Source organism: Marmota flaviventris, chromosome X (genome assembly GCF_047511675.1).
Source record: "Marmota flaviventris isolate mMarFla1 chromosome X, mMarFla1.hap1, whole genome shotgun sequence".
Taxonomy (NCBI): Eukaryota; Metazoa; Chordata; class Mammalia; order Rodentia; family Sciuridae; genus Marmota; species Marmota flaviventris.
In genome coordinates, this window is record NC_092518.1 from 76,897,993 (window position 1) to 76,970,081 (window position 72,089).

A 72,089-nucleotide genomic window follows, 5' to 3' on the forward strand; every position below is an offset into this window, starting at 1 on the left:
TCTAACAAAATCATAGGAGTAACATACATATTCTGTATTCTCTTGGTTAGAATTAAGTTACAAATATTCCCTACACTCAAGGTGAGGGGGAATACCAGACAGTAAAAATCATGGGGAAAGCAGCCTATAATCTATTGACCATAATGTTTATAGTAAATTTATTCATAATAGCAAATATATATATATATATATACTGGTAAGAGCTAGGCTTTTCATAAGTAGGAAAATTAATGAACAAACTGTAAAGTTCATTTACAAAGGAACAGTACTCAGAAATAATAAGGAAGTGCAGATACATGCAATGGCATTGGATAAATCTTCAAAACATGTTTATTATTGAAATGAGCCTTTAAAAGATTGCATATTATATTATTCCATTTATGTGAAATTCTACAACAGGAAAAATTAATTTATGGTGAGAAAAACCAGAACAAGTCCTGGGGATGTAGTTCAATGGTAGTGATTGCCTAGTGTTCTCAAGGCCCTGGATTCAAACCTCAGTACTGCATTAAAAGGAAAATCTGGGCATTTTGATACATGCCTGTAATCCCAGCTACTTGGGAGGCTCAGGCAGAATGATTATAAGTTTGAGGCCAGCCTCAGACCTTATGTAAAAATAATAAATAAATAATTAAAAAATGAAAAACAGAACAATGGTTATTCCCTAGGTGATGGAAATGGGCTTGGTTGGAAAAGGACATGAGCAAACTTTCTGTGATGAAGCAATGTTTTGGATCAGTTCCCAAAGCAAGTTTCTGACTGGTAACTCAACCTAAATCCCTAGTGTTGGTTAAGGTTCAGGCTGTATCCAGGACATTACTGAATGTACACTACTTTCTATGAATTTTTTTCTGAGTTTATCATTTAGTTACTTTTCAAAAATGTTTCTGAGATAAAAAAATTGAGATGTTTTATTAAAAAACGATTTTAGATAATAAATATAAAAGAGGCAATAGACTTAGAAAAATCACCAGTTCACAATTCCCAGTATAATAATAGATTCAGGTGATGATTATCAACAGATACTAAACTCATCAGGTCAAAAAAGATATTAGGAAACATGGAAACCACATACTCTCAAATTATCACCCCACAAATGACATATTGATTATAAAAAAGATGAAAGATATTTATAGTGGAGAAATCTGGCATAAAGATAAACAAGAGATATATGTAGCCTCACTTAGAATGAAATTAACTGGAATATGTGTTATAATACCAACATAAATTACACAACATTGTCTGTGGATTTTTTTGCCAAATATATTTGACTTGAATAATGAGGAGAAAATCTGAAATATGTTATCTAAACTTTTTAAAAAGATAATTTTGATAAAAGGCAAAGAGAGAGATTTTCGATCAAACAAAGCAGAAGAGATATAACTATCAAATACAATAAGTGAGTTTTTAATAGATCCTGGGTTTAAAAATAAATCTCTAAAGAACTTTGGGAGAATAGTTGTGGAAATTTGAACATAAACTATTTGATGATATTTCTTTAACAGTGATAAAATTATTGAATGTGATACTGGTATTGTGATAATTTAAGATATTTTTCTTGTTTTCAGGATATACCTACTGAGGTATTTAGAGGTAAAGTTTCATGCTATCTGAAACTTCATTTCAGATGGTTCTACAAAATAATAGATAATTGTGATCTATGAATGACAGAAAAAGAAGGCAAATTTGTCAAGATGATAATAATTGGTGAATCTAAGTTAAGTGCATGTTTGCTCCTCTTTCAGCTTTACTTTAGGCGTCAAGTTGGTCAAAGTGAAAAAAGAAATCGTGAAATTATAATTCCACTTCTAGCAATGATGGAGTACTTAGTGCTAGACTAGCCCTCTCGATATAAATAACAAAAACTTGACCAATATATATGGAAAAATGATTTTCAGATAGTGGACAATAGGTAGTATAGGATACAATTACTGACAGAAGAGAAGCACAGGAGTTGAGTCCAATTATCATCCTGGCTTTCTGCCAAGGGTCTCTTTTCCTATTTCATCACATGCAGGTAGAGCACAGAGGACAGAACTCTTGTTGAGCTGAAGAGATAGAATTCAGAGTTAGGTACTGTGTAAGTAACTGGAATTTATGAAGCAAATGAATAGACAATAGTGAAATATATAGAGAAGAAGCTCCAGAAATCTGAAGAAAGGTCCCAATAGGTCTTTAGCTGAATACTAAGCTGCATATGTGCAAGGCAAAAAAAAAAAAAAAACTATTGGGGTTCCATGAATTGAATGGAAAGTCAAGTTTGCAAAGTACTAGCAGTCATTCAAATTCTGACCAATCAGATAGAAGAGAGATTGCTGAACATCACTGTCATTTAAGAGACTTGAGAAAGAACACACCTAAGTCACATGGCTATTTCAGCTCTTGGACAACTACTACTCTACACATGCCCTAATGAAATTAAAAACAAGCCTTAAAAAATCAAGCTGATGCACATGTAAATGGATTACCTACCAGAATAAAATTTAGTATGCTTTAAAAGAATATAATAGGCTGGTCATGGTGGTGCATGCATGTAATCCAAGCATCCCAGGAGGCTGAGGCCAGAGGACTGCAAGTCTGAGCCTAGCCTCCACAATTTAAGCAGACCCTGCCTCAAAATAAGAAATAAAAAGGACTGGGAATATAGCTCAGTGATAAAGTGCCCCTAGATACAATCCCCAGTACCAAGATAATTTTAAAAAATAGAAAAAAATTTAGAAATTCAAAAGTATAGCATTCAGAATATACAACATATATTTTTAAAAATACTAGATGTGAAGAAGTATGGTAATGTGACCCAAAATCAGAACATAAATCAATAAAAATGACCTACAAATGAGACAGATGTGGGTATTAGCAGAAAATCAGTTCAAAAGAGCTATTATAAATTAGTTCAAGAATTATAGAAAAACATAGACATTATGTTTCAGATGGAGAAATTTCAGGAGACAAAAGGAAATTATAAAAAGAACCAAATGGAAATTCAGAAATGAAAAGGACTTCAAAACAAAAATAAGAAATCAATACATGTGCTTAATAGATTCAGCACTAAGAAAGATCAATAAACTAGAAAGTAGGGTGACAAAACTATATAAAGGAAAGCTTAGAAAGAAATAAAGCCTGAAAAATTGAACACTGTCTTAGTAAACTGAATGACTCAAACACACAGAAATGCTTTCCCAAAATGAGAGGACAGAGGCTGGGACATAAAAAGAATGCTTGAAGAAATAACAAGCAAATTTTTTTTTCAAATTTTCCACAGACCCAAGAGTTGAAATAAACATGAATGAGAATGAGCACAAAGAAAACCAGACTTAGGGACATGGCAATAAAATTACTTGAAATCATATATACAGGAAAAAAAGGCACATCACCTTACAGGAGAAAAAAAATGAGAATGAAGGTTCCTTATCAGAAATAATATAAGCCAGAAGACAAGGGACTGACATAATTTGGTTGATTGATTAATTGATTATAGCACTAGGGATTGAACAAAGAGGAACTCGTTCACTGAACTACATCCCCAGCCCTTTTTAATTTTGATTTCGACACAGGGTCTGGAAAAGTTGCTGAGGCTGACTTTGAACTTTCAATACTCCCACCTCCACCTCAGTAGGTGAGTGGAATACTCACTGAGATTACACGCATGTACCACTACATTCAGCTTGGACTGATATCATTAAATATAAAAATAAATATTGATCTAGAAGTAGATATTCAGTGAAAATATACCTCAAAAATGAATTCACATTTTCAAATAAAGTTGAAGTATAAGAATCTATAAGAAATGAAAGATACTAGCCAGAACTTAAAGCTACAGAAAGTAATAAATAGCCTGAAAACAGAGATAGGATTATGATAAAGAATGGAAACCCTAATCATATCAAAGTTAAAATGGGTATGACAAATATCAGAAAAGAGTAGTCTTCAGGACATAAATATCACTAGCAGAAAAAAGAAAGACTTTATATAGATAAAATAATATTAAGAATACATAAAACTTGTAATACATAATGTGTAATTAGTTTCATATTCCTTAATAACAAAGCTTCAAACTGACAGAATTATAGGAAGAAACAGGCAAATCTATAAATCTATTGTTGGAAATCTTAACATTCCTTTCTCAATAACTGCTAGAACAACTGAACAAAATGTTAGGTAGAATATATATGATTTGAATAACACTACCAATCAAGATTAACAAAAAGAGATCCCTCAGAGCTAGGTAGTCCCTTTCACTGCTGTTAGAAGACAACAAGAAGGCATTATTCACAAAGAAACAGTTTGTCACCAGACACTGGATCAGCCAGCACTTTGACCTTGGACTTCTCAGTTTTCAGAACTGTGAGAAATGAATATTTGCTGTTCAAAAGCCTCCCAGTTTAAGGTAACTTGTTATGGCAGCTAGGAAGGACTAATACCATATCCAACAGTTCACCAAACACACTATTTTCAAGTGCATAAGTAACATTCCCTGCCCTAGATCATATTTTGGTCTTTAAGGCAATGTTCAATAAACATAAAATTATTGAAATTATACTGAATTCTTTCCTTGACCATAGTGGAATTCAAATAGAAAATAATAGAAATACATAACAAAGATAAATGAAAAATCCCCCAAATATTTAGAAATTAAGCAGGATTTTGAAATAATTCATTAGATAAAAGAAACATTAAGAAAAATTAGAACACATTTTCAAATGCATGACAATGAAAACACATGATATCAAAACCTATCAAGTACCACTAAAATGGGGTCAAGAAATAAACTGATAACTTTAAATATTTTAAATTTAGAAAACAATAAGTTTCTAAAATCAATTATCTATGCTTACTTCTAGATAATCTAAAACAGAAGAAATTAAAACTCAAACAAGTAGAAGAAAGAATCTGTCAAGACAGAGCTGAAAGGAATAAAACAGAAAGGGGACAGATAATAGAGTAAATCAAAGCCAAAGTTTTTTTTACAAAATGCTCCATAAAAACTGATAAAATCTAGGTAGATTGAAAAGGGGAAAATATGGGAAAACCCACTATGAATTGTTAATAACAAGCAAGGAAGAGGAACAATTTTACAAATCATACAGAGATTACAAGGGTATGAGAGTGTATTATGAGCAACTTGACTACAATAAATTTGATGAAATGGGCAAATTGTTTGAATGACACAAATCTCCAAATTTGACACGAGAATTTTTAATTATACTAGCTCTATATCTAATAAATGAGTTCAATTGACAACTTAAAATATTTTAACTTGATTTTAGTGCTAAATTCTATTAAACATTTAAGCAAGAAATTATAATTGTTGAATTTTTTAAGAAAACACAGGATACTTCCCAACTTGTTTTATGAGACCAACATTGTCCTGCTACCAAGTAGGCAAAGGCACTAGAAGAAAACCACAGACTAATTTTCCTTACAAATATATATACGAAGTATCCATAACAAAATATCTTTAAATTAAATACAGCAAGATAGGAAAAGGATGACCAAGTAGGGTTATTATAATAACTCAAGATTGAACTAACAGGAGAAAACTCATCAACACAATTCAAAACTTTAATAGAATATAAAAGAAAAAATTCATAAGATTGTCTCAAAAGATGCAGAAGTGTTTCATAAAATTCAAGATGCATTCATAGTAAAACGTAGAAAACTTGGAATAGAAATAAAAGTTTCTCAGAGAAATGCAAATCAAAACTACTCTAAAATATCATCTCACTCCAGTCAGAATGGCAGCTATTATGAAGACAAATAAGTGTTGGTGAGGATGTGGAGGAAAAGGTACACTCATACACTGCTGGTGGGACTGCAAATTGGTGCAGCTAATATGGAAAGCAGTATGGAGCTTCCTTGGAAATATGGAAATGGAACCACCATTTGACCCCGCTATCACTCTCCTCAGACTATACCCAAATAACTTAAAAACAGCACACTACAGGGAAACAGCCACATCAATGTTTATAGCAGCAAAATTCACAATAGCTAAACCGTGGAGCCAACCTAGATGCCCTTTAGTGGATGAATGGATAAAAAAAGTGGCATATATACACAATGGAATTTTATTCAGCAATAAAAAAGAATAAAATCATGATATTTGCAAGTAAATGGATGGTGTTAGAGAAGATAATGCTAAGTGAAGTTAGCCAATTCAAAAAAAAAAAAAAGAAAGAAATGCCAAACATTTTCTCTGATATAATGAGGCTGACTAATAGTGGGTAAGGAGGAGGAGCATGGGAGGAATAGATGAATTCTAGATAGGGCAGAGGGGTGGGAGGGAAAGGGAGGGGGCAGGGGGTTAGCACAGATGGTAGAATATAATGGACATTATTATCCCAAGTACATGTATGAGGACATGAATTGGGTGTCAAAGTACTTTATATACAACCAGAGATATGAAAAATTGTTGTATATATGTGTAATAAGAATTGTAATGCAAAAAAGGTTCATGTATAAAGACATGAATTCGCATGACACATACTTTATATACAAAGATATGAAAAATTGTACTCTATAAGTGTAATAAGAATTGTAATGCATTCTGCAGTTGTGTATTTTAAAAATTAAAATAAATTAAATAAAAAAGAAATAAAAGTTTCTCAGTATTGCAAAAGGCATATACAAAAATATATAGCTAATATCAGACAATGTCAAAGATTGAACACTTCTTTAAAATTTGGAACAAGGCCTGGAAGTCTGCTTTCAAAATTTCTCATCAACATTTTACTGGAGGTCCTAGTCTGTGAAATAAGTCAAAGAAAAAATAAAACTATAAATACTGAAAAGGAAAAAAACTATATTGCTTTTACTTGTAGATAACATCATTTGGACTGTAGAATATTCCAAGAAATCTACAGAAAGACGTCTCACAGTAACTAATAGGTGAATTTAGCAAGGTCACATAATACCAAACATCCTGAAAGCAATTATATTTATATACTAGCAACAATTAAAAATTAAATTAAAAATAATAACATTCATAATAGGATAAATACAATAAAATAGTTCAAAATGAACTCATTTAAATATGTGCAAGATCTCTACATTAAAAACTACAAAACATTGCTGAGAGACACTAGAGGGGACCTAAATAACTGGAAGATATAAGATGTTTATGGATCAGTGTTAAGATGTCAGTTCTCCCAAAATTGATCTGTAATTTCAGTGTAATCTCAATTAAAATCTCAGCAGGCTTTTTTAAAAACCAAAATAGCAAAATTGGTTCTACAATATAAGTGGAAAAGCAAATGGCCTAAAACAGCCACCATAATCTTGAAAAAAAAGGTAAAGCAAAATTGAAGGATTTACACTGTCTGATAGAAAGGCTTAATATAAATCTACAGCTATCAAGATAGTGTGGTAGTAGGTTAAATACAGACAAATAGATCAATAGAAGAGAATAGTGACCAGATTAGATCCATACTTGTACTGTCTATTGATATTTTACAAATGTATGAAAACAATTCTATGAATAAAGGAAAGTCTTTTCAACAAATGGTGCTGGAATAACTGGACATCCACATAAAAGAAATGGCACATGGATCCCACTTCATACTGTGCACAAATACTAATTCTAGATAGATCATTGAGATAAACCTTAAAGATAAATTACAGAACATCAAGATATAAACATAGAAAAAAATGTCTTCACAATGGTGTAGCAGACAAAGGTTTCTTTGGCAGTATCCAGAAAATTCTAATAAAAGAAAAAGGTGGGTAAATTGACTGTCAAGGAAATTAGTCTTTCATCAAAAGATGCCAATAAAATATGAAGAGCCAAACCATAGTGTGAGATAACAGAGTTGTAAAACATAACTTTAACAAAGAATTAAAATATAGCATATATAAAGGACTCTTTCAACTTTTTAATACAAAGATAAACAACTCAATGCAGTATGTGAACAACATTCTTGGAAAGAACTTGACAAAGGAAAATAGCCAAATAGTCAATAAGCATATGAAAAAGAGTTCAACATCATTAGTTGTCAACCAATACAAATTAAAACCATGATGGGATACAACTATGTACTCACCAAAATGGTTATAATTTAAGACAGCAAAAAATGTTGACCACCATGTGGATCAATTGACACTGTTGAATACTTCTGTGGCATATATACAATGTTAAATCACTAGGAAAATAGTTTAGCAATGTATAAACTGCTGTCTTATAAAAATTGAACATATACTTATTACATTTTCTACTATGGTCTCAATGAGTTCCCCAAAATTCATACATTAAAACTCAATTGCCAATATGACAGTATTAAGAGGTGGCGCCTTTGAGAGGTGACTAAATTATGAGGATAAAATCTTTGCAAATGGCATTTGTAACCTATAAAAAGGGTTAGAGGGAGATTAAGAAGATGGTGGAATAAAGAAGTTATAAAGAACATCCCCAGCTGCTGCATGGAATGAAACCAAGAAAACTGACAGGCAGCTTCACAGCAAGGTGGGTGAACAACAACAACAAAAAATCAGGAGGCTTTACTGGAATTTAAAACTGGACATTCAAAGCACATTGGTGACTCTAGAGTTTGGATATAATAAGGAAGAAATCCCCAGCGGGATTCCAGCCAGGCTAGAAACTCCAGCCAGAGAGGTCCCTCCATGAGCATAGTGGAAAGATAAGGAAATTAAAGGAATCTACACTTTTGGGAAGCCCGGGGCATGTCTAGGTACAGAGCATCTAAAGACCAAGGACATGGTCTGACAAACCTGAAATATCTGTTGCACAATATCCACCTGGGGAATAGAAGTGGCCATCTCTCCACACAGTGTGCAGAGGGAGGACAAAGGAAGGAACTATTCTGTAGTTGCCAAGCAGGGTCACAAAAACGGAAGGCAATTCCTGCCAAACCCAAGATTGGCCTGAAATACAGACCCAGTAAACACACACCGACTGACATAGAGTGTACTTAAGTAAACAGAAGAAAATCAAACGTGGAGAGAGGTTTACACTGGGAACAACTGGTTGTGGAAAACTACCTCGACCCCTACCCCTCCAATTCAACTTCTTAGAGGACTGGCTGGGAGAGATGCACCTGGCTGGAAACTCAGAAGGGCAGGGTGCAAGAGATGGCATAGAGACTGAACCCAAGACCAGGAAACATGGGGTCTGCAGGTGATGTAGGGAACTAAGAATTGAATCTCCCACCACAAGAGTAGAACCCAGGGGAGACCCATAGAGTACAACCTTCCAGCATGGACCAAATTGGATCAAGTACTGGGTCCTGGAGGTGTGCTGATTTTAAATCTCCAGACCAATTAGTATTAAGTGAAAATCCTGGAGCCCACCTAAGCCTAAATCCTGCCTCCAGGAGCTCCAGCTACAGGATTACCTCTCTCACTACAACAATCCACAGGGTGGAGCATCACATTCTAGAAGACCCACCTAAAAGTGATGAGAAGATGAGAATATTTTGAACTCCAAAGGAAGGAATTCTTTAACTTTTCATCGAAATTTTATTTTTTTAAATTCTTTTTCACTGTTTAATTGTGACCTTAATGGTATATGAGCATTTATACAGTCTCCTATTTTTTCTCATCTCTAGTATATTTGAAGCCAGTTATTTTACATGATTTATCTTTTTGTGAACTAGGATATTTGATTAGTATATTTTAGTTTTGTTTTGTATTCTTTTATTTTTCTTTTTAATTTGTTTTTAATTTTTGCTTTATATATATTTTTCTCCTACCTATTTGTTTCCCTTGATTCTCTTTTTTTCTAACAGCCAATCTCTATTATCTGCCCATTGACTCTTCCTTTGATCTTTTTCTTCTGTCTTCTCTCCTCCTCTCTCATAATCATCACATCCTATATCACTTCTGTTCTCTCCCTGTCAACCATTTGAAAATGTAAAGTCTTTTGCAAACTTGCTGTTTTTATAATAGGTAATAACTGATCATATCATTTTTGTTGATCATGATAATTAACTTTGTAAAGACATCATAATAGAAACTATTTGGTTTAATGCTGCAAATTGTGTGCATTGGTTATAATGATTTTCTCCCCCGAAGCAATGAGGTACTGGAAACCTTTAGGGACACTGTAAGTCCACAGGGTAGACATTCTAATACCTCAGATCCATACTGTTAGATGGGTAGACACATAAAAAAAAAAAAAACAAGAAAAATCAAGGAAACAAATTATCCCAAGCAAACCAAGGTATTCCAAACACAAAATCCATCAACACCCAGTGGAAGAAATTTTAGAGAAGAAGTTTAGAATGTACATAATTAAACTGATCTGCAAAGCATAGGATGATGAAATAAAGTAAATTCAGGTAGCAAAAGATCCCTTCAATAAATAAATAAAGATTCTGAAAAAAACAAAACAGAAATCCTTGAAATGAAGGAAATAATAAATAAAATTAAAAGTATAATAGAAAGCAATTACCAACAGAATAGACCATTAATGGAAGACAGAACCTCATTCAATGAAGACAAAATATGTAACCTTGAAAACAGAGTGGACCACAGAGAGAAGATGCTAAGAAACCATGAAGAGAACTTCCAAGATTTATGGGATAATATGAAGACACCAAATTTAAGATTCATCAGGATAGATGAAGGTGTGCAGATACAAACCAAAGAATGCATAATCTTTTTAATGAAATAATATGAAAAAATCCCAAACCTAAAGAATTAAATGGGGTTGGTCTCCTGGTAGGGAGGGTGAGTCACAGACACCCGAGTCTTTCTCCCTTTGTTGTGGAGCCAGAGGGGAGGAGCGGGGCCGCCACCCGCGCCCGGAGCAGGCCCAGCGGCTCGCTGGCGTGGTGGTCATGTGACCCCAATTGGAGTGGGGGCGGAGCGGAGCCGCCACCCGCGCCCGCAGGTGGGCAGTCCTGCGACCGACCGGCAGAACAGGCCCAGTGGTCTGCGGGCATGGTAGGAGGGGCAGGGCAGAGTCGCCGCCGGTGCCTGCAAGATATGCAGACCTGCAACAGACCGGCGGATCAGGCCCTGCGGCCTGCCAGCATGGTACACACATCACCCCAACTGGAGTAGGGGCAGAGCAGAGCCTTCGCCCGTGCCCGGATCAGGCTCAGCGGCCTGCCGGTGTGGTGGTCACGTGACCCCAATTGGAGTGGGGGCGGAGCGGAGCCGCCACCTGTGCCCCCAGGGTGGGCAGACCTGCGACCAACCTGCAGACCAGGCCCAGCGGTCCGCAGCATGGTAAGAGGGGCAGGGCAGAGCCGCCGCCCACGCCTGCAAGGTAGGCAAACCTGCGACAGACCGGCGGATCAGGCCCAGTGTCCTGCTGGCGTGGTACACACGTCACCCCAATAGGAGTAGGGGCAGAGCAGAGCCGCCGCCCGCGCCCGAAAGGTGGGCAGACCTGCAACCGACCAGCAGAACAGGCCCAGTGGCCTCATACTTCATCTCAAAATCCTAGAAAAAGAAGAGCAAAACAACAGCAAAAGAAGTAGAAGGCAAGAAATAATTAAAATCAGAGCTGAAATTAATGAAATTGAAACAAAAGAAACAATTGAAAAAATTGACAAAACTAAAAGTTGGTTCTTTGAAAAAATAAATAAAATCGACAGACCCTTAGCCATGCTAATGAAGAGAAGAAGAGAGAGAACTCAAATTACTAGCATACGGGATGAAAAATGCAATATCACAACAGACACTTCAGAAATACAGAAGATAATCAGAAATTATTTTGAATCCTTATACTCCAATAAATTAGAAGATAGTGAAGGCATCGATAAATTTCTTAAGTCATATGATCTGCCCAGATTGAGTCAGGAGGATATTGACAACCTAAGCAGACCAATATCGATTGAGGAAATAGAAGAAACCATCAAAAGACTAACAACTAAGAAAAGCCCAGGACCGGATGGGTATACAGCAGAGTTTTACAAAACCTTTAAAGAGGAACTAATACCAATACTTTTCAAGCTACTTCAGGAAATAGAAAAAGAGGGAGAACTTCCAAATTCATTCTACGAGGCCAACATCACCCTGATACCTAAACCAGACAAAGACACTTCAAAGAAAGAAAACTACAGACCAATATCTCTAATGAACCTAGATGCAAAAATCCTCAATAAAATTCTGGCGAATCGGATACAAAAACATATCAAAAAAATTGTGCACCATGATCAAGTAGGATTCATCCCTGGGATGCAAGGCTGGTTCAATATACGGAAATCAATAAATGTTATTCACCACATCAATAGACTTAAAAATAAGAACCATATGATCATCTCGATAGATGCGGAAAAAGCATTCGACAAAGTACAGCATCCCTTTATGTTCAAAACTCTAGAAAAACTAGGGATAACAGGAACATACCTCAATATTGTAAAAGCAATCTATGCTAAGCCTCAGGCTAGCATCATTCTGAATGGCGAAAAATTGAAGGCATTCCCTCTAAAATCTGGAACAAGACAGGGATGCCCTCTCTCACCACTTCTGTTCAACATAGTTCTCGAAACGCTGGCCAGAGCAATTAGACAGATGAAAGAAATTAAAGGCATAAAAATAGGAAAAGAAGAACTTAAATTATCACTATTTGCAGGTGACATGATTCTATACCTAGCAGACCCAAAAGGGTCTACAAAGAAACTATTAGAGCTAATAAATGAATTCAGCAAAGTGGCAGGCTATAAAATCAACACGCATAAATCAAAGGCATCCCTGTATATCAGCGACAAATCCTCTGAAATGGAAATGAGGACAACCACTCCATTCACAATATCCTCAAAAAAAATAAAATACTTGGGAATCAACCTAACAAAAGAGGTGAAAGACTTATACAATGAAAACTACAGAACCCTAAAGAGAGAAATAGAAGAAGATCTTAGAAGATGGAAAAATATACCCTGTTCATGGATAGGCAGAACTAACATCATCAAAATGGCGATATTACCAAAAGTTCTCTATAGGTTTAATGCAATGCCAATCAAAATCCCAACAGCATTTCTTGTAGAAATAGAGAAAGCAATCATGAAATTCATATGGAAAAATAAAAGACCCAGAATAGGAAAAACAATGCTAAGCAGGAAGTGTGGATCAGGCGGTATAGCGATACCAGACTTCAAACTATACTACAGAGCAATAGTAACAAAAACGGCATGGTACTGGTACCAAAACAGGCGGGTGGACCAATGGTACAGAATAGAGGACACAGAAACCAATCCACAAAACTACAACTATCTTATATTTGATAAAGGGGCTAAAAGCATGCAATGGAGGAAGGATAGCATCTTCAACAAATGGTTCTGGGAAAACTGGAAATCCATATGCAACAGAATAAAGTGTCTTAATGAGAAATACTTTTTATAGAACCTGCTTCAAAATTTTGAAAAAGAAGTCATAGAGAAAGCCTCAAGTGGTGAAGTCTCTGTTTTCTTTACAGGGCCTACCAGATTTGTGATTTCCTTGTTTTCTTCAAGAGCTTATTTGAACTGCATTGTTTTGACTTTTCACTTTCAATTAACATCGTCTACAAAGTATGAACTTACAGAGCCTAGTTTGGCTGTTCATACTTAACAAGAAAGTTTCTGTATGTCTATTTGGAAATAATTTAAATGAAAATGCTGTGGGTATCAAGTTACAGCTGAAAGAAATGTGCCAAAGCTATGCTTAAGTGTGCTATTAAGGTAGAGCACCTGAATCTAATTTGGCTAACACAATCCGTCTATCTCTGTGTTTTGATTCTGGGGCACATAAAAATAGGGTGCTCTAAAATGCATAACCCTACCTAAAATACCATTAGAAAGATAATTCCATGTGAAAAGATGGATTTGTTCCAGCATGGTGATTCTTCCTAGCTTATCCTACATTATATGCTATACATCAAGACAATAAGACATTACATTTTCTGCAAGCAGATTATTATTAGTAAAGATGAGCTTTCCTTGATTCTGGGAACTGTGACACAGAGACTGTTTCTTCACAAAGCTGTACTTTATAAATAAGAAAAATATTTGATAGGGTAATTCACAAGTTAGAGGATCACAAAATCCATCAAGTCCACTGGTTTTATTTTACAAATGTGAAATAAATATCTGGCCCTTGTCATTTACACATACCAGGATTAAATGTGCATAATCACATGGCTTTGAATTCTGACATGAAATTCTGAATCTTTTAACCATTGCTAAAGTCAAACTGAAATATAGGTTATAGTGTTGAAACATTTCATGATAAGTAAAGATCTTAATAATTCAAGTTAGACTTTATGTGATCAATACCTCCAAACAGTTTCAATGAAGAATAGGTATTAATTCTCTATTTAAACATTTTTCTATACCTAACATTTTTTTCATCTTTTGTATGCCAGTATGAAAATGGTGCAAAGTGGCATTTAATTTCCTTAAAAATCTCCACACTTAAGGAATCTGAGATTCTAGAGAATTCTTAATTATATCTTGACCCCGTTTAAGAAAACATTGTTCTCCCTGGAGCTGTAGAGGGATTGTGGCATTATCAGAATCCAGAATCCAAAATCCAAAACTAAGAAAAAGTTAGAGAATAGTCTGTCAGCAAAGTTGTATATGATCATTGTATGTGGATTATTTTTTTCCTCAGATGAATATATTGATATGTACTACCTTCTATGATAGGAAAGCTTCAGAACTACAAGATTAATATAATAAGAAAAATAACCCATTTCTAGGCAAAAATACAATTAGTAGATGCCAGTTTGCAAACTGTGAAAAGATAACATGTACACAATTTTATTCATATTCTGCAACTTTACAACCTTATACTCAGCACTTCCCAATACCCCAGAGATACCTCACAACATTGTACTATCAAGATATAAGAATAAAAATAATGTTTTGGTTCAAAGACATAATACTTCACATAAAGCATTCCTTTAAAATGACAAACTAAGGGAATAATTTCATCAGCTAATATGGTAATCAGTATGCCACACAATTCTCAATTTTCTTTTTCTTTCTTTCTTTTTCCTGTGGCATTTAATAAAATAATATTTAAATATTTTAAAAACAATAATGAAACTTTCAACATATAAAATTATGTTTGAAGGCTGGGGTTGCAGGTCTGTGGTAGAGTGCTTTCCTCACACATATGAGGCACTGGGTTCAATCCTCAGCACCACATTAACATAAATAAATAAATGAAGGTATTGTGTTGATTTACAATTAAAAATAAAAATAAAAATTTTGTCTGAGTCCCACCTTTTTTCTATAACTCAGTTTAAAACTATAGAAAACTAAATAACAAAGAATGGCTAAGACTTGGCACTGGAAGAATTAGAAGCAAATGCTGAAGAAAACTTGATTTGTGTCAAGGTACTGATCCATGTTGTCTCACAGAGAGGCCATAGGCTGAAAAGCACTTGGAAAAAAAAATTCATCCTAATCTTGCAGTCCTCACCCCTGCATGGCCAAAGTTGCTTTAGAAACAACAAGGGGAGATAGTGCAATATGAATCCCTGTCAGAGAGCTGTGGCAATAATATTCTGGATCAAGCCAGAACATTCAATATTCCTCCTATCAAAATGGCACAGGGGCTGTATGGTGCCAAATAAAACTGAAAATCTAGAGTTGTGATTGTAAAAGCACTAAAGATTAGTAAACAATTCACCTTGCTCTTTGTATTTCCTAGAGTAAAGTTGGGTGGGTCTTAGACTAGCAAGAACCCATATCCAGGAAACATGAGGGAAAAAAATGAAAGGAAAGGGCAGAATCAAAAATTAAGCCAGAGAGATTTTACCAGAAGCTTGGTGTGAGGACAAGTAGAAAAATGTGATATGTTTCTAGTCTTTCCATCAGCAACAGCAGTAATCCCAATAGTCCCCCAAGTTTGTGATAAAGCTTCAAAGTAGGATACTAAATCCTTTCATGAGTTTTTGTAAAGTTCTTTCAGTGACAACAAAACAAAGGCCATTTTTTTTACACAGTTTGGGTAAGGAAATTCAACAACCCTATATGTATTAAGGATTTTTAAATTTTGCACAGTGCTACAGCTTTTTGGTATGTTTGGAGAATTTATTCAATGAACACATACTACAAAAAGAGGCTGTTAAAGTTTTCCTTGTGTTCCTACCTTGATATATCAGTGCCAGATTAGAATTCATGAAATGATTCTGGTTTCTTTCCTATCAGATTACCAAATGATATGGTAAATATTTGATAAGATCATCTCTTCTGCAAACTATATTAGGATTACTTTCTGCTAGATTGGATTATGTTGGTGCTCCTAATCATTTTATGAATCAGTAAAGAATCCTGATATGCTAGGCGCAGAGCAACAAGTACACTTGATTTTCATGTTACACAGACTGACCATTTACCTCATCTCTGGTTTTTTAAATTGCATTTATTTTATTTATTTATTTATATGTGGTGCTGAGGATTGAACCCAGAGCTTCACACGTGCTAGGCGAGTGCTGCACCACTAAGCCACAACCCCATCCCCCTCACCTCCTTTTGTTGCAATCTATCCTACAGTGGGGGAAATGATGAAATTGTAAAATGAAACTGTGCCTGAGATTTGTCCTTCAATTTTTACACAGTCAATTTTTTGTTCAAAAGTGATGCTCAGAATTTGTGCTCAAGGGATGTCAAATTGTCAGAATTATCTTTCTGCAAGTTTCCTCCACACAGGAGCCTGCTTTGTCTAAAAACCTCTCTTCAGTGTCAACATAACACTTTGGATGTATGCAGTAGCTGTTGTTGCTTTCCCCACTTCTGACCTTGCAAGAATACCAAGTGTGCTGAGTATAATTTTCACACTATGGTGTATAATATTTTTGAAAGATTATTCTGTATATGTTCCTTTGCACTTTACCTAATTTGAATGGAATTATTAACTTGTGTTTCTTTCTTTGTATTTTCTCACACTTTTTCTTAATATATGAATTATTTATTTTGAGTAGATGGTATATTCTGTTAAATTAGCTGAGAACAATCAGGGGATTTGCTCCTGCAAAGTCTCAAAATAAGAGATTAATTTATTCATTCAAGATTTATTGGATACTTGTGCTATACACTCTAGTAGACACCAGACAAAAAATAAATAAAAATAAGGTCCAAGACATGCCTGATGAAACTCTTATGCTAGTATAACTACAATAGTGACAGGTTCTCATTTAACTGGCTATGAGGATCTAATTGTATTTGGGGACAAATCTTATGGGAAAGGTAATATCTCCCAAAAAAGGTAAAACAAGAAGGAGCAATAGAATCACATGGAAGAAGATGATCATTTCAGATAATATGTGGTCCCCCTTAGTGCATGATAAAGTAAACTAACCAGAGTTTAAAAATGCCTGTGCCCAGCCAACACTCACTCAATATCCTGATTTATTAAGCTATGATGAATAGAGGTAATATTCTACTGTGCAGCCAGTATGGAAAAGGAAAACCAATGCTTTGCACAATGGGGAACCGCTGAGGGTTTTAAGCAGGACAGTAAATGAAAATTTGAAAACTTTATGGAATCTGACAAATTTTGTATTTTATTGTGGGGGTGGATTTAAAAAAAGACTAAAATTACTTTGTTTAGATTGAAGAAGTGGAAGGTTGAAGGCTGACATACCATTAGAACAATAATATCAATATATCTTTCTTTAACTGATGCTAATCCAAAATAAGGTTTTCACTTGTACTAAGTAAAATGGTACAAAAATAAGGACAAGATAATAGATTGACCACAAAGCTGGATCTATTCTACATATAGGATCATTTTCTATTTTGATATTATATTATTCGGTTTTTGTGTTGTTTGTTTTATGAAATAATGGCAAATATTGATTTTGCTCATTATTATTTGATGGCTATAATTGGCAAAATAGCAATTTTATTTTTCGCAATCAGAAGGGGTTGCAGTTTCCACACTGTTTTCTTTCATTTGTTTCTACTTTCATGGTTGAGATATTAAATACATACTGGTATAAAATGTATAAATGCAAAAGTGTTAAATGCCTGGCTCAAGTAATTTTTACATTTGAATATATTTATAAATCCACCCCCACAATAGAATACAAAATTTGTCAGATTCCATAAGGTTTTCTGTCACCCATTAAATTCAATTTCCACCCCTCTACCATTGGAAAACACTATTGTTTTATAGCACCATAGATTTGTTTGTCTAGTTTTACATTTCATATAAATATAATCATATGTGTTTTTGTGTCTGGTTTCTTTCAGTCAAAATGTAGTTTACCTGATTCATCCATATTTTAGCAGATATTTTTGTTGTTGTTGTTCTGTAGTATTTTCATGTGTGATTTATCATAACTTTTTATCTATTCTCCTACTGATTGACATTTGCATCATTTCTAGTTTGGGTTACTATGAATAAAGCTTCTATGGCCATTATTTATAAGTCTAATGTGGAGATTTGCAGTCATTTATTTTGTTTATATACGTGGAAGTAGAATTTCTGGGTTAGAGGTTAAGCATATGTCTAGCTTATCCTAATAAAAATTTATGTATAGATTCAGCATATACTAAGAGGATGTCAAACAGTATCAACTAGATTTATTCAGAATTACTGCATAAAGTCACACTTCCACCTCTAGAACATGAAAGCCCCTGATGCTTTACATGCTTGTCAACACTTGGTATAATGTAACTGTTTTGAATTTTAGCCATTTTGGTAGGTGTACAGTGATCTCACTGTTTTTTTTTTTTTAATTTTAAGTGTATTGGGTCATTTAAATAACATTGCTATTTTTAAATGCCTGTTTTATATAATTTGACTGGTCAGTGGATTACTACAACTTCAGGGTATAATATGTAACCATGATTACATATTATTAAATCAAGCTATAATTCACATGCTATAATACTCAACATTTTAGAGTTTACCATCCATTGTTTTTTTTGAGGGGGTTACTGGGGAATGAACTCAGAGTCACTCAACCACTGAACCACATCCCCAGCCCTATTTTGTATTTTATTTAGAGACAGGGTTTCACTGATTTACTTAGTGCCTTGCTTTTGCTGAGGCTGGCTTTCAACTTGTGATCCTCCTGCCTCAGCCTCCTAAGCTTCTGGGATTACCCATTCATTGATTTTTAAAATATTTAGAAAGTTGTATAACTGTCAACACTATATAATTCCAGAATATTTTCATTACTGAAAAATGAAACTTCATGATCTCTAGTAGTCATTCCTGATTCTAACCTAACCCATACCCTGGTAACCATTTGTCTACTACTTTGATCTCTCTGGATTTTTTACTATTCTGGACATTTCTTTTTAATGGAATCTTACAATATGTAGCCTTTTGTGTCTGTCTTCTTAAAGTTAGAATAGTGTTTTCGAGGTTCATCCATTTTTTTGTTGTATCTATCAGTACTTCTTTCATTTTTATGGATGAATAATATCCCATTGTAACTTGGAGCAGTAGGGCACACCTGTAATTCCAACAACTCCGGGGGTTGAGGCAGGAGGATTGCAAGTTCAAGGCCAACCTCAGCAATTTAGCAAGACCCTGTGTCAAACTAGAAAACAAAAAGGATTGAGAATATAGCTCAGGGGTTAAGTACTTCCGGGTTCAATCCCCCATGCCTATATATATATATATATATATATATATATATATATATATATATTTTCACTATATATTCAAATATATATTGAGCATATATTAATATTTATATATGTATGTATATATCTCATTGTATGAGCTAGAAGAAAGGATTTGAAAGTTTTCACCATAAAGAAATAATAAATGTTTGAGGAGATAAATATGTTTAACCTGATTTTAACTGTATACAATAAATACATGTAGCAAAATATAACAGTGCCTCATTGATATGTATAACTTTTATATTTTTAAGTAACATTTTAAAAACAAAGTGATAGAGCTCTAATCTCTAGGGTATACAAAGAACTCAAAAAGCTAAACAACAAAAAAACAAATAACCCAATCAACAAATGGGCCAAGGACCTGAACAGACACTTCTCAGAAGAGGATATACAATCAGTCAACAAATACACGAAAAAATGCTCTCCATCTCTAGCAATCAAAGAAATGCAAATTAAAACTACTCTAAGATACCATCTCCCTCCAGTAAGAATGGCAGTCAATATGAAGTCAAACAACAAGTGCTGGCGAGGATACGGGAAAAAGGTACACTCATACATTGCTGGTGGGACTGAAAATTGGTGCAGCCAATTTGGAAAGCAGTATGGAGATTCCTTGGAAAGCTGGGAATGGAACCATCATTTGACCCAGCTATTCCTCTTCTCGGACTATACCCAAAAGACCTAAAAATTGCATACTACAGGGACATAGCCACATCAATGTTTATAGCAGCACAATTCACAATAGCTAGACTGTGAAACCAACCTAGATGTCCTTCAATGGATAAATGGATAAAAAATGTGGCATTTATACACAATGGAATATTACTCAGCACTAAAAAATAACAAGATCATGGCATTTGTAGGGAAATGGATGGCATGAGAGCAGATTATGCTAAGTGAAGTTAGCCAATCCCTAAAAAATAAATGCCAAATGTCTTCTCTGATATAAGGAGAGTAACTAAGAACAGAGTAGAGAGGAAGAGCATGAGAAGAAGATTACCACTAAATAGGGAAGAGAGGTGGGAGGGAAAGGCAGGGAGAAGGGGAGTTGCAGGGAAGATGGAAGGAGACCCTCATCATTATACGGTATACATGTATGACGATGTGAGGAAAAAGAAAAAATGAAGTGTGTCACATTAGATTGGGTAGAGGGAAGTGATGGGAGGGGAGGGGAGGGGAAGGGGGAAAGGAATGACAGCAGAATAAAATAGACATTATTATTGCTGTGTGTATATAGGTGACTGTATGACCAATGTGATTCTGCAACCTGTACACTCAGAAAAATGAAAAATTATACCCCAATTGATTCAAATGCATGAATTGCAAAGATCATTGTAATGTCATGTATAGCTAATTAAAACAAATTAAAAAATAAAAATTAAATAATAAAAAATAAAAATAATAAAATAAAAAAGTTTTAAAAATATTGCATTGTATGAATATACCACTTTTTTTATCTATCCAGCAACTGACAGACATTTGAGTGCTTTCCACTTTTTGAGCATCATTAATAATGCCATAGTGAATATTTGTGTGAGTTTTGTGTGACATGTTTTCTATTCTCCTGAGAATACCCCTAGTAGTGGTCTGGCTGGATCATATGATACATCTATGTTTAACTCTTTAAAGAATTGTTTTCAAAAAAGGCTACACACCAGCTGCATATGGGTATTGAAATTTCTCCACATATTTGTCGGTCTTCATTTGAATGTATATGATGGAGGTATTTCATTGTGGTTTTGCTTCTTATTTCCTTAATGACTGGTATCAGTCTCATCATTCGTGATTATTAAATATTTGTGTATCTCCTTGAAGATATGTTCATCCAAATCCTTTGCTCATTTTAAAATTAGACTATTTAAAGATATTCTTAATGAGACTGGGGTTGTAGCTTGGTGGTAGAACATTGTAGAGCATATGTGATATACTGGGTTCAATTCTCAACACCATATATTAAATTAATAAAATAAAGATCTATTGACAACTAAAAATATTTTTAAATATTTACAAAGATATTATTAATGTCCTCTAAGAATTTTTATTTTATTTTAGATACAAATCCTGATAAATTAATATTTATAATTTAATGATGTCAGTTTTATTTAATTTATGTTACATAGTTTTACCTTATTGTTATATCTTTCTTCCTATAATAAAAAAACAACCACTCCATAGTCATAAAGAATACTTCTGTGTTTTCTTCTAGGACATAGTTTGGCCAGATATTAAATATGTATGGTTTTAGAAACCATGCAGTCTGTCATAACAACTCAAATATGCCAGTGTAGTGTGACAGCAATAATAAACAACACATAAATGAATGGGCTGGCTGTGTTCCATTAAAATTTTATTCACAAGAAGGGGCAGAAGGCTAGGTTTGGCCTATAGGCCATAGTTAGTCAACTTCTGTTCTAAAAGTTGTATTGTTTTATCTTTCACATTTAGCTCTGTGGCCCATCTCAATTAGATTTTTTTACGCTGTTTGACATAGGTATCAAGATTCATTTTCTTCCATATGGATATGAAATTACTCTGATACCATTTATTAAAAGATGATTCTTTTTCCCAAATTAATCTTAAATATAAATCAAGTGACTTTTTATATATGGGCCTGTTTCTGAACTCCTTTTTCTGCATCATTGGACTATTTGTCAATACTTTCATAAATACCACACTGCCTTAATCATTACAGGTTTAGAGTTAGTTGTCAAAACTAGTTAGTGTAAGTCCTTCAATGTTGTTTTTCCTCCTTTAAGATTGTATTGCCTGTTCAATACTTTTTGCATTTCAATACAGATTTTATAATCAGCTTATCAATTTACACATACACACACACTGTGCAGGGATTTGATTGGTATTACATCTACTCTATGGATCAATTTCAGAAGAATTGACATTGTAACACTACAGTGCCTTCCAAACAATCCATAAATATATTGTTTTTACATTGGTTTAAATCTTTATCAATACGTCTCAGAAATGTTTCATTGTTTCAGGTATAAAAGTTTGTCATCTTTCATTAGATTTATTCCTAAATAAATGATGCTTTTTCTTACTATCATAATGGTATTTTCAATTTTTTTACAAAATTTTACTAGTTTATAGAATTGGAAATATTTTTTGCATCTTGACTTTTTCAGAGCAATTGATGAATTCACCAGTTTTTTTAATTGTGCTTGTCCCTGAAATCTTCAAGTCTTAAAACAGCTGAAGAAACTACTGAAATGATATAAGTATAGGTAATAAAAGTAAAAACTAAAAATGATGGATGTGAGATATAAGAAATAACTAAAAGAATCCATTCAAATGTATATTTTTATGAAAATGCAATGGAAGAGTAGAGTCTATCAGAATTTTGTCTTGTGTAAGGATTCCAGTTTCTCCACATACTTGCCCACATTTCGTACTGTTGGTCTTTTTTACTATAGCCATTTGAATGTATATGATGTAGGTATTTCATTGTGGTTTTTCTTCTTATTTCCTTAATGACTAGTGTCAGTCTCATTATTTGTTATTATTAAATACTTGTGTATCTTCTTGAAGGTATGTTAATCCAAATCCTTTGCTCATTTTAAAATTGAACCATTTATTTAAAGATATGCTTAATGGTGTTGTAGTTGTAGCTCAGAAGTAGAGCACTTGCCTAGCATGTCTGATACATGATACACGACTAATGTTGTCATTTACAACATAGGAAAATAAAGGGAAAAGAAAATGCTTTGGAAAAAATAATGAGAGGAGTATCTAATAAATTTATTTGAGTTGGCTATAAAATGCCCAACAGAAAGTCTTCATTAATGAATTGAAAATAGAAATCAGAACTTCCACTGTTGCAAGTTGTTAGAATACAGGTGATAGTTGAAGCCAAGCAGAAATAGACAAAAACATAAGAACAATGTGTAGAATGAAAAGAGAGCTAAAGATTTTAGTATTGGAAAATGCCAACATTAGACGAGTAGTGAAGAGACAAATGCCAACAAAGGAGAGCAAAAAAGATATGCTTGAGAGGAGAACCAAGAAAGGGTAATTACAGAAGTCAGTGAAGGGTTTTTAAGTGGTAGAGCATGTTCAGCACTGTCAAGTGCTGTAAAATAGTCAAAAGATAAAGGAATTGAAATTGAAATGATCAATATGGGAGTCATTAATTGCTTTATCCAGAGATACATCAGCAACATGGGGGGAATGGTTGCCAGATTGAAATGAGTTAAATTGGAGTTGAGGAAATCAAAGAATCAAAGACAACTGTGAAAACTCTTCTTTGTAAAATCTCCTATGAGAAGAGAAGGCTCTAGACAAAGACTGATATACGTTCAAAGGAAGGTAACTTTAAAGGGGAATGTTTGGTTACATCTCTAGTGGAAAGACACAGGGTATGAATATACTGAGGTAAGAGAGACTGATTAATTGAGTATGGTCCTATAGTATATGGAATTGGAGTGGATCTGTTATATAAACACTATCTCAATTAAGATAAAGTTCCCTGTAATTGAGATAAATAGAAGCATAAATACTTGAATATTAGGTGAAAGAAGCTGGATATAAATTGATATCTGCTGTCTTTATTTTGTACCTCACCTAGTCTCCCACATTCTAATATTTATTTAACATTTTGGATTATTTATGAATTGTCCTCTAATGGTTGAAAAATATTTTGTTACCTTATTCAAACTTTACTTTCTTTCATACACCATTCACAGTAACTTATACAACTTGCAAGCCTTTAGAAAAGATTTATTTTATGCTGACTTAATTTATTTGTGTAAAAATCAAGCCACACATTTAAATATATCAAATTATCTTTGTGGAGGGAAGAAGATACTTATGCTGTCCCTTGCTACATAGCCTACTATCCACCTCCACCTCTGCACTTTGTCCAAATGCAAAATTACAAATCGAATCAAGTTATTAGTAAAGCAGTGTATACCTGAAGATTTTTATTGCAAGCTATGGAATAATGGATATGCAGAATTTCCAGGAAAGCAGTATCAGTACTGGAGTTTAATTCAACTGAATATCAACAAAGAAATAGATTTTAATGGATTATGACAAGTATGTTAAAAGTATCAAGAGCATGTTGATGTGAAATCTGATAAATGGAGGTTTATGATTACCATTAATCAAAGAAAACTTTGAAGAAAATAAATTGAAATTTTTAGGTTAGGATGATTATTAACAGAAATGTTCTGGATAATTTTTAAGATATTTTCTCAATATGCATTTAATATTAAGTCTGCATTATGAAGTTCAGATTCATCCCCTGAGCTGGTCTCTGTGGACAAGCAAGTGAATATTTTTAAGTGTCTCCCTTTGCATTCACTATAACATGTAAAATACATAAGGCGATGTGTGGGAAGTTAATAAAAAGATGAGACTGGGTTGCTAAATTAATTCATTAGTCTAATATTCATGGAATATATTTTCCTTTCAATGCACACACATAATTCATATTAGCATTTGTGAGAGAAAGTTAGATTTTCAAGGAAAGAATGTAGAAATCAACAAGGAAAAGTTTTAGAGAACTCTTTGTGAGGGATTTGCTATTTTACTGATTATTGCAAAGGTGATGTCTGGGATAGCAAACAGAACAATCATCCAAGTGTTTCTTCATAGCTGCATATTGCACATTTTAGGAAAACTGTATAAAATAATTATTGCATTTTATCCTTGAAAAGAAATGGCAACTAGTATTTGTGAGAGGCCAGTTGTATGCCAAGCACTGTGCTAAGTCCCTGACAAGTATAGTTATTGTCCCCACAAAAATGTATGAAATCATTCAAAAATTCAGTGGCTTAAAATAACATCATTACTCTCATAGGTTTGTGGGTTAGTTAGGCATTTGTTGATGGAAGTTGAGCACAGTGGGGCAATTTTTATGATCTCAATCTGGTCTTGCTCACGGATCTGAAGGTTGGCTAAGAGTTGTCTGATCTAGGTTGGGTCCAGGCAAGGTGTTTTGTTCTGCTGCAGTGTCTTTAACCCTTCTACATGAACCATCAGGGGAGCCAAACTATATTCTTTTTACGTTGATGATAAAGGACTAAGAGAGTAATCTGAATGGTGCAGGAGGTTTATGTATTTCAGTCTCAACATGACACTGACCAAAGCAAGCCACATGGCTAAATTCAAAATCGAGGGTTGGGGAAATATACTTTTCATCTTTAATGAGAGAAACTGCAAACTCACCAGGCACAGGACTTAAATACAAGAAGGAGTAAAGAATTATTCCATTAAAGGAATCTGAAATAATTCTATCTTTAGTCAATATTTCCCTCAAAATAATATTATTGTGAAATAAGTAGGAAACTGAATCATAACAAGGTTGTTTGACTTTTCCAAGTCATAGAGAAAATATGTTGTAAGCCAATATCAAAGTTCATTTTAAAAATAATTTTATTAATAATAATTTTTTATTATTATACTTTAAAAATGGCAAACAAAATGAGATCCACCAATTAATACAGAAATTATATCAGCAGGTCAGAAAAACAACCCCATAAATGAACAATACCCAATATCATGATTTTAACTATTTTATTGATGCCCAAAACTTTCAAATCTATTTCTGGCCTAACCACTATCTAAACACTATTCCCTGCTTCAATTTAACACAATTTTCTTGTATCAGTTTTCTACTGACAAATAGAAAAACTCCTCAGTGGTCTCATCATATAATCCTCTTTTTTTACTTTAAGATCACACTTTTCATAACTTCACCTTCTTTTTGCTAAGCTTAAGTAACTGCAATCCTTTTAACCTTTCTTTGTGGAGCCTATTTTCCATTATTTCAAAATTTCTTATTATACTTTTCTTTGCCCTCCCATATCTTGGTATTCTTTTGCAGTATGACAATTCTGTGTTCATAGTACTCCAAAAATGTCTCGACTGATGTTTGATACAATGAAAGTGTATTCTATCCTTAGGAGTTAATCCTGTACTAGGTTCCATATTCAGCTTCATGGAAAGAATAGAACTTTCCTGTTCTTTTTTATTATAACTAGGTCTGTTTGAAAAGATAAAAAGGTAATATTAGTATTATGACCTCAGTCATAGTAGTAGGCTTCATGCATAGCAATGTGACATTACTAATTCATATTGTACACTCTATGAAGTCAGCTTTTGGTCACTGTGATCAAAATACCCGAGAAGAACAACTTTGAGGATGAAAAAATAATGTTGGCTCACGGTTTCAGAGGTTTAGTCCATGGTTGGCCAACTCCATTGCTCCTCACTCTAAGATGAGACAGAACCATCATGGCAGAAAGGCATTGCAGAAGACCATCACTCATCTCACAGCAGCATGGATTGGAGATAGAAAGGGGAAGAGGATACAGAGATGATGAACTCTTCCAAGGTCCTCCCCAATGACCCACCTCCTCTGGCCACATCCAGTTAGTCCATTCAAACTAGAATGGATTTGAATAGTTCAATCGTTTCACCTCTGAACATTCCCTCATTAACACAGGAGATTTTTGGAGGGGCACTTCATATCTACATCATAACAGAAGAGATATAAACAAATAGAGTCTGGGATTGTGCACATCTAGGCTTATTCTATATCCTAGGAAACAGATACAGGAGTTTCTATGAGAATATGCCACATATTGTTGTAAAAAATCAAAATCCTTAAGCGTAATGGACAAAAAACCCAAAAGAATCTAGAATCTTATTTATAAATAAGAGATAATCAGCCACAGGTAACTCTGAAATAATTAAATATGTAAACTGCTAATGCTTTATAAAATATTTAAAAGTGATTCTCTAAAAGAATCACTTTTAATCTACTGTCCTAAGGAACACTCTGGTCATTCCCAATTTCTGCTCATCTGTCTTTTCTCACAAGACCTTCTAAGACCTTCAGAAGCTACTCATATAGTAATTGCAACTATGCTAGATATAGTGATACAATATAGCAATATTATCTATAGATTTACATTAAGAAACTATAAGGTTCCAGAACACTACTGACCTTCAGACTTCCTTGGGCTATAGGGAAGTTTCAAAAGCACTCAGAAGAAGCAGGTTGCAGACATTAAGCAGATATTGACTTGTGTTGAAGACAGTCACACAATAAATTGAACTGTGAGGTAAATATTGATCCAAGATTAGACCAATATTTACCTCAAGGAACAATGAGTCTTGGGGCTGACCAAAAACACAAGTTGATATATACATTGCATCATCAAAATTAATTGTGACAAGAATTTTGATCTATTTTTATTTTTACATCTGAGCAATATTTACACAGCTCCAGAAAGTAGGTAGCACTTTCTATTTTATTGCTAGAATCCATTTACTTCATATCTATCAATACAAAGAAAGAACCAAAGATTATGCTACTAAATTTGTATTAATCACCTTTATACTGCCCTCCTACTTTCATGTTACTATACTGAATGGTAGGGATTAGAGAAGAATTAACTTTGTAGAGAAAAGATTCAGGTTAATATTTTGTTCATACTATTTACGAAATAGCTCTGAGAAACTTTTTAAGCATTCTGAGGCTCAACTATACAATAAAAAATGATATCAATGCCTCACCCATCAGATTATCTTGAGAACCAATGAGAGACATTTTAATCCAGCTATCACTCTATTTCTCTACCTATTTACATCCAGTGGTCTTGAAGTTATTGCCTAAACTCACGTTTTCAAAATCCCTATCTTCCTGCTCACCTCTCAATGTATAGCAAACTTTCTCTCATACCTACCACTAAATTAAACCTACTCTTCATTTACCATCTCATTGATAAGCTGGATGGATTCTTAGCATTCAACCTCATTTGATTTCTTGATAGCAGTTCTCACTCTCACCCATTCCATAAATTAATTATTTCTATCCCTTGTCCTCTAAGTCTCTATGTTCTCCTGAATTTCCAATTGTTTCTCTATGGTTATTCTTTCCCATTGTTCTTTGTGAACTAATTTTCTCCCATCTGGCCCTTAAATGTTGCTGCTCTTCATTATGCTGTTCTGAGCCTCTTCTTTTTTTCCTTGTGCAAGCTCTTCTTGTGAGACCTCACTCAGTTCTGAGGTTGTCCATAACCACTATTAAGCACATGACTCAAAAGCTTATAACTCATTCATTTATCCAAAAACTAAGCAGTGTATATTGTCAACCCAAATGATGTCTGATTGTCAGGCATGTGTATCTGATTTTTCACATGGAGTTCATCATTGAAGCAAATATGATCATTCTCATCTCTTTGAGCATATGTCACCTTGTCACATAGGCCTTTCCTGAAAACTTTCTGCAAATAAACATTTCTACTTTTGCACTTTACATTTCCTCATATCCTACTTTACATTTCCCATAGAATGTATCAAATGTATTGATTATTATTGTCTATTTACTTTCCATCTCTCCCATTCAGTGGTTATTTCTAGGAAATCAAGCATCATGCTTATTCCATTTAATGATATGACCCCTATGCCCCCCAAAGTGCACTAAATATGGTAATAACTCAATAACTATTTACTGAATGAACATAGAAAGTGCCTAGAGCACAGTAAGTTCTCAATAAATTGTAGCATTATTATTACGACATTCTTTCTTTTTTTGTTGTTGTTAGCTGTATCTCATGAATTTTTTTTTTTTGTAGCAAATCATTAATAGGAATTGATACAGTGTAAAATAAACCAAGAAAACTTAATCATAAAATCAAGATTACACTATAGGGAAGTGGAAGATCAAGGATAAGTTCAAAAACAGTAATGTTATTATCGCATTATTATTATCACATATAAGTAAAGTATTAAAAAAACACCAACTAAATACTAAACTAGGAAATCACAACTATGAGATGCATAATTAATTAATTATAAATAAATCTAGATGAGTAAAGCTATAATATTCACCAGGGCTCCAGTATGTGCCATATACACACTTCTGATCACATCAAGTAAATACAGGGCAATGGGGATATCAAGCTTCAAATGCTGCTAGCAGCTAGAGAGTTCTAGTAGTATCAAAACTGCTCTTTGTTTTCTCTCTATGGCATCTGTGGAGCAATTTCATCAAATGGAGGCAAATTTAATGATACTATCAGTAGCAACAGAATGAGGAAGACCTTGGTGTAGACTCATTTTCAGACTTTCTAGATGTAAGTAGTTGCTGCCTATTTCCAAGCTCCTTAGTAGCCTTTGATCTAAAAACCTTTCATATTGCCCACCCTTGAGGCTGTGCCAGACCCTGACACTGGCTCAGCAAATTAACTAGCATAAAGTGAATTTTTATTGAATTATTTTATAAAGGGTGGGGCACAAACTATATCAGTTTCAAACAAATAGTTGTGCTGGGAAACTGAGCAATATGTCGCTACAAAGGTGTTTATATTAAATAAGAAAAAACACATATTATAGGTAAAACCTTTTAGCATTCTGATAAACATTAATAGGATTCTATAAGTGAAACGTTCTCTAAGGAAAACAGCTAAGATTTACAGTAAATAGCTCAGTCAAGTAAGCTGTGTGTAACAATTGTTTCCCCAAAGCCTTAAGATTATTGGGGGCATTAATAACTGGAAAGGAAATGCTATTACTAGAAGCAATAGATCCCTTTTCATTTGGGATACAAAACAAAACTTTCAGTAGTAGATTGCATACCAAAGCTGAGAAGGGGTCACAGTAAAAATGGTCCTCGTAGTATTTAGCTGCTTTGTGTATACTAGAAGCAGCAACAAAATTAGAGTCATATGTATTCTTTGAAACTATTTAAGCCTACAGGAAGATACACACAAGATAAAATGGAGTTGTCTTTTCAGTGAAATTTAAAAATTAGAAGCAGTAGTACTGGAACAGGAAGTCAAGAGAATAAATCTAAGAGTGAGGCTTCAAATAGACATGAAAGCAAGTCAACTCTAGGTGAGGTACCATTCTAGACAAGTATATTTTCAGTACCAAAAAAAGCAAGGCCTTTAGATAAGCCAAAGCCTCTCAAATTTCATCACACAAATATTTATTTAAAGCAGCTAATTTCTTTACTTAAATAAGTAAATTTATTCTAAAAGAGAGCTATATTGTAACTGGCAGACCAATATCATTTGTTATTAGCAGAAGGTGTCCATGTAATAAATCAGTATGGATTAGGCAATATTATTAGGTTCCAGCAAGATACTTTTGTAAGCTTAGCTTGAAAATTACTTTTGTCTTCCTTTTAAAGGGACATTAGCAATTGTGAGAGTGTTATTAATGACAAACTGGCACCAAATTAAGAATTTCTCATTAATGTAATCTGAAAGACTGAACGGGCATTGAAAAGAGATCAACTTTCTCATTATGAATCATCTATTGTATGTCTGTGTCCCACCAGTAGGCACACACTTAGGAAAACATAAAGTTCAATAAATAACAATTTAGAAGCCATAGTCTAAGAGAAACTAAATGTAAGAAGAAAGAGCAAAACAAGAGTAAAAATGTAGAATGAATGGTCAGGGAAATGAATATTCCAGCAATTAAAAATAGGAGAATGTATCTTTCAACCCATTTGAAGTTATTCCAAGTGTTTTAGTTAGCTTTTTAATTGCTGTGACCAAAAAACCTGACAATAACAATTTTAGAGGAGAAAAAGTTTATTTAGGGACACATGGTTTCAGAGGTCTCAGTTCATAGATGGCTGACTCAATTCCTTGGGGCCTGAAGTAAGGCAGAACATTATGGTGGAAGTGTGTGGCAAAGGAAAACAGCTGGGAATATGGCACCAAAAAGCAGAGAAAGAGAGTCTCCCCTCACCATAGACTATATTTATACCCCAAAGGAAGGACCTTCAATGACCTATCTCTTCCAGCCATACCCTACCTGCCTATAGTTACCACTCAATTAATCCCTATTAGGGAATTAATACACTGATTATGTTAAGGGTCTCATAACCCAATCATTTCACCTCTGGACTTTCTTGCATTGTCTCACACATGAGCTTTTGGAGGACACTTCATGTATAAACCATAACACTAAGGGTTATAAAAATTATATTAACTTAACCATGATTAATAGTCCCCTCATAGTTCTATCAGTGACTCTGAAATTGCACTTTGTCTCTGAAAACTGTGCCTTTTCTTTGGGGGAATCTAAGCAGAATAACTAGACCCTATTTCAGCCTCTAAAAGCTTCAGCTCAGTAGGGGACCTATCATTTCACTCACATATCTAAGGTGTGAAAGGAAAAGTGACATGAGCAAGTTCCACATTAATGAAGCAAGGAATACACCCCTACCCTTGGTAATACTACAAGTCAAATGACCATAGGTAGGAGTATATTATCCTCTTATAAACAGAAATACCATCTACCATAAGGGCCATGTTAGCAAAGACCAGGGGCAGATATAACTGTCATTACAATTTATTGAGTCCTAATTGCATGCTAATTTCTCTTTAAGTACATTTAATGCATTTTTCTCATTAATTCCTATCAATGATCCTGTGCAGAAGTAATTCTTAACCAAGGACAGAGTTGTATCCTTCCCTAGAGATTAGAGGTTAGGAGTATATGCAATAGTTATTCAGGATGCAACAGTTTAAGAGACCAACAATTTCATGAGGGTTACCAGTTAAAGAGGCATCCCTATAGTGTTAAGACATGGAGTATAAAGCAGAAATTCTGGAATGGTTCATTATGAAGTATGCATGAGGCAATACACTGAGGCTCATATTTTTATACAGGAAATCAGAAAAAAGAGAGAGTTTTATGATCATAATAATTGGGTATTTTATGAGTATTGTTATTTGTGAGACAATGCAAAAGGATTTAGAGAAATGATTGAGTTATGAAAGCATTAACATAATCAGTGCATTAATCCCTGATGGGATTAACTGAGTGGGAACTGCAGGCAGGTAGGGTGACGCTGGAGGAAGTGGATCCCTGGGGGGAGGCATTTGGGGTTTATATCTTGTCAATATTGAGAGGAGCCCCCCCTTCTTCCTGGTACCATGTCCCCAGAGTGTGGTCCTCTGCCACACTCTTCCACCATGATGTTCTACCTCACCTCAAGCCCTGAGGAATGCAGCTGGATGTTTATGGACTGAGACCTCTGACACCATGAGCCCCCAAATAAATTTTTCTCCATATCCACTTGTCCTGGTCTGGTCTTTAATCTTAGCACAAAAAAGCTGACTAAAACAGGTATAGAAAGGATTTGGGGGTTGTTTTTTCTTTAATTGCAAGTGAATCACACCTGGGATACATGATTAAAAATCTGTCATCCAGTTTATCTTCAAATCATTGTATTTTAAGGATATTATTTTCATTTTATTTTATCCTTGTTAAATTTTTATTCCATTTGTCTATCCTCCATAAGTTTCTTATCAGAACTGTAGTGGCTTTTCATTTATAAATTCTCATATATTCTAATTATTTATATATATATATATATATATATATATATATATATATATATATATATATATATATTCCTTTTATTCTTATTGCTTTATCAATCTTATGTCATTATACTTTTATCTTATATTTCTTTATAGTTACTTTAATATTTTATTAAGAAATTGTTCCCTTGCAAGCATGTTTTTTAGCTTTATTTTCCATATATTTTCTTATTTTCAACTATTCCTTTTCAGTTTTAATTCCTTTTACTTTTAAATTTTAATTGTTCTACTTTAGAAACAGGTTATTGCCAGGTACAGTGGCTCACACCTGTAATCCCAGCAGCTTGGGAGGCTGAGGCAGGAGGGTGATTCAAGTTCAAAGAAGACCTCAGCAAATTAGTGAGGCCCTGTCAAACTATTAAAAAAAGGGCTGCGTATGTGGCTCAGTGGCAGAGTGTCCCTGGGTTTAATCTCTGATACCAAACAAACAAAAATATAGATTGTATTTTTATATTTGATAATTTATATTACAGTTCTGAATCAATAATTGGGGTGCAGAAAATGTGGGTTTATCGATAATGAGTTTGAAACCATATCTCATGAGGGAGAACAGATGGCTGAAATGATGTTCAGGGATAATTATAACCCCAGTGTAAATAAGGGACTTGGAAAAAATATGGTTTAATGGACTGACAACACATGATCATTCCTGGATAAGATAATGCAGCCTGAAATTATTGCTGGCTCAAAGGTACACAGACTTTTTCAATTATATTTACTAGTCCTCTTGATATATACCCTCAGCCTGAGTCTGATTCTATCATTGTTTAGGGTAAGCTAAGACCATAGTTGGTAATTTCTTCCTGTGAGTAGACACAACTGACTTAGGCTGGCAAGGGTAGACAAATACAGAGTCCTTATCCATTTAGACACTTCAGGTGTGGTTCTGTACTTGTTTTTAACAGTCCCACAAAATTAAAACACAAACAAAAGATAGGACACCAACATTTTATTGCCAAGTTTGCATTTAATTAATCAGTGTATTTTAATAAATATGCCTCTACTATCAATATTATTCTCAGAACAAATTATATTTTAATATCAAAATAGGAGGGAACTGAATAAGAATGAGAGACCATTAACCTAATCAAATTGAGCTTTATTAAAACTCACTATATGTTCCTCAATTTTCTCATTTGCCATGTACCAATAAAAACAGAACCAAAGAGAGTCACTAGTCTATAGATCAGTATCTTGGAAGCATTGCTATAGAATCTATATTTTTATTATAGAAACGGTAAAAAAATACGTTTTGACCACTTCAACTTAGTCTTTTCTAGATTTTCCTTCACAGTGTTACTTTATATATTGCTCTTTCACCTTTTATTTAAAAATCTTATGAAATATTCTACATTTAAATTCAAAATTTTCATTTTTTATTATTCCCACACAATGAACTATATGATTGAATTTAGCCATTTAGAAATGTTGCCTCAATTGGACTCCAAGATGGCCGCGAATAGAGTGCATCACACCCCATGTACCACGTCACTGTGCAGGTGAATAACGAGTTAGAATGACAAAAAACTATCTTGTTAGGAATTTACAGCAAAATTGGGGTGCACCAAAACCTAGAGGAAGGATGTCCAGCACCGAGGTCCTGTAATTGAGTCTCAAACATGAGCCAACTGTGCGACCGGAGATCCAGGCTGACTGATCCGCGCAGCACGCCGCGCGGCCCACCCCAGGGCTACAGATGGCTGGGCGCCGCCGAGAAGCGACCAGCAAGCAGAGAGAAAAGTTGCTACGGATTCTGTGGAATTCTGCTGGCTGTGCCCTCACTGAGCCCCGGGCTTTGTTCGGGATTTCAGACGGGAAGGAAGCAGTCCACTTCTATCCCCCACAATGGAAACTCCACCAAGGAAGCCAGCGGCCACCATCTTGGAGAGCTGACATAACCACCGCCAGTCTCCGACAGATTGCAACAATAAAACAGGTGTGTGTTACTCAGCCCATCTCCCATATCGCGGGGAATTCTCATAAAATCTCTCCTAGGCTTTCCAGGGGAGGGATTATCAGAGCGAGCCTGCATAAAGACGCGGAGAAAGCTAGAGACACCTGACCTCCAACTCCCCCCCCCATCAGCTGCAAAAACGAAACCTGTCTTGCCAGTGCTGGAGGAGGGGCAAGCGGAAAAAATCAAAACAGTAGAGTGCCGGGGTTCCCAATAGCCACCCTCCACACCCAGCAAACTGCAGGCTCAGAGTACAGTTTGAACTGCCAAGAGGCATCACTCAGGGGAAGACTGGGCTAGCAGGAGAAGCCAGGACTAGCAGGAGAAACCAGGGGACTAGAGGCCAGGCCCTCGCGACTGGGCGGCTGGAGACCGCACACCCGCTGTCGACCGATCGCCCGCCCGCTGCCTGCGCGACAGGGCGGCAGGAGACCGCCCGCCCGCCAGCGACCGACAGCGCGACTAGGCGCCTAGAGATCGCCCACCCTCTGGCGACAGCCCACCCGCTGGACCACCCGCCCGCGGGTGACCGATCGCCCGCCGGCTGCCCGCGCGACTGGGCGGCTGGAGACAGCCCACTGGCCGGCGACCGACCGCCCGCCCGCCCGCTCCCCGCGCTATTCAATGTAGTTCTTGAAATACTAGCCAGAGCAATTAGACAGACAAAAGAAATTAAAGGCATAAAAATAGGAAAAGAAGAACTTAAATTATCGCTATTTGTGGATGACATGATAATATATTTAACAGACCCAAAAGGGTCTACAAAGAAACTGCTAGCGTTAATAAACTAATTCAGCAAAGTGGCAGGATATAAAACCAACACGCATAAATCAAAGGCATTCCTGTATATCAGCAACAAAACTTCTGAAATGGAAATGAGGAAAACCACTCCATTCACAATATCCTCAAAAAAAAAATAAGATACTTGGGAATCAACCTAACAAAAGAGGTGAAAGATTTATACAATGAAAACTACAGAACCCTAAAGAGAGAGATAGAAGAAGATCTTAGAAGATGGAAAAATGTACCCTGTTCATGGATAGGCAGAACTAGCATCATCAAAATGGTGATATTACCCAAAGTTCTCTACAGGTTTAATGCGATGCCAATCAAAATTCCAATGGCATATCTTGTAGAAATAGATAAAGCAATCATGAAATTCATATGGAAAAACAAAAGACCCAGAATAGCAAAAGCAATTCTAAGCAGGAAGTGTGAATCTGGAGGTATAGCGATACCAGATCTCAAACTGTACTACAGAGCAATAGTAACAAAAACAGCATGGTACTGGTACCAAAACAGGCAGGGGGACCAATGGTACAGAATAGAGGACACAGAGACCAATCCACAAAATTACAACTTTCTTATATTTGATAAAGGGGCTAAAGCATGCAATGGAGGAAGGATAGCATCCTCAACAAATTGTGCTGGGAAAATTGGAAATCCATATGCAACAAAATGAAACTGAATCCCTTTCTCTTGCCATGCACAAAAGTTAACTCAAAATGGATCAAGGAGCTAGATATCAAATCAGAGACACTGCGTCTGATAGAATAAAAAGTTGGCTACGATCTACATACTGTGGGGTCCGGCTCCAAATTCCTTAATAGGACACCCATAGCCCAAGAGTTAATAACAAGAATAAACAAATGGGACCTACTTAAACTAAAAAGTTTTTTCTCAGCAAGAGAAACAATAAGAGAGGTAAATAGAGAGCCTACATCCTGGGAACAAATCTTTACTCCTCACACTTCAGATAGAGCCCTAATATCCAGAGTATACAAAGAACTCAAAAAATTAGACAATAAGATAACAAATAACCCAATCAACAAATGGGCCAAGGACCTGAACAGACACTTCTCAGAGGAGGACATACAATCAATCAACAAGTACATGAAAAAATACTCACCATCTCTAGCAGTCAGAGAAATGCAAATCACAACCACCCTAAGATACCATCTCACTCCACTAAGATTGGCAGCCATTATGAAGTCAAACAATAATAAGTGTTGGCGTGGATGTGGGGAAAAGGGTACACTTGTACAATGCTGGTGGAACTGCAAATTGGTGAGGCCAATTTGGAAATCAGTATGGAGATTCCTGGGAAAGCTGGGAATGGATCCACCATTTGACCCAGCTATCGCCCTTCTGGGACTATTCCCTCAGGATCTTAAAAGAGCATACTATAGGGATACTGCCACATCAATGATCATAGCGGCACAATAGCTAGACTGTGGAACCAACGTAGATGCCCTTCAATAGATGAATGGATAAAAATAAATGTGGCATTTATACACAATGGAGTATTACGCAGCAATAAAAAATGACAAAATCATGGAATTTGCAGGGAAATGGATGGCATTAGAGCAGATCATGCTAAGCGAAGCTAGCCAATCCTTAAAAAACAAATGCCACATGACTTCTTTGATATAAAGAGAGCAACTAAGAACAGAACAGGGAGGAAGAGCATAAGGAAAAGATTAACATTAAACAGAGACGAGTGGGGGGAGAGAAAGGGAGAGAGAAGGGAAATCATATGGAAATGGTAGGAGACCCTCAATGTTACACAAAATTACATATAAGAGGTTGTGAGGGGAAAGGGGGGAGAAACAAGGGAGAGAATTGAACAACAGCAGATGAGGTAGAGAGGGAAGATGCGAGGGGAGGGGAGGGGGGATAGTAGGGGATAGGAAAGGTAGCAGAATACAAATGTATGAAAGATGATATATCATGAGCTTTGTAATGTTTTGAACAGCCAATAAAAAAAAGTGAAACCACAAAGATGATTGTTAGAACTTCACTTGTTTATCAATGTTGTAAGTTATTTCTTTGTTAAACTGAAAAAAAATAGTTTTGTATATCAAAAACAAAAGAAATGTTGCCACTTTAGAGAAGTTGATACGGGTTTTATCGGGATGCTCCTTTTCATAATTTTGCAACTACTCTGTTTTAGCTTCCAGAAAGCTCAAAGCCACCATTGTAGCTCAATTACAGTATTTATTCTTATAATTAGCATTTACATTTCCCCTTTTTCCTTGATTTATATTTTCTGCTTCTAGTTTACTCTCCTATTATACTTGTCATGTTATGAACTCTCTCATTGCCTTTCTAGACAGAAATGGGTTATAAATTAGTGTAAATTAAATAGTGTTCTCATTATATTCTATTAATCTCCATGTCCTGTTGCTTTTATTGACTAAGTTCTTTATTGTGGAATCTTTATTCACCTTTGTATTTTGGATAGTGTTTAAACACATAACAGATAGACTCAAAGCTCATTTGTTAAATGCTTCACAGACTGAATGGCTCAGACTTTATACTCTCACTTGGAAAGATATAATCATTTTTATCATGTTGAATATTTGGCAAATCATATAAAGTAGAAAAATCTATTAACAATACAGGAAGTCACTAAGTGTTAATATGTCTAATTTTAACATAAGTCTTTATTCCCAATTGCTGGAAAACAATTAGTGATTTTTTAAGACAATATAAGCATCTCTGCCACATGCAAAACTAGGATAGTATGTTATACTTGTACTTATAAATGTCTCTTCCCACACTGAAATGTTGAAAAGATATTTGAAATGTTGCCAAGTTTCATTTTGCTTGAATTATCTGACACTCTGTCAGCTTAACTAGAATATTTGGCTTTATCACATATTTCATTCAAGAATGTCATACCATTTTCATTCTTACTAGTTCCTTCATCGTTAACCTACTTTTATTCTGCATCCACATTCTAACAGTGTCCTGTATTGGAAGCAAAATCCCTTCTCACTGAGAATAAGTTAGAAGAGTGCCCCCCCATAACACAACTTTAAATTTCAGATATGGAATAATCAGTTTTACAAGTATGTCTACAAATTACTAATGGGTCTTGGAGAGATACTGCTCTTAATCAAATAATGCTTCAGACTACTAAAGTGCGGGTTATCCACAAGCACTTTCTCAACACTCACCCAAGAGCCATTGTCTGTGTAGCATTCTGCATCAGGAACAACAGTTAAGTGCAAGCAAAGGTAAGGCTGTGGAAGCTGGTAAACTGAACTCTTTAAATAGCTTTTGTATTTGAGAGAGAAAAAAGTTTTAATATAAAATACACTTTAGTAATACAGAAAATGAATTGTTGGCATCACAAAAGACAGAACTTGGAACCAACATATTTGGCTGCTGGAGGAGATTCGGCCAGGTGTGCATGCTTTTCAGGTCATGGCAAGGAGAGCAAAAAGCCATTGTAATGAACTTCCTTCATCAAAGATAGGAAGACAGTTCAAGGATGACATGACATGTTTTAGGAAGGAAGTAATTCTGTATTCAAAAGAAACAGCTCAGGTACCTGTGCTACCCAGAACCCAGAGACCTAGATGAAGATTGACAACTGGGTCACCAATGTAAGGGGTGTCTCCTTCATGTCAGAAATGATGATAATCTTTATAACTACTAAATCCATACTTTGTCTCATCTGACGTGAAAATCAAGACTATTTTCAGTCATTATTATTATTTTGAGTTGCACATCTTGTCATAAAAAAATAATACAGTGAATTTCAAGAAAATTTCTAAGTGAATTAAGTGCTCCCAGATGTGATTATCTTTTAGTGCCAGAGGCCAGGGAAGAACGGAAGGGCAATAGGAAAAGTTCAAAGTAACACATTGCTGCTTGAGAGATTCAACATCATTTACTGGCAAAAGTATTAAGACTTTCCAGCAGTCAGACCTTGCATTTGGCCTTTCAAAATGCACTGAAATAGAAGCCAGAATGTTGGGGTGCAGGTTTTATTACCATTTGACTCTGAAGTTGTTCAGAAGTAACCTTTGCCTGTATTGCCCAGTAATAGAGATAACACAGAAAATGTTCTGGAGTTGAATGGGAGAGTTATTTCACTACTAGATTACATCTTTACATTTTTTAAATTAACTACATATCTGTTAAGCAAATACAGTGTCAAGTTTTGGAAATGATATCCTTGTATAAGAGTATTCACTTCTAACTACATTGTGATTTGCAGGTGCTAAGGAGAAACCCTTGCCATTGTCTCAAGGCAGTGTGTGTCAATCCAATTTAATCATAAAGATCTTCCTCTGACTCTAAGGACCAGGAGTTCATTTGAGCAGACATCCTGTAGGGAGGGTTTTTTTTTTTAGTTGAAAAGAAGAATATCTATGCCCAGGAGTCCTTTAATTATACCTATTTAACGGTTCTTACTCTAAAGTCAAAACTCTGCTACCTTTCATGATACCACAGAGAGATGATTTTTTTAAATTTATAAGCACATGCTTCTGCTGTGAGATTACACTCTACAAAGACAGTGGAAATACTTACTTTAAAACAGCACAGTACTGGGCACACAATGGACATTTAAAAAACATTAAGATGGTGATGATGATGGTGCTTTGGGTTTAAAAGGATATAAATTATTTTTCTTTGAGGACTTAGAATTGGTCATAGAGCTATACATTTTGCCAAATTCTTACCTAAATCTGATCAAAACTCACCCAGCAACTTGTGACAAATGCCCTTTGAGCTTTTGTTGGCTCCGAAATGTACAACGTGTATCATTGTTAGGGAACAGACTTATGTGTGTGGTAGGAACACAAGGCAAAGAGACTAATTCTATAAAATGGGCCCACTCTGCTGACCCCCACATACTTTATTTTCCAAGAAGAAATTTACCTGAAGCTCTACCTGGCCTAAGTGGATAGGTCATATTATATTCTTCAGCAAACTACCTGTTATCTGCAGGATAAACGCAGGCCCAAAACCAAGTTTCCTTGAAGCGGGAGACTTATAACCAGATCCTGAAACACAGGGAGATAAGGATAATTCCCCCAACCATAAAATCTGTAAGAATTTATGGTTAAGAATCCAATTAAAACCAGTCAGCATGAGCTAAGGTGATCTAGAGTTGTCATGGCAGTGGGGACTTGAAAGTATGATGTCATCTTGCTGTCAGTCAAAAGTCCAAAGGTGGACCTGGGTAAGACTTTCTGGAAACTTCTCTGGATTCCCAATAAAGCTATAGTGCAGGAGAGGCCCATTTTCCCTCTCCTCTCTAAGAGGACTCATTTTCTCCCTTGAGAATGCCCTCTTTTCCTTTCCCTATTCTTTCGACAAACTCATTCCAGTTAGTCTCTACAACATGCCTGAAATATTTCTGAATTAATTTCAAGAATCAGGGTTTGAAGGTGTGTTTTCTTGCTTCCTCTGTTTCCCAGAAGGAACCAGTTCTATAACATGATAATCATTTTTTACTTTCAAATGACACTGGTGGGTATTTATTTCTTCACTAAAGTTACCTTAAATGGGAAAACAAGGTTTACGAAATTAATGAAGCAACCTGTACACATTTTTCTTCTTTCCTATATCTGACACATTGTCTAGTTTTGTCTCACAACAGTTATTAATAGGAATTATGTAATTTCATATTCCAAAAAGCTCAAGTGTATTACACAGCATCCTTAAACTTCCAGCATCAGTATTTAAGAGACACTTAGGAAATGGACTTTCCATTTTAAAGATGAAATAGCTAAATCTGAAAATAACTGGTGGTGACTTTATGGGATATTTGAAGAAATTGCCAAAACTGAAATGTAAAAAGATCTTTATAGATCTTGCTAAGCATCAGGAAATTTTTTTGAAAAGTTTAATGTTCTTCTGAATGAATGCATGCAGTTTCATTCAGCACTTCAGAAATTATGATATTTTGTGTCGCCATGGGACATTTAGAAATATATAAGAGCATTTTTCTTGTCATAATGATTGGGGACCACATTGATATTCAGTGAATTAGGACCAGGAACTCTAGACATCCCTAAATATTCAAAATAATCCTGCATTGAACTTGATATTTCTCTTCACCCACACTACAAAATCTGCAATCCTTCCCTTCTCAGGGAAGGGCAAATTTCACCACCTAGAAGCTTTTCCCTGCTAAAAATTTGTAAATCATTATTTATCTCTCTCCTTCTCTCATACTAAATATCCAATTCATTAGGAAATCTTTGTGCAGGGGATTGAACTCAGGGCCTCATGCATTCTAGGTAAGCACTTTACCACTGAGCTATATACCCAACCCCTCATCAAGACATTTTGTAGGCTCTTTAAATCTCATCTAAAACCCAGTTGCTTCTTGCTATCTCCAGTGCTAAAACTGTGATCTAACCACAGTCATTTCTTGCCTGAATCACTACAATATCCTCTGAACTGGGCAATCTAATTTAACCTTTGTCCTACCCACCACTGCTTAGTCCCAAGTATCCCAAACACAACATCTATTTAAACCTAAGATATCATGATACTTCTCTCCTTAAAACCCCACAAGAGCTTCCCACTCAGAGTAAAACCCAAAGTACTTAGAGGAACCTACAAGGCCCTATCTGATATGCCTTCCTTCCATTACCTCTCTGACCTCCTGTTCTGCTACTTTCAACTTCATATATTTCAATCTATCTATACTGGCCTCCTTGCTGCACCTTGAAAATGTTAGTCAGATACCTATCATTAGAACTTTGAACTGACCTCTTTGTCTAGAATGTTTTTCACCAGACATCTGCATGGTTAACTTCCTCGGCTCCTTCAAGATTGTGCACAGATATCACCTTCTCAATGAGGCCTAATCACAACCATTCTAATTATAAATTTCAACCACCTACCACTCCCTGACGACCTCAGTATTTGTTACCCTGCCCTATTTTTCCCCAAGGCATTTATTACCTTATAACAGCTTGTTTAATTTCTTTACCATGGTTATTGTCTGCTTCCTGCCTACGGCACCCCTAACTAGTCTGTAAGTTTCATGAAGACAGAAATATTATTGCCTGTTTTGTTCAATGTTGCATTCAAAGTACCTAGGACAGTGCTTGACATATAGTAAGTGCTCAATGAATATTTGTTAAATGACTTCCAAATATCCCAACACACATTTGTGTAGTTGAAAAATCTTTTTACACATTGGGTTTTGATGAAATATTACTTTATTTTGTTTGATATTTAATAAGTATGTTTTTACCATTTGGGGAAAAACATGTCAGAAATAGCAATGCAACTCATGATATTTGGATATTTGGGTGTTGGTTACATGTGAAATTAACCTTGGTACCTGGTAATTTATAATGATTTTTAGCTATACATTATAAGTATTTGACTACTTTATTATGTCTTTGGGAGAGGTTTTGCCTGAGCATGTATGTATTGAAATACATATTATTTTATTAAAAATTACTTTCCTTTCATTTACCTTTTATATTACTGTTAAGACATTATATTATTGCTTTTTTCTTTAATAGCATATATCAGTAGGTTTTAATATCCGCAAATTTCATTTCAGAATTTTAAAGGAGGTTTTAGAATACTTATTACAATGGCAAAGAAGTCATTAATACTTCCTATGCACTTCATGTTTAGTTTGTGACTTTCCATAGATAGACACTGTATAAAAATATGGAGCAGAGAGCACAGATTAAATGCACTAATATTTCATAAGAGTCTAACTTGTGTAAAGTACTCACCAGCTCCACAAACTTTTTTGCCAAGGCTAGGAAACATAATTTGGTTGTCTAAAATGATAAGTAACCCTAACTTCTCTGCCATTATTAGCTATAGCCACAAATTGGACAGGTTTTGCAGAAAAACTTTGATCCTCTCTGCTTCTAAGTATAAACCTTCCAAATCATTTCTGTCTAAACTCAACAAAATATAAACCCAGGAGTGTCTATTTGCTGGTTCCTGGTGCAAAACATGTTCCTAGTTCTATTGTCTGGAATCCATTCCCCGTCTAGTTTTGGATATGTAGGTATTGGGTACATACGAATCTGTCAAAGCTTTCTTCCAGGATGTACCTTGGAGACATGTTTCCTGACTTTAACCTTTTGTCTATACCAGTGTTATCTGCCCCTTCCAGAATAAAGCTCTTGAACTATAGAGCATCTGTCCCTACCTGCCACATTATTTCTGTTCCTAGCTAATTGTACCACACTGATATATAAGAATGACTAGCCACTAAATTTTGACAGTTTGAAAGCAAACTAAAACTGCTTTATTTTTGCTCCTAAAATTCTTCTGCCCTTGTAACCTTGAACTTTATTTGAAGTGCACATTTACATGATACTTTAATGCACACAGTTACTACCCCTGTCTTTCTGATTCATACCAGATGAGTCTAAGACTTAAGTCAATCCTTTTCCTTGTGTGTATTGCAGATGATACTATTAATAGTGGTGTTGTACGTTAGTGCAATTCTGTCTGAAATGTCTAAAGCATGGACCTTTAATAGCATAGAACAACAGTATTTTAAAGTATCTGTCACCTATCTGAAACTCAAAACACTTAATAATGAAAGTTTATTTGTTTCACATAGTTTGACATGAAGAAACTTTGGGTAAATAGTAGGCTATAAGTTATTTTATGATGTAAGTTCCTTTAAAGAAATCATTGCAGTTATAAGATATCATCACCTACTTGGGCACTTAGCCAAGACTGAACACTGAACACTGGTTTTCATGCACACTCTCCCACAAATAGCATAAGGCATTTTAATGACTCTAGTATTTGTGATTTACCTCTTAGTTTCTGTAATCTAAAATTTAGCAAAGTTGTCCCTCCTTGCTAGCTCCTGTTCACTCTTTTCCTTCCATTTTTGGCCCTCCTCTCCAAACAAGCTCTAGCCATGTTCTCAGCTGCCCTTAACTTTCCTCCCTCATCTCCAACAGCAGAGCAATGGTCACAGTCCACAGCAAAGTAGAAAGGAAGGAGGGAAGGAATAGAAATGACAAAGCATGATAGAGTACTACCAAGAATGAACAGATTAATGAACTTGGGGTGACTCTGATCCTCTTCAGACTTTCCATTGCCACTTTTATTCCTAGTTATAGCTGTCATCTAAGATGCCAATTTTCATTTAAGAAGAAGCAACTGCTACTCCTTCACCTTGGAGCTCTTCTAAAGTAAAAACCATATCTTTATCTCTATTTGAACTACAAGTGACATAGAAGTTTGTGGAGTGAGGGGTGGTGGAACTTGCCAACGGTCCTTCTAGAATTCTATACAGTGCCAGAAAATGCACAAAATAGCCAGAATGAAAGGGTTGCAGCTGATCTACAAGTCAAGAATTCTTTTAACATCTAAGGATACAAATATCAAGGGACAATATCAACAGAAAGGCTTAACATTAATGCTAAAGTTTGATGGAGAAGCTAAAAACAATTTTGTGGACCTCGAGCACAGAAACTTACCAGTTTAATTCTACTTCACTGTGATGTCTGATATTGTTTATAGAAAGATACCAGTGAACCAGTGGCCAAAACTAATTCTTCAGTTGGTAGCCAATGTCACAAACCCCAACAACCCAAAGCACATGAAAAGACTCGATGATGGGAATAATCTTATACATGTGCCAGTATATTTACAGGAAGCAACTGTAGGATAAAGCCAATGAGATTCTGACTGTCACACTCTTAGAGAAGAGGGAAGAAGATTCTGATAGTAATGTGAAGTCAGTGGCTACAAAGGCACTCCTGAACTATTGTAGTTCACCAAAGCAAACTTTGACAAAGAGTCTGAAAGGCAATTTATTTTGCAGTAGTCTATGGAGCAACCTATTATCAAGATAACAAGGTATGAGTGGCTACATTACAGAATCTGGTGAAGAAAATGTCCCTGAATTATCAGTACATGGAGACACATATGAGTCTTACTCTTTTTGTGGTCACAATTGAAGTAATGAACAGTGACTTTGATAAAGTGGCCCTATAAGGAGTAAAATTCTGGTCCAATGTCTGTGATGAAAAAATAGATTTGATCATTAAAGCTTAATAGGCAGCAGAACAAAGAAAGCCCCCACAGCACACAGCAAGTTCCGTGCCAAGGGAGCACTGCAGTTGGGTTCCAGTTCTTACACAGACACTAGCAAAGAATGATGAAAATGGTGATGCTCTTGGCCAACTAATGTGAAGATGACATTATCCCATGTATTCTTCTTTCTGTTAAAGAACATGCCTACAGCCATGATTAGTCATACCAGGATCAGGATACCACTGTGATGGCTTTTGCCTGTATCTTTGGAGAACAGAAAGCTCCAACTCCTAGTTATATAGGCAATGCTTATCTTAATAGCATTAACTAAGCTTTCTGTTTAAGTTATTTGGTATACAAGTATATAGGGTAAAGACAGATTTTTTTTCTTTTAAATTTTAATTTGTTATATATGACAGCAGAATGCATTACAATTCATATTACACATATAGAGCACAATTTTTCATATCTCTGCTTTTATGTAAAGTATACTCACACCATTCATGTCTTCATATATGTACTTAGGGTAATGAAATCCATCTCATTCCACCATCTTTTAAGACGGATGTCTTACCAACCTGTTCCATGAAGTTGTCATCAATGATGTCCTCTTAGCTGCCCTGATAGTGTCTGATAGAAGTCCTGAGTGCTGAACCCAGAATGGCTTCAAATGCATGCTGAGCTTTTTCCAGTCTAGCTAAAGCTTCTTATGAACTTCATGAGTGATGATCAGGAAGAAATAGCTACTTACTGCTTATCCTCATATGTTAGAAACTCATGGAGACCAAAGACAGGACTGCTGTCCAATGGAAATGAGAAGTGCTACATATGAAGCTTTGATGGAAATTCTGAAAAAAAATAGTACTAAATATTCAGTTCAAAAATTGGAAGCTTTGGTGTAATTGTAAAAAGTGTATCAAATGAAGTCACAAATAAAAGCACTTTTTATAAGTCCAATTCAATGACCTTTCAGTCTTTACTCTGCATAACTCTTCAAAATGTTCTCTGAAAAATACAGCATCAAGATGAGATCATCTCTCTGTTAACTATTTTCCAAAGCACAGTTGCATCTGATGGAATGCAAGAGGATGCCCTGATGACAGTTAGTACATTGGAGGAAATATAGGTTAGTGAATTCCTAAAGTACACAGAACTTCTAGACTCTTCCTGGGCACAGACATTTTATTGAAAAATTGAACTGAATGTCAGGTTTTATTGGGTTTAGTGGAAGACTATAAACCACTATAGGTGTAGTGGAAGACTTATGTCGCATCTTGAAATCCACTACCTTACCTTTAGTTGATAGATAACATGGAGAATGTGAATACCCAAAGGTTTGTAAAGCCAACAATTCTGTGTTTGGTAAAATTACCCTTGTTATTGGTGGTGAATTTAGTACCTAAAGGAAGTATTGAATATGTTTCAGCTAGCCTCCCAATTCCAGATGAACAAGTCAGATTTCAACATTATGTAATGAAGATAATGAGATAAGCAAAGGCTACTGGGAAGCCTATAGGTAATTATCCAAGGATCAAAGGGAGACTAGGAACATGTGTACCCACATATAGTTCTGATACAACCAAGAGAAAAATTTAGACTTTCTTTAACCACATTGCTAGATTGAAGGATCATATGGAAAGCATAAGCAGTGGTGTAACATGGAGCATGGATGGGTGGGTTTGTTGTCTCACGAATTTCAAGAGTGAAATTCACAGACCCAAGAGTAAGAGCAAAGTAACAGGATTTATTAGAATAATGAATGAAAGAAAGAAAGAAAGAAAGAAAGAAAGAAAGAAAGAAAGAAAGAAAGAAAGAAAGAAAGAAAAAGAAAGAAAGAAACGAACTTCCAAAACAGAAGGAGTCCCAGAAGAGGGTTGCCCATAGTGTCTGTTGTTTAGGAGTTTTTAAAGGCATATCAGATGGCCCAGCACAGGTGATTGGTGAGGTGAGAGATGCTAGCATGGAAGAACCAAGCTCTTTAAGCTCTGAGTATAATAACCCAATCAGAAGTACATAATTTCAGGGCTGGGGATGTGGCTCAAGCGGTAGCGCGTTTGCCTGGCATGCGTGTGCCCCGGGTTCGATCCTCAGCACCACATACAAACAAGGATGTTGTGTCCGCCGAAACCTAAAAAATAAATATTGAAGAAAAAATTCTCTCTCTCCTCTCTCTTTTTTTAAAAAAGTACATAATTTCAATCCTTTATTTAACTAATTAAGAGGATGGGTCCAAACTAATTAAGAGGATGTTTGGCAGGTCTGTTGGGGAGAGAAAGCCATTCAAGTAAAAGTAGATTTGGTGGTCAGCCATTGCTAAGGGTAGGGGTAGGGGTAAAAGTATGGGGGGTAGGAAAGACAGTGGAATGATATGAACATCATTACCCTAAGTACATATATGAAGACATGAATGTTGTGACTCTACTTTGTGTACAACCAGAGATATGGAAAATTATGATCTATATGTGTAAAATGAATTGTAATGCATTCTGCTGTCATATATAACAAATTAAAAAATAAATAAAATAAAATTTAAAAACCTTAAAAGGGAAAACTATAAACAGGTGCTTGAGCCACAGTGAAATCTTACCACAGAAGAACAGCTGTTAGTAGCAAGACTGTTGGTTAGCTAAGTAAATACTGATGACTTCAAAGAACAACATCATCTTAGCCATCTTGAAAGAGAAAAAATGATTTACTTAATTGAGGAAAAAGAGAAGTAGGTCAAAAAGAAGGACAAGGAGGAGGAAGAGGAGAAAAGTAAAGGGGGAGAGGAAGGCTAATAAGAAAGAAAATACATAAAAGTTATATCTTCCCAAGGGGTGCTACAATTTGTTTTTTCCTATATTTCAGCTGATGCTGAGTGGAACAGCTTAATTTTCCAGAGAAGACAGGTTAGGTTTGGCAGCTGTGTTTTCTCATAAAAATCAGCCTGACCTATGATGCTGCTGATGATGAGAGAGCTTGGGTTTGTGTACCTTTATTACACACATGCATGCAGACCCGAAAGGAGAATGAATACTTTAAAATCTGAGTGTAGGTAAATGTAGCTGTATCTACATTCTCAACTACAAATCATTGAAGTTTTTCTTTTTTCTTACCGAAAGCATGGGATGGAGCTAAATGTTGCATTTCATAAAACTAATTGAAGTTCTGCCTACAGATGGAGAACAGGAAATATAAAAGAAAAGATGCTTCTTAGGGTTTTGGTTGTGTGGTTTTCATTATTATCACTATTTTAGGGGGAAAAAACTAACAAATGGTCAGAATAAAAGTCTAGGCTTTCCAAAAAAATCTAAAGAAACCAAAATTTAAATGATCCAAATTGGCAGCAGCACAAAAAAAAAAAAAAAAAAAAAACCTCTCTCTGGACTTGTATATGACAGTCTGAATATCCACATTAACGGCCCCAACAAAAAGTGATGCCAAGCAGTTTACCAAAGAATATATAATAAAGATAAATATAGCCAATATTTTTCCCCTTTCTTTTCTTTCCTTTCTTTCTTTCTTTCTTTCTTTCTTTCTTTCTTTCTTTCTTTCTTTCTTTCTTTCTTTCTTTCTTTCTTTTTTGATGGTACTGGGGATTGAACCCAGGGCTGCTTTACCATTAAGCTGCATCCCAGGCCTTTTTGTTTTTTTTTTTTTATTTTGAATCATGGTCTCACTAAGAGGCTTAGGACTTCGATACTCAGTCTGGCCTCCAATTTGTAATCTTTCTGCTTCGGTATCCCAAGTCACTGGGATTACAGATATATAATTACCTGGCAATACCACAAATTTTAAGTGAATATTTTGCTGTAAAATGACGATGAACTTAATGAGCAAACAAAATCTAATAAAATAACCATATGTAAACTGATATTCTATTTTTTATTTGCTTCCTTTCAATTTAGTATTGCTTTCTTACTACTTTTAAAAGTGAACTAATCATAAAAACAAACCAAAATATGTATATAAAGCATGTATATATAATATATATGTATATATATATATATATATATATATATATATATATATATATATATATCAAACATTCCACAAGAAATACAAATTTAGGGAAATATACAAATGTGTTCTTCTCCAAAAGAAGGGGGGGAGCAATCTTGTCTATGCCGAAAATGAACTTCATCTAATAGTCTTTTATAATTACATTTGGCTACTTAAATAGTGTAATAAATATTCCCAAATTATATTTTAAAAGCCTATGCACCCATTTCAAGCAAAATGCTTCCAAACCAGCACATTTTTTTTCAAATAAAAAAGGTTAGAAGTTTAGCTTGAATCAACTCAAATACTGATAAAAGAAAATCTCTTTTGATGGGCAGGCCTCAAAAGCTTGTTGAAGGCTGCTGGTTCAACTAAGCATTGATTAAGCATGTGGATGCTTATCTGATGCTTATCCAAACTTATCTGAAATTGAACATCTTTGTTCTGAAAACTAAGCAAAAAATCTGACACTGATTTGGGTGCTTTGGTTCAGAACAGGTCACAAGTATCAAAACAACATCCTAACTAGGTTGTGGAAATATGGCTAGAACTAAAAGCAGGAGTATTAGAAATTAAAACTCAACATTTTTTGAAATTTTATGCTGCAGTGAGTCTCAGTAAGGTATTGGCTTATATGAATGTCAGTGAAGGAAGAAGGATGTGGTATGAAGTTGAAAACAAAATAGAAATTTTTTTCCCAAGTTTTTTTAAATCATGAGTTCGTTTATTTTGAAATTTTAGGTAACTTTTTTTTTTTAACTGGAGATTGAACCCAGGGGCACTTAACCACTGAGCATGTGTCGAGCCCTATTTTGTATTTTATTTAGAGACAAGGTCTCACTGAGTTGCTTAGCACCTCACTTTTGCTGAGGCTGGCTTTGAACTCACTATCCTCTTGCCTTAGCCTCCCAAGACACTGGGATTATCGGCATGTGCTAAGGCTCCTGGTTAAAATTTTAGAGAACTGAAAGAGTATAGGATTCTCATGTTCATCAAAAGAAAATGAAAGAAAGACTTCCACTTCTGGGAAGATGGAGTAGATGTATTTTTCCCTATACCTCCTGCTAAATACAACTAATAAAACTTGGACATTGTATGAAAAACAGGTGGGAAATAAGCTGGATTGGTTAGGAACTTTAGGACCCATGGAAAGGAACCCCAGTCAGGTAGAAGGCCATTAGACAGAAGGTAAAGTGATGTATCAATCCTGGAATACAAGGGTAGCATGAGGAAGATCTTTTTAGTGATGGAATAGTTCTGTATCTTACTTATGTTGGTGGTTAAACAAACTACACATGTAAATAACTGACAGAAAACTACACATATTATTGTGCCAAAATCAGTTTTTGAATTTTAAAATTATACAACACTTGCTTAGGATGTAGCCACTGGATGGAAACGGTATAAGGGAATATGAGACTTTTTTATACTATCTTTGCGACTTCTTGTGAATCAATAAACACATTTCAAGATTTAAAAGTTAAAATAAAACAAGTAGGTTTAAATGTGAAAAACACTAATACAGGGTAAGCAACTGTAGACAACCACTTAAGAGGTAAGAGAACACCAACACTTATTGTTGTTTTTCTTCATAATAGTTGCCCTTCTGACTAGAGTGAGATGATATCTTAGAGTAGTTTTGATTTGCATTTCTCTAATTGCTAGTGATGATGAACATTTTTTCATATATTTGTTGATTGATTGTATATCCTCTTCTGAGAAGTGTCTCTTTAATTCCTTGGCCCATTTATTCATTGGGTTATTTGTTTTTGTTTGTTTGTTTGTTTTTTGGTGCTTAGCCTTTTGAGTTCTTTATATACCCTAGAGATTAGTGCTCTATCTGACGTGTGAGGGGTAAAAATTTGCTCCCAAGATGTAGGCTCTCTATTCACCTCACAGATTATTTCATTTGCTGAAAAGAAACTTTTTAGTTTGAGTCCATCCCATTTATTGATTCTTGGTTTTAATGCGTGCTCTATAGGAGTCCTATTAAGGAAGTTGGGTCCTAATCCCACATGATGAAAATTAGGTCCTAATTTTTCTTCTATTAGATGGAGATTCTCTGGTTTAATTCCTAGGTTCTTGATCTACTTTGAGTTGAGTTTTGTGCATGGTGAGAGAAAGGGGTTTAAATTCATTTTGTTGCATATGGATTTCCAGTTTTCCCAGCACCATTTGTTGAAGAGGCTATCTTTTCTCCAATGCATGTTTTTTGCACCTTTGTCTAATATAACATCATTGTAATTTTTTGGGTAGTCTCTGTATCCTCTATTCTGTACCATTGGTCTACCAGTCTGTTTTGGTGCCAATACCATGCCATTTTTGTTATTGCTCCGTAGTATACTTTAAGGTCTGGTATAGTGGTGCCACCTGCTTCACTCTTCCTGCTAAGGATTGCTTTAGCTATTCTGGGTCTCTTATTTTTCCAGATGAACTTCATGATTGTTTTTTCTATTTCTATGAGGAATGCCATTGGGATTTTGATCAGAATTGCATTAAATTTGTATAGTGCTTTTGGTAGTATAGTCATTTGATAATATTAATTCTGCCTATCCAAGAGCAAGGTAGATTTTTCCATCTTCTTAGGTCTTCTTTGGTTTCTTTCTTTAGGATTCTGTAGTTTTCATTGTATAGATCTTTCATCTCTTTCGTTAGGTTGATTCTCAAGTTTTTTTTTTTTTTTTTGAGGCTATTGTAAATGTGGTAGGTTTCCTAGTGTTGGCAAGGATGTGGGGAAAAATGTACACTCATACATTGCTGGTGGGACTGCAAATTGGTGCAGCCAATATGGAAAGCAGTATGGAGATTCCTTGGAAAACTGGGAATGGAACCACTATTTGACCCAGCTATCCCTCTCTTCTGTCTATACCCAAAGGACTTAAAAACAGCATACTACAGGGACAGAGCCACATCAATGTTTATAGCAGCACAATTTCCAGTAGCTAAACTGTGGAACCACCTAGATGCCCTTAGTAGATGAATGGATTTTTTAAAATGTGGCATATATACGCAATGGAATATTACTCAGAAATAAAAGAGAATAAAATCATGACATTTGCATATAAATGGATGAAGTTGGAGAAGATAATGCTAAATTATCCAATACCTCCCAAAAAAACAAATGCTGAATGTTTTCTCTGATATAAAGATGCTTAATCATAGTGGAGTAGGGAGGGGGAGCATGGGAGGAATAGACAAACTCTAGATAGGGCAGAGGAGTGGGAGGGGAAGGGAGGGGGCAGGGGTTAGCAATGATGGTGGAATGTGATGGACATCATTATCCATAGTACATGTGTGAAGACACGAATTGGTGTGAACATACTTTATGTACAACCAGAGGTATGAAAAATTATGCTGTATATGTGTAATAAGAATTTTAATGCATTCTGCTGTCATTTATTTTTTAAAAAATCAATGAAAAATTTTTTTAAAAGGTAAGAAAACTATCTCTATATCTATATCTGTCTGTATCTCTCTATTTCTCCTTTTTTTTAAGATGGGAACTGGAATTCCTGGGCTTAAGCAATCCACCTGCTTCAGTCTTCTGAGTAGCCAGGACTACAGTCTTCTCAATACTATGCACTTTTCCAGAGAACTCTTTTAATCTAAATTTTCAGATTTATGCCCCATTTTATTCAAACAAAACTTCAAAATTATACTTTCGTTTGAAAACCTGGGTTTCTTCTTTTTTTTAAAGTGTGGTGGTAGTATCATTTTGGCATCATAAAAATGTAGAATAAAAACACAATGTCTTTTCATTTCTGATCTCACCTGATTGACATCTATCTAGGAAATGTCTCAAAATCTGTGGCCTAAATTTATAGCATTTTTCATTTGATCTTAATGTTTTTTGGGGAGGGGCAAGTATCCGCACTGAAAATATGAAATTCATCATCCACAATGACCCAGGAATACTTAAAATATCTCTTCTGTTAATTTTCTTGTGTATAATCAGTATAACCTCTACTAGAATATTACTAGATTGGCTTTATTCTAAGAACACATGTTCAGGAAAGTGAATTGTATCATCTAAAAACAGTATCAGAGACCTTAAAGCACAAGAGCTTAAAAATTTTAAAAAATTTTTTCTATCATATCAAAGATGTTCCAAATTAGACTATTTAGAAATGGTAACAATAACTCCAAGCTCACGAACGATGAACTTTTGTGGTTCATCTTATGGTCCATCTTCTTTTGTACGGGCTTCCACACTCATCATTCAATAAGGTTACATGGGCGCTGGTCATCATGTCCATGTTATCAACAGGAAGCAATAAACAGTAAGAAAAAAGAGTACATATACCAAATACTATCTCTTTCTTAAGGAAAGTTCCTGGAAATCCCGTCCTATCTCTCACTTATATCCTTTAGGCCATCCAGAGTAAAATGGGTTCTATTTTTTTTTAAAGAGAGAGAGAGAGAGAGACAGAATTTTTTAATATTTATTTTTTAGTTTTCGGCGGACACAACATCTTTGTTTGTATGTGGTGCTGAGGATCGAACCCGGGCCGCATGCATGCCAGGCAAGCGCACTACCGCTTGAGCCACATCCCTAGCCCAAATGGGTTCTATTATTAACTAAGAAATAGAGAATGAGTACTAGTTAGGTGGTTAGTACTCTCTGCCAAATATAAAAAGAAGTATAGCCAGAATCAAGGATCATAAGTAGGCCCAAAGAAGAGCTTGTCAGGCCACAAATTTCCTAAAACTGGTAAAATGCTACCTTTGGCAATAAAGAGAACAGGCCATCTTAGAATTAAGAGTTCAAAAGACGAAATAAATGGTGATGCCCTGGTAAACATGGTTATAGAACTGGATCAACAAAAATCCTGTGAGGATTGTAGATTGTCAGGTACCAAACTTAAAGGGAAAGTGAAGACTGAATTACAACTACTAATACTGTCTAAACATATTTGTAATTTAGATATGGACCACCCTAAGTGGTTAACCTAGCAAATTAAATAGATTCACAGATAGTAGCTCACTATTTCTATAATATATAGCAGGATAGTATCACTACCAGAAAGTATATTGAGGAGATTTTCTCTAAAACTTGTGAGAAAGCCTGTTCATTTTTAAATAAGCATTTCTGTAAAAAAAAATAAGCTAAAATGCCATTATCATTGTCTTTTGCAGATGAAGAAACCGAGGCTCAATGAAATTATGACACTTGTGAAAATTTACCTAGAAATAGCAGAGTCTACATTATTTGTCACCAGAATTCTGAACTACTATCTATTGGACAAATTGTGTTACCTTAGAAAATATTTGACCTGCATTTGTGTGTGTGTGTTATATATATATTTATAACTTGATTTTATTTATTTATTTTTTATGCAGTGCTGATGATCGAACCCAGTGACTTACCCATGCTAGGCAAGCACTCTACCACTGAGCTACAGCCCCAGCCCCTTGAGCTGCGTTTTTAATCTAGATGTAAAATAAAAATCCACTGCTCCTTTGCAGGAGCAAATTATTTTATTTTCCAGCCAGTTCAGAAAGTTCATATTATCAAAGCTATTGGAAAATACGTTTTCTGGAAAATACTTTGTGGTTACCTGGGAGAACTGAGACTGCCAGTGCATTGGAGGTTTCATAGGCAGCTGAGGCCATCTCCAAGGGATCCATCTTATTCTCCAGAGAGGAAGAGCCCAGCTGCATCTCTCCTCCAGCATTTTGTCCAGCTGCTCCAAAGTGCTTTGCTTGCAGGGCAGCCATGGCCAGTTCTTTCTGCTATAGATAAAGGATTCTGATTATGGCAAGTATTCCTGCTGCAAACTATACCTCTTTGCAGTTGCTTGTTTGTTTTATTTAAAACCCTTTTGACAGTGCTCTGCTTTCTCTGCTTCTATAAATAATCAGCCTTAATGATAAAGTATAACCTGCACATTCAAATGTGCATTTACTTCTATACATCTTCGCACCCTGAATAGGCATAGCTACAAAGACATCAGTTTTGAACATGAGCATATGGTTCTGAGAACTTCATATTTCAAATCAAGTTAGGAATTGAACATAATGTTTTCATTAACACTGATCATACATAAAACTGCTTCTTAAAAAAAAATAAAACCTGGACTTGAGCTGTGAGGTTGGAGCTTTGAAGCTACTTAGGATTGAATTTTTATGTTGAAAAAAAAATTATGTCTGACAGCAAGATAAAGCATGCATAAAATATTGTCAAAATTTCACAATGCTTCTGTGTAGTCACTAAAAGAATCTTGTAGGTAAATATTTCTCCATTTCCAACAAGCAACTTTCAGTTCCGTGCAAGTTCTCTATCATTGATTTTTGTACTCCTTATTTGTCTGCATAGTGTGTATATGTCCTCTGTGCTGGTCATTAGCTTTTCCAATTCCCCCTCAGAGCCCATTTTGGTGCATATGTTAGAAAAAGACTGCAGAGAGACACAGGAGTCACACATAATTACACATTGCTCTAGAGTGACTTGGAACCCTATGGAACACCTGGTTGTGCACACAAAGAACTGAAATACAGTCATTTGAAATATCTTTTATTTAAATGTCTTTCTAAGGATGCTAGATACTCTGAGTCTTACTTTCCCCAAACGGAAGCATTCAATTTATCCATTAATGGTGAGCCTAGGGAGTTGCAGTCCAACTTCCTCCCACTGTGCCCAAACTGTTCTTAATAGACCATCTCTTTGAGTAAAGAGAGGAGTTCAGGCGTCATGCAGAATAAATTCTTGCCTTAATTTAAAAGCCTTATAAGAAATGGAAGATCCATGGTGAGACTCTGGAGAACTCCCTGTGGAGACTTCCTCTTCTTACTGCATGACAGAAGTAAGTAGCTCGTGGAGAAAGGGAACGATAAGGTCAAAGGGCATGTGCAGTAGACTGAATTCCTGGAAATCTGTATTATCTTTCCCTCCTGGAGAGTGGGATCTTTCTATGGATACCACAGATAACACTCTCCACTGCCTCCCACTTGCCCCTGGCACTTCACATTATGGAATCCATCTTCCAGTTTGCCTCCTCCCTCAGGTTTCACTGCCTAATTGTTCTTTTGAGTTTCTTGTCTGACCCATAGTAATGATCCATAACAGAAATCCCAATAAAACAAAGTCATAATGAAAATGAGTAAGTCACTTGACAAAACTGGAAAATCTTTAATTACATAGGAATAGGCATGGGAAACTTCCAAATGCATCTCTGAAAAAAACTCTGCAAATCGTAATGCCATTGATACCTTTCTCTTTATTTATCTATTTATTCTGGGTTCATCTTTCTAGGTAGAAAAAAAAGAAAGAAAAAGAAAGAAAGGAAGGAAAGAAGGAAGGGAAGGAGAAAGGAAGGGAAAGGAAAGGAAAAAAAACAAAAGTGAGAGTTTCCATGAGTAAAGCAATGTTTTAACTTGGAATCACATTTGACACAGTCATCAAAATTAAAGAGAAAGATTTTGGAGGTGTTGAAAATTGGTAGTCTGAGAGATGATTTTTGTGTGGACATTTTTTGTTTGTTTTTGAAGCAGGTAGCTATGGGTTTTGTTTAGTTTCATTATATTTTAATGTGATTGATTTTTGGTAGAGAATACATTCTTCAGTTTTCCTCAAGTAGCGCCTCTCCTTATTGTCTTCCATCTGGCTGCATCACACACTTACTTGCCTGGAACCAGACAGCCTAGGCATTTATTGCTCTTGGCCTAGAGAATGTTAATGCTCAGAGACACATTAAAGATTATCTCATCTCATCTCCAAAATTGTTTTCTACAACCCACTCTTCCAACTCTATGCACTGTTGCTTGTCATAAAAAGAACCATATTTTGAACTGCTCTTCTCTCACTGCAGTCAGTACATTTCTGATGTTCCAGGTCATAGCAAGTTCACCAATTTGACAGCTCATGCGTTTTAAGAATGCTTGCTTTCCTGTCTGTGGCAGAATAACCTCTGTGTACTGTGATAACCTCCACAAGAACAAATTTCTATACCAAGTCCAATGGTAGTGTAGCGACTCCATATACGTGCTACAGACAGAAATTGAAGTTTGTGAATATGATCTATGGTTAAAGGCTTCAAAGCTGAGTTGGAACACCTTAACATAGACATGTAATTACATCACTCACAGGCAGAACTCATTCTTATGCCCGGTTTTATAATGAATTGAGCAGGGTCCTTTGAGCTTGCTGTTATTGTTGCTTTTGTGTAAAGATTCAAAATCCAGCAGGGTCACAAACAGAATCATCTCAACAGTGAGTAGAATCCATTGGAAAGCAGGGAAATTGCATTTCTCTTGCAGGTGCACACTTGGATGGCTTTTCGCCTATACATCTGCCTAGGATTTCTTATTGCTACTAAGGAGAAAAAAGGGAGGCCATTTGGCATAAGAAATGCTTTTCCTTCTGATTTTGTCTTAAAACCTCTTCAACTAAGAAGGTGAGAGAAGCATATGCTGCTTATATCGTACACTAGCTTGCTGTGCCACACTTACAGAAGTGTTGTACTGTGAGAAAAGTCTCTTGAGCACATGGGAAATATAGTTGCAAAGAGTTGGAAACTCCTAGCTCAGCAAATGCATTGGCAATCTGATAACTATTAGAAACATATTTTGGAGTCCTGACTTTCCTTGAATTACAGTAAAACAAATAGCAGAATCCCAAGTTGGTGTCACATGAAGTTCTTCTTTACATTAAATGGGTAATCAAGTAGGGTCCATGTCAGGAAGGATCATCAACCTGAATCTCTTGGTGGATGGATCTCTTGGTGGATTCAGTGAATGAGACACCACAACTGCATGGAAGAGAGGCTCATCTACTGATGTTGGGACCACCTCCATGTGGATTCCCCCCCAGTCTCTCTTCTCTGTGTGTCCATGCTTTGCATGTGTGTATTGTTAAATCCCAAACCTAAGAGATTGGTAGCTGGCTGGACATACTCTCTAATTCCTGAAGTGTTGCATCAAACTTCAGAGACAAATAACCCCCATGTCATTACTGGTTCCCCTCTTTTTCTTTCAAAAAATTTGGAAACCACTACTTGAGGATGGAAGGGGAGCAATAGGACAAGAATTATTATTCTTGCTTCCAACATAAGTGCTGATGTACATGATGCTGCCAACAGAATTATTAAAATCATTTGCCCTTTAGTAGAATAAGCATGCTTAGCTGCTTACATGTTAAAAAAGATAACTCAATAGTAAGCATCTCTTCCATTTAGATTTCAAAACAAAATTTTCTTGGTTTTAAAGCTTTTTCCTTTTACACCTTGCACACAGGAAGTAGATACAGATGTGTGAAAACTACAGTCAAGATTGACAAAATTTAAAGCTGATAGTTTTACAGAAAACTAAAATGAGTTTCAGTCTATTAAGTATGTGCATGTGCATAAACAAACATACATGCCTACTACTTCTAATAAAAATAGTTCCCTGGGAAATTTTTTTGCCTTTAAATAGGTTTTTGTGAAGCCATATTACCACTACCCCCCAAAAAAGCTATTTGGTATCAGATTAAAGTATCCATACTTCCAGCCAATGATTCTCAGATCAATTTAATCTGATTATAGTCACAGTAACCTCAAGAACCTTCTGCCCTTCTTTTGACATTCAATATTTCTTTATTTTAATCCAGCAGTTATATATTGTGTGCCTATATAGTATAAGGAAGTGAATTGCAAAATGTGAGCAAGAGAAAAAAAGTAGAAAAGCTACTCCTCTTAAGGAATTTATGACCTGAAAAGGAAATAAGGTAACTACAAATGACCACTTACATTTTATCTGCTATTCTTTTTTAAATTTTTTAAGTTGTAGATGGACTCATACCATTTGTTTATTTATTATCTATTTATTTTTATGTGGTGCTGACCTAGTGCCTCACACATGCTAGGCAGGTGCTCTATTTACCTCTTAGCTATAGCCCTAGCCCCTTTTCTGCTATTCTTACTAACATGAATAGTTCCTTGAGAATAGGGCCACTCCTTAATCCCCAACTTTAAAAAAAAACAATATCATGTGGAGTTATGTCAAAGACCATGAGTATCTGGATCCTATTTGTGACCTTCTATTTCTCAAATCACAGGCATCTGGTTTGCCCAGTACTTGGGATATGGAAAATGATAAAAGAACTTTCCTTTGTTGTTTCCCTGATTCTACCCTCAATTTTTACCTTATTATGAGTCTACTAACATTTATAATCTAAAATGATTAATGAAGAGTATCACTCTAATAGACTTTCTCCACGAAAGCAAAGATCATGTCTGTCTTGTTCATCATGATTTTTCTGGCACCCACCCATCTCAAATCCTCTAACATAATAGGTACTGAATAAATATTTGTTGAATATTGAAGGAATAAATGAATAATATAAAGTTAAAATATCAGCTTTAATAAAAGTATCTCTCTTTGAGCACCAAGTTTCAGATACTCCAAGCAAAATTTCATTTATATCCAATTAGTAAGAAGATGCAATTACAATAAGTATGCTCTGTATAGTAGTTGTTGCCATGATTTGTTTCAATAAAATAAATGACTGGATGAACTATACAAACCATTTCCAACTCCATAATTCCATGATCCTATGGGATATGAAAAGTTGCAGCTTGGCATCAATTAGCTTTTTAAAGGTGGAAAATGTGAATGAAGTAGAAGGATCACATAATATTCCAAAAGTAGTACTAATTAACAAGAGCCTAGCTGTCAAGCAGGTGTGACAAATTGTAGAACTGCTGCATCAATTTACACAAAGTAGATGGTCTCTCCAGAATTAATCACAAAGGATAACAGTTCAACTTGAAACCTAGAAGGAAAGAATGCTGAGGGAAATGATGTTTTATTGAGTTGTGGTCCTGACTGGAGCTCACCAATTGCTGGTGTTATAAATTTAATGTGCTCTCCTTAAAGGAGAAGAAGAAAGAGCTTAAGGAATAGCTCCCCATGCCACATGTAATTAGGAACGATGAAAGTTCATAGAAAGCATGAAGGAAAAAATAGATGTGTCAATCAATAGAATGTTATTTTCTCTGTGCCCCACCTCCTGCATGGGGATTAAATCCAGGACCTTAGGCACAGTAGGCAAGCACTCTACCACTGAGCCATATCCCCAACCCTTATTTTCTTGACTATGTAAATAACAGGGCTCATCTTTGGAAAACCTAAGGGAATTTTTTTTTAAATTTGTTTTGTTGTTGATGGATCTTTATTTTTTTTAATTTATATTTAATGTGGTGCTGAGGATCGAACCCAGTGCCTCACACATATGAGGCAAGCACTCTAACCCCAGCCCTTGAGGGAAAATATTTTAAAAGATGTTTTCTAATCTGATTAAGAAAGCTTTAAACTTTTATACATAGTGGTGGACTCCTGTAATCCCAGCAACTCAGGAGACTGAGGCAGGAGGATCACAACTTCAAGGCCAGCCTGGCCAACTTAGCTAGACTCTGTCTCAATATAAAAAAAAATAAAATAAAATAAAAATTTAAAACAGGACTGGAGATGTAACTCAGCAGTTCAATCCCCAGTACCCAAAGAAAAAGCAAGCTTTGAAATGAAACTATAAAATAAAGAAAAAAAATGCTTTTAAATAATTGTGTCTCTGATTCTTATATATGAAAGTACTTAAGAAAAAGCAGGAAAAGCTTTTGAAAAAGGATCTCAGTACATCTTGTGAAGAGATAATAGGAGAAATATTTGGGAGGCATAATTTTAGCCTCAGATGTATTATACCAATGGCAAAATTATAATTAGTGAAAGCAGTTTGAAATTCTCACAATGCAGAGATTAGACTGGAAGGTCACTGAGGCTTAAAGATAGTACTCTGTGAAAAAAAATTGCAACTAATAGTAATAATCTGTTCAAAAGTAAATTTAACAGGAGAGAGAACATTAGATGTTACAAAGATATAAAGTGGGAAAATCCATGAATCTAGAGACAGAAGCATGGTGTAGAATCCCATATGACTTGTTTGGCTTCTTGAAAGGTATTGATGATACTTTCAATGCTTTTCACAAAATTGGTGCATTGGCAAAATAACCTTGATGGAGACTTAAATTTCAAAGAATATATCCAAAGTCTCAGAGTTATGAAAACAGAGTATATGATACATTGTTTTTACTTGTCCAGCTATTTCACTTCACAGGTGCTTAAGAAGCAATGAAGGAAAGTATTTCTATAGAATTAGGTCTGTCAAGAGTATGCACTGCATGCACAGATAGTATTTTGATTTCAAGAAAATATGCAGCAAAATGCCCCATGATTATATTTTGGATAAGATTCTAAAATATGAATATGCATCATATTATCCATACTTTCTGAGAATAGGGGGAAAGACAGTAAACAAAAGTATGTTATATTGATTCAAGACAATATTTATTTCTTGGAGCAGAACCCATGAGTCATAGAAATTTAGAAACACTTGAAAGCATAAACAGATAAATAACATTTATCCCCAGAAACTAAAACATAACTGGCATAGTGACTACTTCAGCCTAATATGTCTCTCTGAAAAAACAGAACTCAAGATATTAACTCAAAAAGCAGGAATATAAAGTTTGGGCAATTAAAACCCAGGAACGAATAGCAAGCTAGAAAGATGTCATATATACATAGAATTTTATGGATGGATCCTCTCTTAATAACCTCTTATCGGTCAAAGATCTTTAAAGACAAGGAACTGGACTAACTCCTCAGGGGAACCAGGGATGTTTTTATCCTTTATGTGGTCACTTGTGAAATTATGAACTTCCTATTGACTGAATATAAAGATAATTCTGGCAACTGCCTGCACTAGCTACCAGTGGGATACTAACTGCAGAGCAAAAAAAGGAGGATAGTTTTAAGAGAATTTATCAACATAATTATAGGAGAATACTTTCATTAAAAAATAAATTGGTATAATTAGAATAGAATCATAATTCTTTCAGAAGTGCTTCTATGTACACTCTATCTTTGTTACCTTTAACGATTTGACATTCAGTTAAAATTAAGTGCTTCTTCCAGAGTGTGGAAAAATTCAGATTTACTGTTCTATTCAATTCTTAGTGTAATGGGAAATGATGCAGAATTAGTTACTTTTAGCAAGAGATTATCTCTCTTAACCTTGTTGAATTTTAGCCACTCTCTGCAACTAACATGAGAAGAAAGAGTTGACTTGTCAAAGTATAAGCACGAATGTATTTCCTGTAGGACAAAGATACACTGACAATTAAAATGGGAAGAATCAAGAGTTGAAGAATTATAAAAACCTAATGGAATTTGTCAGTTATAATAAAAGTACATTTGCAGCTCCTTTTGTTTAACACCCAGATACATCTCAATCCCCAAATATTATTTTGTGAAGACATTAAATGTAAGTACAAAGAGATAATTTTCATAATTGTGCTTTGAAACCCTTCAAAATAAATTAAGACCCGATATGCACATTATCATAATTGGCTTATACATGTCCATATTACAAGGACATGAAAAGAAGCTATAAGGAGCCATGATACCCATGATATATAAAAACTGGAGGTTAGAATTTCTAAAGTATGTTCACACCAATTCATGTCTTCATACATGTACTTCGGATAATGATGTCCATCACATTCCTCCATCATTGCTAACCTCTTGCAAAAATAGAAGAGTTCAAAACTTCAATATTTTCAATGAGTCTGTGCTATCTGACAAAAACTTTCTCTTCCCAGAACAATTCCGTATTGTTCAATTTCCCTCTCCTTTTTCCAAATTCCTTAACTACATTTCCTTTATTATATCTTCCATACATAAGTAAATTTCTTCCATGAGTTAAATTATCTTTACCTTGATATCTTGATATTTAGGCCTTCAAAACATGAAAAAATATGAATCATTAAGAATAATTAATATGTTGCACCAGTCCAAAAAAATTCAGGAATATCAAAATTAATGAGACTTTGCTCTCATTTGGTTCCCTGCTCCCCGGACATGGCATTCAATTTTGTGGCTCTCTTGGGCACATTGGCACCACTACAGCCATTGCTGGACCCAAGTAGTATATCTGAAAACATTAGTGAGCTACAAAAGAACTACAACTATGGCCAAAATTGCACAATACAAGAGGAAACACATGGATCTTTCCCATGGGACCTTACAGGTCCTAATCAAACAGGAAATTCAAAGGAAAAGTGGTTATGCCATCCAAGCTGATGAAGAGCAGCTGTGGGTTCAACGAGGTACAATTCAGTGTGAACTAAATGTACCTACTCAGTTCTAAGGCCGACTAAATGAACTGATGTCCTAAATCAGGATGCAAAATAATTTTGGAGCAGTCAAATCTGAAGAAAGATATTATGTAGATGCATATCTATTGAGAGCAATTAAGCAGCATTTGAAACAAAAGCAGGAAGGCCTTAGTCACATGATTAGCATCATAAAAGATGATCTAGAAAATATTAAGTTGGTAGAATGTAGATTGAATGAAGCCATCCACATCAGAGGTGCCGTCTTTAGTTGACAGTTCACAAACTTGTGTTGGTGGTTTCTGAAATATATCCTCTTAACTTAGCTCATCAGGCCGTCCTTAAAAGAATGAAACTGACTGACCACGTGGAAAAAAAAGAAAATGATCCTCTCCTGGCTAGGACTTTTTAAGTTACTGACAAATCTGAAATAAAACAGCCACGGCATAACTCTTTAAGATAACCTTCAAAAAATTTACATCTAAAAGCTGTATTTACTTTAAAAAGAGACGTACATAATAATCAAAAGTATATGTATTATTGTACATTTTCACAACAGCATTTTCTTAACTATAATCAGTGTTTAATGATTATTCTTCATTCAGCTTTCCATAGCAAGTAAATATATGCCTGCTTTGCACATAATTACTGGGCTGTTGGAGATTTATACTTCAGAGTATAAATGTACATCAGTTTTTATATCTGTGAATTCATCTGTGGGAGGAGTAGAGAAAAACTCAAAAGTATTTAATGGTTAATTTGGTTTTCTTTATGTTCTACAAAGATTTGAAAATATATTTTATATCATTTTACTTTTTGGAATTTACAGACACACCTAAGCAATTAGGACATAACAAAACTACCATTTTTTGCAAACTTTTTTATTTAAAAATTTTTTTTTATTTCTAAAAAAGATGAAAACTTTCAAATAAATTCTTAATTTATGATTTTAAAAAATAATAAAGGCTACAGAATAGGAGACAACACTTTTTAATATTTAAAATGCTTGACAAGTAATACATTATGTGCATTCACCTCTTCCTATTTTTCAGATGGGGAAGTTGACATGCTGCTAGAAAAAGATGCTTACCCAAGGTCATACGACAGAGTTGTACTTTTAAATTGTGTCATGGTTGGCTTTGGTAACTTGTAATACTTCATATTTGAGAAGATGCCTCAGAAAAGCTTTGATAACAGTAATACCACATAAGTACAAGATAAGTGTATTAAATAATGGGAAAACATAAACTATTATCTTATTTTTTGACACACCAAGAAATTATTCTTGGATGTATAGTGTGACTCCAATTAATCTTAATGGGTAAATAAATAAATGAAGATGAAGTAAAATCATTTTCTTGAGTTTATTCTAGTTAAGAAATCATTTAATAAAATGTGTGGGTGCAAATAGTGGAAGTCTGGGAAGAAAGGATACAGAGGGAGTTAATCTGATAAAATTAACGAAGTCCATGACTTAAGAACTGAATTCTAATTTATAGAATTGTTAACCTTTTTAGTTGGAGGAAATTGAATAGTCACCTAGATTGGTGGTTCTTGTTCCATACCTATTAAATTAGACTTGATGGAAATGGTGCAGCTGGTCAATTGATCAAAGTTTGGGAAGCCCTGATGTCATCCATTCAGCATGCCACTGCAGGAATTCCTCTAAGATATCTCTGGTATCCTGCCATCTACTACAAAAACCTTCTGAAAGAAGGAATTTATGACTTCAAAAGGCAAAATACTTAACTTTCCAAAAGCTCTGATAGTTAATGAAATTCAATTTGACAAGCACATATTGACAGTCTACTATGTTCCAGATTATTTATATACATTGTTTTTAATTCTCACAATAGTCCATTTAAAAAGATGTTGATTATACCATTTGCAGACGGGGAAAATGAAGCTCTGATAGGCTGAATGACTTGTCCAAGTTCACATAATTAAGTGACAAAGCTGATATTGAAACCCTATTCTGCCTCTTGCATACATTTTCTCATTTAATTCTTAAAAATCCCCTAGAGAGTATATATTATCATGCTCAATTTACAGATGAGGATACCAAAAATTGGAGCATGATGTGAAGCCAGGCAATCTAGTTCTAGCACCTTCCTTTTTAACCACTATTGTGTCCTCTCCAGCTGGCTTTGCATTATATAACTAGCTCTTCAGGTTATCATATCTCACCTTCCATATGAATGTAAGTTCTATTAGGGCAAAAACTATATCTATTTTGTTTAACCCTGGATCCCCAGTACTTAAAATAATATCTGGCATGATAGTAAGTAATTGTTCAATGAATTAATTATTTTAACAAATGTTTCTTTTTTTGAGCATCTACTATGTTCCAGGATATGTTAAGTACTGAATTTATAGAGGAATTCAAATATTTCTGTTATAAGATAATTCTTAAGTACAGGCAGTTCTTCTCTTCTGGAATTAATAGCCCTAGTTTTTTCCATCATTTCTCATGTGATTTGATATAAATTAGGTCTTCTCCTCTGGACATTAGCAGTTCATTAATAAAAGCAAGGGGCACACAAAACTTAACAGGATGTTTTTGTAATGGTCTTACCCCCTTTTCTAGTACTCTGTGCTTCTTTTAATGCAAACCAATATTGTCATCTGCATTTTTAGTATCATATTATTGGCTTTGTTGTGTTAGCAATAAAATAAAAAAACCTCTAGTGTTATTTATTTATTATTTATTTATTTATTCTGAGTCTTTGATTCATCTTGCTTGTTCTCAATCTCATAATTGAGTCATCAGAAGACTCTACAAGCAAGACTATTATGTCTTCATCCAAATAATTGTTCAATATACAGAAAGGAACAGAAACAAATACAGAGTTCTATGACAAGGCACTAAACACTTTTCTTCAAGTTAACAATTATCTATAAATCAAGCTTTGGGGTTCAGTTATTCAACATTATGAATATGAATTTAAGTTTACACATAATCCACATCTATATTTCAGTATTTAATCTGCCAAATAATCACAGATCCTTATTATCTGTTTTGCTGAAATCAAAATACCTTGGCAATCCTAATTCCAGAGAAATCCTTCCTTATATTGTTCCTACAATCACCTGTGAGGTAAAATAACTAGGCAAATCAAGAACTTATCATATTCTCTGCTTTCACAGCATTGAGATTTGGGGGTTATTTTTCAAAATATAAGTCTGCATTAAACAATTTTGCTAATGTGGCAGTTGTATCATAAATATTGAAAATATTGTTGATACTCTCCATGTGGCCAAAAAGTTTATATAGGATTCTCACAATTATGTTATTTTGATATTTCTCTTCACCATATTTCTGCCTTTAGAATCATGGATCTCCCACATACTCTGTTGTCTTTGTAACAGCCAATGCTCTTTCTCCTGTTTAAGCTATTTTAAGCAAATTAGTACCATCAATTGCAATTATTCCACCAAACATCACCCCATGGAGCCTCAGTGACATCTATTTAAATATATCTAACTTATTTGTGTTAAAATTTCAAGCTGGTTCCCAAAGAATTTGATATTATATTTAAAAGGGAGATTTTCTAATATTGCTCACAGGGTAAAAAGTTTCAGTCAGGAAGAGTAAATTTCTGAGATGTATTGCATAGCAAGGTAATTATAGTTAATAATAATGTATTGCACACTTGAAAATTGCCAAGAGAGGGAATTTCAAATATCTCACCACAAAAAAACAGTAAGTATGCAAGGTAATGGATATGTCATTTAACTTGATTTAATCATTCCATGCTTCATACAGATGTCAAAACGTCACGTTGTACCCCATAATTGGGTTCAATTGGTATTTCGCAATTAAAAATCTTTAAATATTTTAAAAGGGTAAGAATTAGTACAGAGAAACTCTGGAATCATGTTATCTCATTGGTTCCCAATACAGACATTTAAACTTTAGGACTTCCTCTACCTTCATGCATTTCTGAGACTATCTCAAGTTCCACCTAAAATGTGTACTATTCCAAAGAAACAAATGGTCCATCTTATATATTCTAAGCATCTGCCATATAAGACAAGAGAGATCATTGATCCTGCTCAAAAATTACTGCCCCTGTCAGTTGTCCCCATGGTGCTCATGAAATAAAGTAGGGTTCAATGAATAAATTTTAAAACTTGATTATACTGTACTCTTCTATTGGTTAATATGGATATTAAGCAAAGTAAATAAATATTAGGCTGATTTACAATGAAAGGAAAATGCAAAAATTTTGTGTGCTTTTATCTGGAAAATTGATGTCTTAGGATAAAAATTAGCATAAACCTCATTAATGTGTAGTATTATTGTTCAAACCAGCAGATATTACACTGCAGTTAATTGTATTAACAATTAAGACAAAGGAAATCCTTTTTAGCTTGAATAGCAGCTTTAAACTAATCATTTCAAACGTGGGAAATGAAATGAATAATTTTGTTTAAAAAGCATTTGTCCTTTGAACTTCAGTCTATTCAACTTCTGAAATGCTTATTAAAACAGAGTTCTGTTCAGCACATTTTAAACTTTAAATAATTATACCACCCAGTGTGCATTTCTGCAAAACATCAGTAGCTGACAATACTATTTCATAAAACATTTATATTAGATTATACAGTTGTTCTTACAGTTCAGAAGGGGGTGGTGGAGAAAAACTTTCTTAATAAGGTGACAAACTGAAGGGAGTTACAGGGAACTTATTCAAGAAGGCCAAATCTGAAATGATCCAAAGCATCAGAACTAATGACTGTAATGTCTTCACCTTGCTAAAGGAAATCAATACATTCTTTGATTGTTATTCATTTTGCCAGTTGGTCAGACCCATATCTGATAATGACAAGGTGAGATCTTTCCCTGAGTAATGTCAGCTCAAAAAGCTACCTGAACAACCATTACCAAATTAAGCATTTATGGGGTTATAAACACCTTCCCATCATGAGATAATACTTCCATGTCAGATGATATCATTAGAAATATATAGAAATATTGAGTTCTATTGCTAAAGTCTTCATTTGTATGTTCTAATTCTTGTTTCACAGTGAAAAACACACCAACATGCACACACACATATATGTGTAAGTCATCTTTTGGTTATTGTAACGAATACCTGAGATGATCAATTTACAAAGAGGAAAGGCTTACTTTGGCTCATAGTTTCTGAGTCCATAATTGGATGAACCCATTGCTTTGGGCCTGCAATGGTACATTATAGCAGAATATGGTAAGAAAAGCTATTCACCTGATGACCAAGAACTGAAAGAGAAAGAAAAAGAAAGTGACTGGGGTCCTACAGTCTTTTTCAAAGGCATGCCCCCAATGACATGAAGTCTTCTCACCAAGCCCAATCTCTTAAAAGTTTTTACCACTTCCCAATAGTGCAAAGTTGAGGACCAGGCCTTTAACAATGGATCTTGAGGATAATTATCCAAACCATAATGTTTACACACACACATACACACACACACCACACACACACATACCACCTCATAAGCAAAGTAAGAATAAAAGAAATGCAGTAAAATAAAGAAATGTGTGTCATAGAGGCATCTTTTGGGCATTCAGTCACCAACTGGTTTTAAAGTTTGCACTAATTTTGGAGGTGTTTCAGCAATGGAATCAAAGAAAATTCAATGTTATTATCTATTAAGAAAAAGATAAAACATAACATGATGAACTATGCCTCTTACCTCAATTCATAACAGAGCCCTATACTCAAATGTTCAAGTTAGAAATAAAATTACTTAATAAATTTCATTAAATATATAGCATTTAGTTCCAACTATATAGAAACGAATAAGACAGAACCAATGCCTGGTTTCACATACCTGAAAGAGAAGCAGGGATGATAGACAAAAGAAACATAGCAGGGAAGACAGACTATGTAAAGACTAAATAAGTAATCACCACAAAGTGTCAAGTATGTTCTTATAAATTATTAGGGGGAATAGGCCTTGGAATGTTCTTTGAGGAAATAGCCTTGACTGAGAGAGCTGAGACTTGAGTAGGAGATCCCAGTGAGAAAATAGCCAGGAAGAAAGAAACCAGAGCCCTTCCCCCCACATGAAATAGTCCATGTATTCAATATTTTTTAGCTGAATCATGAAGTAATTTTCTAACAGTGCTGCCTCCAGTCCTTCCCCATCTCAGCTTCTCCATGGTGTCTCAAGTAGCATTTCTTAGAGATCAAAATCTTTCAAAGAGACAGTACTGACTAGTCTAGAGATTTACTTATGGGCCTCTTAACAAGACACTTGAACTTCACAATTCCATGTGATTTTCTCTTCCCAGCTTCATTGACAGTCACTTCTCAGATAGGATGGCCTCTCCAAGATATCCATGCCCTAATCCCTGGATCCTGTGGCTATAGTAAATAACAAACAAGACTTCATAGGTTTAATAAAAGTTACAGAACTTATTAACAAAAGAGGTGAAAGACCTTTACAATGAAAGCTACAGAACATTAAAGAAAGAAATTGAAGAAGACCTTAGAAGATGGAAAGATTTACCCTGCTCCTGGATAGGCAGAATTAATATTGTCAAAATGGCCATACTACCCAAAGTGCTATACAATTTCAATGAGATTCCAATTAAAATCCCAATGTCATTTCTTATAGATATAAGAAAACAATCATGAAATTCATCTGGAAAAATAAGAGACCCAGAATAGCCAAAGCAATCCTTAGCAAGAACAGTGAAGCAGGAGGCATCACTATACCAGACCTTAAGCTATATTTCAAAGTAATAGTAACAAAAACGGCATGTTATTGGCACCAAAATAGACATCTAAACCAGTGGTTCAGAATAGAAGTCACAGAGGCAAATCCACATAAATACACTTACTCATATTAGATAAAGGCACCAAAAACACGCATTGGAGGAAAAAAAATCCTCTTTAACAAATGGTGATGGGAGAACTGGAAATCCATATGCAGTAAAATGAAATTAAACTCCTATCTCTCACCATGCACAAATCTCAACACAAAGTGGATCAAGGACCTAGGAATTAGACCAAAGACCCTACACATAATAGAAGAAAAAGTAGGCCCAAATTTCCATCATGTCAGATTAGGCCCCGACTTCCTTAACAAGACTCCTAAAACACAGAAATAAAAGCAAAAATTAATAAATAGGATGGATTCAAACTAAAACATTTTTTCCCAGATAAAGAAATAATCAGTGAAGAGAGAGCCTACATTTTGGAAGCAATTTTTTTTTGCCACACACATATCAGATAGAGCACTAATATCCAGGATATATAAAGAACTCAAAAAAACTTAACACCCCCCCCCCAAAAAAAAAACAATCAATAAATGGGCTAAGGAGCTGAACAGACACTTCTCAGAAGATGATATATACTTTTGATCTACAAATATATGAAAAAAATGTTCAAGAACTCTAGCAATTAGAGAAATGCAAATTAAAACTACTCTAAGATTTCATCTCACTCCAGTCAGAATGGCAGTTATCAAGAATATAAAATACAATAAGTGTTGGCAAGGATGTGGGGGAAATGGCACACTCATACACTGCTGGTGGGACTGCAAATTTGTGCAACCAATCTGGAAAGCAGTATGGAGATTCCTTAGAAAACTTGAAATGGAACAACCATTTTACCCACCTTCTTGGCCTATACACAAAGGACTTAAAAAATAGCATATTACAGGGACACAGCCACATCAGTGTCCAAAGCATCACAATTCACAATAGCCAAACTGTGGAACAAACCTAGGTGCCCTTTAATAACTGAAAGGATAAAGAATCTGTGATACATATAAAACCAATGGAATATTACTCAGCAATAAAAGAGAATAAAATATGGCATTTGCAAGTAAATGGATGAAGTTAGAGAATATCATGCTAAGCAAAATAAGCCAACCCCAAAAAACCAAAGGCCAAATGTTTTCTATAAGTGGATGCTAATCCACAATATTGGGGGGGCATGGGATGAGTGGAGGGAATTTGGATGGGGCAAAGAGAAGTGGGACAGGGGCATGGGGGAAGGAAAGATGGTGGGATGAGACCAACATCATTACCCTAGGTACATGTATGACTGCACAAATGGTGTGACCCTGCTTTGGATACATCCAGAGAAGTCAAAAACTATGCTCCATCTGTGTACAATGAATCAAAGAACATTTTGCTATCATGTATAACTGATAAGAAAAAATAAACAAATTTTATAAAAGAATAAAAAAGTTATAGAATTTTAAAAAGAGAATATCATGGATTATCCAGGCAGACCTAACCTAATCCCATTTACCATTAGAAGCCGAACATTTTCCCCACCTGGAATTAAGGAGATCCAGCAGAAGGAAAAAT

The 72,089-nt window shown here is 35.1% G+C and overlaps 1 pseudogene; it reads left to right on the top strand.

Annotated features, from left to right (window-relative positions):
• Positions 1 to 10,893: 10,893 nt before the first annotated feature.
• On the top strand, positions 10,894 to 45,867 carry LOC114091366 (importin subunit beta-1 pseudogene; annotated as a pseudogene).
• Positions 45,868 to 72,089: the final 26,222 nt, after the last annotated feature.